General features: G+C 35.4%; 1 long non-coding RNA gene across 1 annotated transcript; it reads left to right on the forward strand.

The window, feature by feature from the left end:
* The first annotated feature begins 30,202 nt into the window (after window positions 1-30,202).
* LOC137849760 (uncharacterized) lies at window positions 30,203-45,010 on the forward strand. The gene is made up of 3 exons (XR_011092068.1): window positions 30,203-30,236; window positions 42,669-42,815; window positions 44,341-45,010. It is a non-coding gene; the product is annotated as an uncharacterized lncRNA (long non-coding RNA).
* The last annotated feature ends 27,079 nt before the right edge of the window (window positions 45,011-72,089 follow it).

Here is a 72,089-nt window from a genome sequence, read left to right on the forward strand (position 1 = left end):
AAGAATTTGAGAATTTTTATTAACAGACTTTAGATTCCTAAAGGTTTAGATTGCCAATTCATTATATTGAGACAGTGAAAAAACAGAATGGTTCCTGGCTTCAGATTAATGTTTTGGGGATTCAGATCAGAGAAATGGGCAAGGCTGAGGAGCTATTATTTGATTTGTTATATGGTATATTTGCTAATGGCAGAAGTAATGCAGGAAACTTTCCCCACAATTCTGTGCAAAAGTAAAAAGTTATACAACTCTCTACGTAGACTCATTTCAGCCTTTAAATTCTGACAAAGTTCATTTTGTTAGCTTTGAATACAGTCTCTTAGGACAGTTTGGTTTTGACTAGCAACAATATATGATCTCTCTTGCCAGAGCATTCAATTTGCCCTCAAATTAATTTAAATCTTCCCTTGTAATTTACAATTTTTATTTGTCCTTGTCAATGTAACATCAATTATTTCTGGCTCTGCCCTCAATTTGGCTGCAAGAATCATTCTCTTGGTACTGTTTAAAATCTTGTTAGGAATTTTAGGAAGGGAGACTGAAGCAATCTAATGATAATTATTTTTGTCATTGTCAGCTTGAGTAATCATGTAGCATTTTTATTGAAGTCTGATAATAGCGCTTTTTTCTAGAGGAATATGGGTTGTATAAACTAAAAACATAAAATGTGAATTGGTTACAAGTCTCTAAATAAATACGGGACATGAATTAACATATGTGGAAGTTCTACTTTGCAGGCAGGAGACTTAATTTTCATATCTTTGTTTTGTATCTCCTGAATATCAGAATATCAGAACCTCATCTTCTAATTTATCTTTTTTTTTTTTTTTTTTTTTTTTTTCCCCACGGATTGAATTTTCTTAATCATTTTCTTTCTTTCTCAGAATTTTTAATGCCATTGTAGTACATCATATTTTCATAACTATTTAGCAAGTGTTCTGATAACTCCAGTACTCACTCTTGTCCACCCTTCAAACTCCATAACGTTGATGACCATATTCACTGCAGATTTACTACTCCCTTTGTCAGTTACTTTTCTTGAATATGGTTATGAGCACGACCATATATGCTAACTTAATAAATTATGGGCAGTATTATTATATGATTGCAGAATAAAATTTACGCTTAAATAATCTCAGACATATAACCAAACACAAGCTATGTACTAACTTGTACTAACACTCACTTGTACTAACAACCATACTAAAGAAAAGGTAAATGATTTCATTCTTTTCCATATGGAATAAATAAATAAATAAATAAATAAATAAATAAATAAATAAATAAATAAAAAGTTAACATTGATGTATTCCTTGCTCAATGGGGACCAAAGTCTGTCAGCAAGTGCAGTCCTCCTGTAAACCCCACAAGTTTCCAATATTGCAAGATAAGGTCCCTGTGGTAAACAAGTTTACTGGTTGTTAGTAAGCAGATTTTCAATGCTGAAAAACTAATGAGTTTACTCATTAACAATTAATAATACCTTTCCATTAAAGATAGATAGATAGATAGATAGATAGATAGATAGATAGATAGATAGATAGATAGATAGGAAGAAGAAGATAATAAAACAGTAACTTGTTCTGTATCATCAGGCCCATCTGTTTTTAAAACTGTTCAAATAGTCTCAAAAGGATTTCAGTCTAACTAATGGAATCGTCAAAGAGGCTCGCCCTAAGAACTCAAGATCTTTCCAAACCGAGGACTTGAAGGTCATGCTCTTGTGGCATTGCTACATGAGAAGAAAGAGATTCTTTCTTAGTCCTTCTTTGGTGACAGGACTAAGTTTAAATTGCATCTCTTTTCTCAGTTCTCGCACAGATTTCTTCCAGTAAGCTTAAATAAGATAATCACACAAGGATTTAATGTTATTTTCCCACTTTTTCCATCAGTCTCCTAATTTGGCAGAGGAATTTTCTTCTCTGTGAAGGTTAGTAATTGATGTATAACAAATTCAGAGCAGAGAAGAGAAACTTCCTAACAAGCATGAGTGATGAGATGGACAGATACTCATAATCTCTAGGTCTGGCCACTTTGCTCTAGTTTGGCACAAATCCTGTGTGATTTAAATTCTTGGCACATATATTCCCTTTACGTGGAAGTGCTGCTAACTCAGCAGTGTGCTTCTCTCCAATCAGTATTGAGCTGAGTGTGATTGTGGTTTAGGCATTCTGATAATTGTCTGGCTGGAGAGAAACTAAAACAGGTACTGCAATTTTCATTTAAATACATAAATGCTGGAGGACAATCAGAGGTCCTTTGCCAAGACTCCCTCTTTCAGAACTTTAAAGTAGATTTTTCTCTGTGATAGACTGCAGAAAATGGACTTTTTAAAAAGCCTTCTGGAAAAATGAAACCATTTAGATAAAAGTTAATTCTTCACGAGGTCATTCATGCGCTTCAGACAGTGTGAGAAGGAAAAAAGAGACTATTAGTGTTCAGAAAACAAACACTGTGAGGTAGGCTTTTGTGTAAGGTACAAGAGACTGTGGCATTAAAGGGGACTTACCAGAGTCCAGTGTTTGCCTGTTTCAGAGCTTTGCCAAGGACTTCACTGAGAGTTTCACAGCTGTCAGTTGTCAGTTTCACAGATATAACAGATTTGGAATTGCCATTGATAAACTTACTGCAATACCACTAATATATACTAACAGTGCTAACAAAATGCTATCCTGGATATTCCTCGCCAAAGGGTGAAGGTACAGATCTTACCAAGAAGGCATCCCTGTCTTGGTGAAGAAGAAAAGGAACAGCCTCTTCTAGGTTTCTAGGTTTCCAGTTTCTTCTACCCCCTTGCCCCCAGCTCTTATTTTTCCCTCATTCTAACTTCATTTTTTTTTTTCCCTTTCTTCTTCTGCTATACATTTAAACTAGCTCCTAACACTCTATATCCTAACCTTATCTATTCCCTCCATGGGGTGATGTTTAGCATGATTTGGAGGAATAATTGAGTACTATAGTCCTATATATTTACAAAGTAAGCTCATTATCATATTCAAGGATGTGAACTTTGATAGGAACTTTAATATTCATTTTACACATAACGAAGCAAAAGGTTTCACTCGGGCACCGCAGTCCTCAAGATTCTGTTCTGCTGTCAAAACAGGGCTGTCCCATCAATATAAGGCTTCTTCCTCTCATCCTCCTCTCGTACCAACCTTATGGACCTTCATCCACAGATTTTGTATAATTTTTGATAAATGAAAACAACCTGCTCAGTTCTCCTTTGCCCAAGGCTCATGCTTCTCAGAACAAATCTGACTGTTCTCCACAGAGACAAAGACAGAAATAATTTGATGGGCATGCCAAGGGTAAGGAAGTCTGTAATATCATATCAAAATATTTTTCCGAGAACAAATATTGGTAGGTAAAAATGTAGCCCTGCTACATGATGACTACGCTCTCATCACTTGTATCAGGCCACAGAACCAGGAATAAGGCTTGCCATGTGTTTTCTGCAGATGCATTGGCTTACCAGGAGTTTTGTTTTAACTTCTTCAGGTATAACAGATATTTTCTAATGGGCGGGTTGCTGTTGGCTGATTAGTTTTAATTTTCCTTATATTAGTACAATTTTGCAATACTATTTGATGTATTTTTATAGTGTCTGTTCTGTGTAGAATGAAATATTATGCATAGAATGAAACATTTGTGACTCTAGAACAATGATTTAGTGTAGAAGACTACAGGCATGGTATGATAGTGGGGGTGCAAGACATAGTGTTGGGGAGTAAAATGATAAGAGACATACAGATGACACTGGAGACCCTAGTGATATAAAAAACACACCTACAATCAGTTGAAGAAATAGAGATCTGGGAACAGCATAAGGCATTTTAGGGGTAACAAACAGAACAAAGAACAAATATCCAACATTCTTAAGACAGGCCATATTTAGTAAATTTAGATGTAACATGGAGGTGTGGGCCAATGAAGAAAGAGAATCATTAAATATGGAAGAAAAATTATTTTAAAAGCTCCATTTCTTTTTTATTCCTTCTCCCCCCTCTCCCCCCAAAAAAGAAACCAACAAACAAACAAAAAAAAAATGTCATGCTCCTCCTGTCAAGGAGCTTGAGAAACTTATAGGTCACCCTTCCCCTCATGCCTGAAACCGCAACCTTCGGATATACTCAGAAGCGTCAGAAGTGTGAACATAACAGAGAGAAAGGAGTAGGTACTGTAGGTACTAGGAAAAGTGAGTGTAACAATTGTAAATGCATTATTCATGAGACTTTCCACAATACTCTTCTTTCCTTCATCTTCTTTTTCTTTAATAATAAAATCTGTAGTAATAATACTTTGACTAGACCATTAGATCAAGATTTCACTAACACTAACAATGTATCTTGGCTTTACATATAAGATGTGTTTCATTTTGGCTCGAGATGATGGTTTGAATGTAACCTCAGTAAACAGTCTGAGTCAATGTTAGCACCTGGGATGAAATCTTTAACAGTAAAAATGATAGGTTAAAATACTTCAGTCAGTAGGATCTCTGATTCTTGAAAGGTGCTAGTATAAATAGTTATGAGTAAGAGATCATTTTTAGAGTATTACAGGGTGTGTTATATATCAGCATATGCCATGTTTATCAAGGGGAACTCCAAGGCACCTGCAAGACATCACATTATTCTGTTTTCAGAAGAGCTGTACAACATACTGTTTCAACAAGACTGAACATTTAATTACTCTGTTTTGAGCAATATGTATAGTAGTAAGTGGTAGCTCATTATCCTAATGCAAGCCCTAGCTCTGTGTCACTTCTTCCTTTTCTCTCACAGACAAATAATAAAACAGGTAAGTTAATGCAATATAATGAGCAAAATATTCATTACTGACAAAAATGTTTGAACATTCAAACAGGATATGAGGAACAGAGCTAAGAAACAAGAGAAACATTGCAGAAATATAAACATAGTTGCAAGAAAGCAAACTTCTAGCAGGCCACAAATGTAAAACATTTTTATTTTACAGCCCAACATGAGATAATAGCTCTTGGATTTTTCTGAAAGAAGAAAGGGAAATAGAACAGTGCTTAGAGAGAGCACTGCTCTCTTAGAGAGCTTATTCTGTGACTGTGCCTGAAATGTTCTACACTGTTGTTTGTTTAGTCCTAGAAGGAGAATATGTCACTTCCTATTTCTCTGTTGTTCTTTTTTGTAGGATGACATATTTCAGAAGAAGAATATTCCTGAGACCTGCAGGGTTCAATTATGTTCAGCATTAGCTAGGCTAGAAATAATGCTGCTGCCCAACACAAAAATTTTATGAGAGAGTTATATTGTTAACTGTCAAAACAATCTGCTGAAGTAAATGGAGATATACCATCAACCTCTTTAGAAACCCTGAACAATGTGATTTACAATGCTGTCTACTGAAAAGCATTCCATTATGTTAATCTTTATTATTAATATTTTATTTTTTGTCTTGAATAGTATTTTCCCATGTTCAGATTTCTTGCTGTTATCTCCTTATCACAGTTTCCTACCATGGGGAACAAATGCAATTTGACATAATGTGAAGCATTTAGAACATGGTTGGTGAAAACACCAAACTACTCGGAGCTGGTTTTTTTAGTTAAGCCATCTTTTGCTGAGTGGTTAATGTTTATTTCTTGGTTTTATGTTTTGTTTCTAATGATCTTGTTTATTTAATTACTCTGTTTACAATATTGTTGTTTAGTCTATGCTTGAGGCATTCATAACTAAAACTAAGATTCCTTCATAATCATTTCAATCACCATATACATCCTCGTCATAACACAGGTCTATAGGATCACAAATGAGTTAACTGACTTAGATAACCTACTGGTAGTTTTTCTGCCAACCACAATAAGGTGTACTAACTCCTCAGCCCTCAAGGTAGGAAAGAAGTGAAGAATGCTGTGACTAATGGAATTTAATAGATTTATATCTAACCCCAGTCTTCGGCTTCTCTGTCATCTTGTCTTCTCCCAAGCCCTCATGTCAGAGATGCTGCTTCTCGTTACATCTGTCACACTGGGCTCCTTGGCCTCTTCATAGAAAGGCTGTCACTGAAAGGACACACTATCAAACATGTTGAGAAAGGTTTTATTTCTGTTTCACAGCTCAGTGATTTAGCAGTTTTGGCAATGTGACATGGCTGAATCAGCTCTGCCACTGGTGTTAGGAGTATCTGACTATTTGACAATTGGTTGAAAAGGTTATGCTACATCAAAAGGAAATTCACGTAGTTAAGTAGCACCCCTCACAGTGAAGTGGTGTGAAAACACCAAACAATGTTAGTGCAATTCAATAGACATTTTTATCAAGCTGCATACAGTAACCCTTCCAGGGAAGCTTCCTTTTCAAATACTAATTGACCTCCTCAACAGGGCAGGGCAGGGGGAAATAAGATGATAAAGCTCCTGAGTCAAGATAAAGATAGGGCCATCACTTACTAATTACTGTAACAGACAAGACAGACTTGATATAGTAAGAATTAATTTAAGTTACTTCAAATTAAAATAGAGTTGTATGGTGAGCAACAAAGACACAAAATAATTCCCCTCCCAACTCCCATTTTTTCCCAGACTCAACCTCACTCCTTGATTCCCAGTTCCTCTATTTTTCCATTGCTCCCCTATCCAGCAGATCAGGGGGATGAGGAATAAGAGTTGTGGTCAGTCTATAACAACTCATCTCTGCCATTCCTTCTTCCTCACACTTTTCCCCTGCTCCAGCATTGGAGGACAGTCTAAAGTCCTTAAGAAAAAGAAAAAAAAATGAAAAAAAAGCTCTAGTGTGGGCTGAGCTACATGGGCTGCAGTTCCTTCAGGGCATGCTCATCTGCTCCAGTGCTCTCCAAAAGATGCAAGGGAGTCTCTTCTCCAGTGCCTGGAGCACTTCCTCCCTATTGTTCTCTGACCTTGGTGCTCACAGGGCTGTTTCTAACTTTTTTTTTTATTATTATTATTATTTTACTTTTTTTTTTTTTTTTTCCTCATTTCTCACTGCCTCTGTAGTGTTTTGCACTTTCCTAAATACATTTTCTGCAAGGTGACACCAGTTTGTCTACGTAGCTCAGCTGTGGTAGGGCTGTTGGAGCTGACTGGAACTGGTTGTGTTTGGCCTGGGGGCCTTCCCACAGAGGCATGCCCCCCATTGCCAAGAGCTGGACATGGACATGCAGTACAGTAATGCACCATAAGGTAACATACTCACTAGTATGTTTCTGGTATACTGCAATATTATACTTTGAAAAATATGTTTGTACTCACATGAGATCTATATAATCATCACAAAACGGCTACCTGAGGCCAGGAACTCCAAAATCAGGAGTGATTCCTACAATAATCATACTTTTCTCAAGTGAGCTTCTATATTTAATGGTTGAATCATTGTGCAGACTGTGTTACTTAGAAGAAAAGGTGGTTCAAACTTTGCTGGAAAGGTAATAAAATATTAGAAAGTGCATTATCTGCAACCAGAATATCTTCGATTTTCACTCGTGTTGGTCTCTGGAGATGCATAAGATCACCAGCAAACTGAAAGTTGAAGGGTTTTTTAATTGCTTGTTGTCAGTTCATAGAGGTAGTATTCCAAACCAGGAATTTTAAGTTGTCCATCTTTCCTTTGTTTCCTAAATTATATGCATATACATGAGAAGGGAACAGAGTCAAACTGAGTTTAGAATCATGATAAAATCTACCTCAATTTATATACCATAAATTTATTTTTTTATTATTATTATTATGTTGTTTGTTTGTTTGTTTTCAGTTTTTCAACACTTGGCAGAGAATACTGCCTGTTATGTTACAGTTTCAGCCCAGTTCTCTCTTGGTGTGCTAATGGTGAACTAATATATCTTTTCTTTCTCTAGTCGTAATGAATCTTTTTGATGTACTGTAACACAGTTGAAAGCAAGTTCTAGCTCCCAGCTAGTGTTTTCTGGCATAAGTGAATTTAGTCAGCATAAACAGGTCTTAAAATAAACTTTTGACCTAAAAAGGGGGAAATTTCTGGTGGGTGCATTGTTTGTTTGTTTTTTCAGGGGTGGGAGTGGTACTAAAACAAAAGTTGCTTACTGTATTTCAGTCATCAAAAAAAAAAAAAAAAAAAAAAAAAAAAAACAGCTGAGAGACAAATGAAAGCAATAACTAATAACTAAAACATGAATTTTCAGAGATAGATCAAATTCCCCAGATCTCTGGAAACAAGTACTATTCTCTCTGCTGCACTTATCTCTCCTGCGGTTCAAAGCTCAGAGCTATTGAATCCCCATGGAAACATGTTGGTCTTACTGTTCAATCAGGCTTCCTAACTTCTGAGAAAAAGAAAAAAAAAATAGGAGAAGTTGAAATAGTGTCCCAACTAATATCAGAACTCTGAAATCCATATTTTGGAAACAGCATTTCAAACACAGAATCCAGAGTTTTGTATGCTAGTACATAGCTGTTTGAGTAACACTGAAGTGAACCCTCTGGAGACATCAAAAGGATAAAGGTTCCTAAGGCGAATCATTTATATATAATTTAAAATGAAACTGACATGTTAATTAAATAATTTCTAAATATTTTTGTTTCTTTTAGTCCGTTCTTAAACAACTTCATAAATAATGGGAGACTTAAATTAGGTGCAAGAATAAGAATCAAATTTATCTGTTTATTTCTTGGAGGGTTTTGGTCAAATTCTTATAATAGTACATTCCCAGTACATGCTAGTTCAGGAAACTTACAAACAATAGGCAGCAAATCATAAAAAGTAACTTAGAGAAAGAGAGGCTCATATTTTAGTACATTTTCCAAAATTGAATGCCAAGTGCTGTTTGCTTTTTAAGAGCTGTTTGAGTAATACAAAAAAAAAAAAGTAACCCAATAAATAGTTTGATAAATATTGTGTTGACAGGTTCAGTATTAATGTACATATGCTTTATCAAAAACAGCAAGTATCTAGGGCATAAAGGAAAAAAAAAATAAAGCTCAACAGGATCATAGCCTAAAATTCTGTGAAAGCCCAAGTGAAGATTTGATTATTCATAAACAATTCATAAACAATTTAATTTCAGCAAAAGCTGGTGTTTCACTTGCAATGCATATTCTGCTAGACCAAGTCAAAGCTGTAAACAATAGCCTTTCAATATTTCAACATGCAGAACTCCCAAAGATAAACACATTAGTGCTAAATACAAACCTCTCATTGGCAAGGTCATTTGCAGTCTCTTTTCTATTGCAAGCACAGTGCTAAGAATAATGAAAATACTGTCTTCCAAAATCAGTTTTTGGAAATTTGACATTTCACTGAAGATAGTATTGGAATAATCTAAGTTGTTGTCATTAAAATTCAGCATATTTCTTTAGATCAAAAAATAATTTTTGCAAAGGAATCTTTTAGGATATGTTGATTGTTTCATAGAATTTTGTCAAATCTGCAGTTTCATGGGGGTGATTTCCCAAAAACTGGTATGACAGTCTTGCATAATTAATCACACCTAGTTTCACGTAGTAAATATTTTTGTTTGTTTGTTTTGGTATTCCACCAATTTGAATGCTTTCTGTCTCATTCTTGGAGGAAAATAAGCAAGATCCCTTGGATCTGTTTATTGCACATGTAAATACCGGTGCATTTATGTTTATAATGCCCTGACTAGAATAGCCTGTATTTTTCTTTATGTGTAAGAAATGACAGAGAATTTATAGACATATGTTCCAGATTGCACAAACATAATTGCTAGAATGTACAACTGTAAGTAACATCAGTCATCGAAGAAACTGCTTGAATGTAAATGAATTTTTTTTTTTAAAAAGGAAGAAAGTACATATTATTTGTGAATGGTTTTATGCTCCACTAGATGATTAGATAAGTTCCCCTTGAAACCAGTCTTCTAGTCAGGATATTACTTGCTAATACATGTTTTAAAAACTGGTATTAAAGTTAAGTGCTGTCCTTTCAGTAATTTTGACAATAAAAGAGAAAAAGACAGCATCCGTAAAATGTTCATATGTTTTGTTGTGCACTCAAGAATATCTGTTACACAAGAAAAATAACCATTTGATTTTCATTATGGTGAAAGCAGAATGTGTACTATTACTACATTCAGTAGTACCTGAGAAATCCAGGTACTTGTAAATCCATTATAAATCCAAACTATAGATTATAAATCCAAAACAGAGATCCAAATTAAAGATCCAGCTTTTCAAGTTCTATTTTTTACTTATCTGAAATATCATGAAAGTTTACTTAACTTTCTTATTTTAAGTCTATTGGTCTCTAATGGGTGGAGGATAAGCAAAGAGAAATTATTTAGTGAGATACATTTGATAAGCAATGTTTTATGTACTTGCAAAATGTTTCTTTTGGCAGTATTCAGTGAAACTTTCAGTGGATGTAAACAAAAAATCATGCAAGATGAAGAGTAGGGCATCCTCTTTTGCAATAAATACTGTTTATTCCTTGTGGAATATGTTTCGTTGCCTATATATAAGTGGGTCATCATGCCAGAATGTTGCATTTCTCAAAAAATATAGCTTAAAGGCAAGCCATCAAGCTATTTGATTTGTTGCTTGCCTAGCCATTGAGTTAGAATCTACATTACTTCACATACAAACTTAATATTCATATTCACCTTTTTGATAACTTCTTGAGTTTTACCTAAAAAGCCTACCTAACAAGTGTAATTTTCCACCTAAATTTTCTGCTGACTAGAAATAATGACGCAATTTCATGTAATTTCACTAAGTGAGCTACTATACACACTTTTTTATTTTATTCTCTACTGGAAACCCTATTTTACTGATACCTCCTGAGAGTTTTCTGTAAGAAAAATGATTACCCTGTTCCTACAAAAGTAAGAAAATTTCATAATTACATGTACATTCACAGCTGTCATTATAGAACTACAGTTAAGTTCTGTTGTTAATGTTTATTGTTTTTTATCGACATTATTTTTTTTTCTGTGACTACATTGAAAATTTACCTTACATAACCATTTTGTCATGGTACTTCTCTTTCAGTTTAGCAATATGTACATAAGTGTATATATACATATATATATAGTTTGCTTCCAGTGTATATTTTTCTCTTGACAAAATACAGTGTAAATAATTTATAGCCACAATTTATTTCAAGATAGAAATATGCTGATAAAAAGTACTGAGATTGCCTTCTATCCAGGGAAAAGGAATATAGTTCCCAGTGTTGTAATAAACTGTATATTTTGTTAGGATAGATATTTTATTGATTTATTTTTCACTTGTGCATTGTAAGTTTTCTATAATTCAAATCCTGATAATTATTTTTGATATAATAGCTTAAGTTACCAGAGGAGGAAATTAATTTTTCTTACTCTTATCTTTGCTGTGAGCTGTCCTTAAATGTGAGTAAAAAGTCTGTACTAACTGTGTAACAATCCTCCATTCATGCTGAGTTAGTGAAGAGAAACAGGGTATCTGTTCAGACATCAGCCTGCCTGATGCCCTTCTCAAAAGGAAATATGTACATAAATATACATATTTTATGTGTATGTAATATCCAAACTCATATATAATAAACATATATATAATGTTTGTGTGTGTATGTGTGTATATATACATATTTATATATATATATTTATAGATATATATATAGATATATATATAGACACAGAAAATCAGCTGCTTGATATTGACCTCCACATGCTAAATCCCTCTGCAGGCAGACCTTAAGAGCCATTTATCTCTGACAAGCCCCTGGTGACAACTTTCCTGGAGGGGAGAAAGAAACATTTAGCAATATGGGATGTTGCTTCCTCAGTAATTAGCAATCCCCTAGGCAGACTGGTTCAGCTTTCTCCCTCAGAGATTCCTGGGCATGGTGACCTGCCTTCCAAGCCCCAGCAATTGCTAGCCCTGGAGGTATCCAAGCCAATGGCTGCCTTCCAGGCAAACATGACCAGATACATACCTGTCTGAGAATTATTCCCTTGTGGGTGATTTGTCTACAATGCTGTTCTTAACAGTTACACACCTAGAATTCCTTGAAAGACATTCCCTTCCTATTTTGTTTAATAAATTGTGCTATTAACAGTTATGATTGAATAATCACAATTGAATAAAGCACGGGTAAGAAATATATGTGCAATCTTAAACTTCAAATATTCTGAGAATACAAAAATACTAAAACTGCATTTAAAAATATCAAACCTGTATACTTACTGCCCTACATAGGATTTACACTTGTATAGAAACAATTAATTTTAGTGAAAAATGATGATTTCCTATAGATTTAAAGAGTATCAGAGACACCATCTCAACTATATTTTACTAACTTGAATTATCACTCAGAAATGAAGTCAAAGTAATAATGGAATAATATGTTTTCCAGTGGTTAGCTGAAAAGAAGTAAAGCTTATATGCAATGGAAATCATATTTTTTCAGCATGCATAAAAATATAATATATAAAGAAATATCTTTGAAAAATAAAGTTGTACATATTTAATTGCTGATCAGAGACGTTTGGGTCAAAGATACATTACAAAAGAAGAGAGGTAGTACTAGAGAGAAGAGAATCGTATTCTAGCTGGTCTCATATTCTGCCTTGCAAAAGAATGTGCTGTAAAGGTAAAGCACCATTTATGCCCTTTAGTCTCAATAAGAAAAAAATAAAATAATAATATAATTGTATATTTGGATTCAATTATGAATCACAGAATCACAGAATTTCTAGGTTGGAAGAGACCTCAAGATCATCAAGTCCAACCTCTGACCTAACACTAACAGTCCCCACTAAACCATATCCCTAAGCTCTACATCTAAACGTCTTTTAAAGACCTCCAGGGATGGTGACTCCACCACCTCCCTGGGCAGCCTGTTCCAATGGAAGCGTCATAACATCCTATGGTGTGTTGTGTTGTTGTTTTTAGCTGACTGCCCTAATGCCTCAAAAAAAAAAAAAAAAAAAAAAAAAAAGAAGTCTACTTGGACTAGAACTCTCATGGTTGTCTCATTTTAAAAATCATTTAAAAAATATACTTGATATTCATAGGAACAGAGATTTCAGATGCTGCAGTTATATGTCCAAAGTATAAGGACATAGTATTAAGTAGTCATTCATGAATGATGTCCATCTCTTTCTCACTCTTGATTTTCAAAATAGGCATTGGTTTCATTACCATCAAGGTAATGGCTGAAAATCTTCTGCAAGTGCCTGTCTTTGGAGGGAAAGTATGTAAGTTCAACTCATTCCCTTCTATTAATCCCTGTCTTGGCACTGCACCTTGTCTCTTCAGAAGTGCTTCCTACAAACGTCAAGAGGAACAGAATATGGGGCCTTCAAGAGAGTTACCCTTTTAGACTCCCAAGAAAGGTGTTTTTATCTGGATTATGAATTCCAGTAATGAAAGTATTAAATGGTTAGGTATTGCTGTACTTAACACTGGATCAGCTATGCATACTAGAAGTTTTACTGCTGAACAAGCAATCTACATAATCATACAATATTCTATAGAAGTATTGACTTTCATTTAGTTTGTACAGCACTTCACTCATTAAGAGTGCATGTTTTTTAAGGTTCATTCTTTTAACCACAAACATCTACATCTTTCTAAAATGTGAACTCTACACCGTGTTACAGATCTGCTCTGTATGTTTCTTCTTCTGTTAATTTAAAACTTACTCTGAAGTAGAATCCTTCAGAGTCTGGAACTCTTCCAGGTTTCTCAAGTTTATGAACTATTAATGAGCATATAAGCAATTGGAAATGTATATATTTTCAGGGGATGAGTTTCCAGGCCTATTATATCTTCTCTTCTATCTGCAGTCTTGTGTCTAATTCTGAGTCTTTGAACAGATATTGCCATGCTAGGCAGATAGTCAAAATAGAACATTAGAAGTGCTTATAGGAAAATTAGAAGTTCAGGAGTAACTTTGTTTCACACCATTCCACCTTTGCAGAAGCTCTGGAGTATGCATTTTAAGTGCTAGACAGCTGTACAACTGTATATCAGCCAGCTGCAAACACCATTTATATATAAAAATATGAAGGATAAAATTTAATTAAAAGTACAATATAAGTCAGAAAAATACCAATTGCCTAAATTAAAATTGTTTGTACCAGCTTAATTTGGCTGCTGTGTGCAAATGCATTATGATACAGACCTAAATTGCAGAATGGCAAACTAATTTTCACAGAACTCCCCCTACATTCACTGCTCTGAATATCTGCTCTGTTAATGAGCAAATAGTCAATATTTTGTTTTCTCCTTTTTGTTTACTTAGAGGATTCATTGCCCATTTATTGCTCACTGTCCAAACACTGCTTACTGTAGAATTTCTGATTCAGAAAAAGACTCTTCCTAGTTTCTTTGCAGACACTTCTTTCATAAACACAATTGTATCTCTGTAACATTCTCATAGAAAAGAAGGGACAGGATATAGAAAGTTTGGTGTAGCTGACATTTGACAGACCTTGAAACCTTTCTTTCAATTTCTACTGTCCTGTGAAATGTTACACACTTCCTAGCCTCCAACAACAAAAGTTGTAGGGATTCTACAGTAAAGAACCTTTACAGTAGTAAAGGCTTTACCAATGCAAAGTCAACCCTGCCACGGGTTCTGTTACATTTATGGAACAAATGGTTCAGGGATGTTACAAAACAGTGACCAGAACAGTGTAACAGTTATACAAACTACTGATATCACAACATATACTGGAACAAGACATGAATCACAGAATCACAGAACTGCAGGGGTTGGAAGGGACCTCGAAAGATCATCAGGTCCAACCCCCTTGCCAAAGCAGGTTCTTCAGAGCAGGCTGCCCAGGTAGGTGTCATTGTGTGGTGAAATCTTACTTGAGCATTATCCAACTTTTAAGGACATCTTTGCTATATAAAGAATGTATACTAATGCTGAATATATGTATACATACACTTTTCTACTATGTGAAATAACAAACCAAGGAAAAAGTGAACAGAATCACAATACATCATCATTTTAATTTTGTCCACACCAATACTGAGAACTTCTACTCTTAGGCTTCAGCTACTTGAGCTAAGTGACATAACTCAATGACAATTGTAGGTTATCAGTGTTAAACTGGGACATTGCAGAATGAAACAGGAATGTTTTCCCATTTGCTGACAGCTGAAGAGTAATGTTACATGGATATTTGGGGCTCTGGAAGGAAAATTACTTCAGCAGATCTCCTGTTCACCTGGACTTCCTGAGTTAGTGTATTTGCAAACAGTTCCAGTCTTGAGTATACTGCATCATTATCCAAATTATGCTGCAACATACAACTCCATGTATCAGCTTTTGTTAAGCCTGTTTCATTCAATTCCAGCTACCATTCCTCACCACCATGTTCTTTACTCTGACATTATAGAAATAGAGCAATAGAAAAAGAAATGCAAAATCACTTATTTTGATAAGTGATCACTTATTTCATCATCTCCCGAGAAAAATTAACTCCTGATGTTAAAACCTGAAACATTTTAGTTTTAGCAAAACTGTTCTATTCTGTTTACTTATTTAAACCCCCAGACATATACAGGAAGTATATACAGCTGCAAGACTACAAGCTTGTTATATTATGTGTAAGCACATACAGCCTTGGAGGTTACAAGTAAGAGGTATGTATTGAAGGTGGAATCTTCATTCAAAGTTTGGGTAAAACCCAGTTTATGACAGCTACTCATTACAATACTTACCTAGGTTATAGGAAGTACTAATCTAAATGCAGATGTGCACCAAAGTAGGTAGGTGTATATTTTTTGTTTGTTTGTTTGTTTTTTATTTATTTATTTCTACTTTAAAAACAAAGAAGCAAACAAAAATATCTGGCTTGTATTTCATTCAGCCTCACCTCTGTCATCTTTCTACTTCTTCCTTGCATACATATAGCTTCCTCCTTCTACCTCTGAGCTAACAACTCCCTGCCTGTTTAAGCATCAAGAATGTCTATGCACTCCTGTTCTTTCAAGTATCATTTCTTCTGTGAAGACTACAAGAAGAATAAGTTCAGATAGCCATAGTAAAAGGAGAAGGTGGGAACACCTTCTTACCTTCTGTAAGGAGGTAAGAATGATCACTGCACAGCACTAAATAAGAAAGAGCATTGACTAATGCTGCCTTTTGTGAACACAAGGAGGCTCACAGGAATGTCATCTAGAACACTTTCATCTTCTGACAGTGATGTATCACTAATGAAAGAGTCCCTGTTGTGAGAGAACTTCCTCTGAGGATGCTGTCAAAGGTCATTCCCCTTCAGCAAATGTGCCTGTGGATCTGCATCCATCACTGGAGTCCTTAAGTTTCAAATCCACAGAGGGAACTTCGTCTGTTTTAAACTGGTATCTCAGTTTCATCATTAAAGAAACTTGTTTCTCATTCCCTGCCAGCTGCTGCCATCATTTGGCTAGACCTTTGCCCGTGAGAATCTGTAGGGAAGGGAGCATGATCAGACATAGACCTGATTGATTTTAAATTGCACATACTGTTATCTAGTAACTAAGTGGTCTGTTAAGGGTGATGTTGTTCTCTGTGGGACAGAGAACTATGATGAGAAAGGCAAAGTAGCAGCAAGAAAATAAATAGGGTATTTCTCTCAAGATTATTTATTTTATTTATTATCCCTCAAGATACCAGCTTTCACTTGCTTAACATCTTCCTTTGGGTGTCACAGCAGTACATGTACACATGAATCCTATTTCTTCTGCTTTTGAGGATACAGTGCAGTTCAAAGTTACTGAATTGCATAAATTAATCTTTTCCTCTGTCTGCATACCTGAGCTTCAAAAAGAGAATTGAGTATTATATAATGTTAAATGCTTACTCTCTTTGTATTCCTTAACCTGTGATTGTATTTCATTGTTGTATAAATATGCCTGAAATAAGGAAAAAAAAGAAAGAAAGAAAGAAAGAAAGAAAGAAAGAAAGAAAGAAAGAAAGAAAGAAAGAAAGAAAGAAAGAAAGAAAGAAAGAGAAAGAAAGAAAGAAAGAAAGAAAGAAAGAAAGAAAGAAAGAAAGAAAGAAAGAAAGAAAGAAAGAAAGAAAGAAAGAAAGAAAGAAAGGAAGGAAGGAAGGAAGGAAGGAAGGAAGGAAGAAAGAAGGAAAGAAAAGAAAGAAAGGAAGGAAGAAAGAAATGAGAGGAAAAAAAAAAAAAAAAGACATAGCATGAAGGTTAACCCAGTTGATTTAACTTGTGAAAACTGTTTGGGTAAGGAGGACTGACCAAGGAAAAAGGACAAGTAAGGCAAAACCAAGCAAATACGTTTAATTTGATTTACAGGTACTAAAATATTCTTTGCTGTAAAGTAATAGTGTTGTAAGTAAACACCATTTGTTTATTTGGCATTTGGATATACAAAAGACGTGACGATACTATGCCATTTTACTCCTAAGTATCAGACTCAGCATTCAGGTTTCGTAAAACATATCTTCCCTAAACTTTCCCCACTCACACTTTGATGACAGAACAAACCTGTTAAAATTTTGCAAATAAATTCAGCAATTAGCTGTCAAATTAGAACTAATTTAAAACTTTAAGTATCAAAATTTCTGTATTGTCAGCCCACTGTCTTTCCCAAGTAGTATTAACTATCAGTTAAAATCATCTGTTGATTTTTCCAAGGAGATCAAATTATTGTCATTATTTACATTAACAATATTCCAAGAAAGTGGACTATAATAAAGCTAGCTATTGGTATTCATTATATTTAATGTCTGTAGGGATAGAAACTACATTTGAAACAAGACCTTGGCTAATTCTGAAGTGGTTACCTTTACAGAAAATTCATGCAATCAACTGACCTTGAGGATTACCTTGGATGTAGAGTACCCTTCTTGCAGTTTGCATATAAAAACATTCTGTTGCTTTTGATGATTCAAAGGAAATTGGTCCCATATGTTGGAAAGTTTTATTAGTGAGCAACTAACAGAATAGTAGCTGCATTTTAAAGTGCTTTTGTCTACACATTATTTTGGGAAGTATCCCCCTGGTACTGCATTTTTAAACAAAAACAGTGCTGGGAAAATAAAGCAGTAGATGAGACAGCCTGTATTGTTCCATAAGGGAATAATACATGTCTTTAGATATCAAATAAGAGTACAAGAGAAAATTCCATAATGCCTCTGATGTTGTTATTCTGTGACAACATGACTAAGCAGAGCTAAGGTCAAACCGATGGCTTAATTATACGTCTTTCTTAAGATATTGGAGCTCTCCTTACATTTCAGATCATGAATTTAGGTTTAGCTATTCCTTTTATTGTTACTGCAATTTATATGGAAATGTTTCAAAATTAAGATACTAACTCCTTTTCTGATCCTTGACTTTTGAAACCACATTGCTTTGCACTGTTCTTGTTTGTAGTATTAAGTTCTGAAACTCAACTACAACAATCAATACTTTAATAACTCCAGTAATGTCTGTCTGAGGTGTTCCTCTGGACTCTACGTACTGTGAGTAGTTGAGCTGGGCACATAAACCATTGTGGAGATTTTTCATTAGATTACTTGATAACAGTCCAATCTGGTACAAGGATCTCAGAAGTTTAGCAGTATTATTTGCATAAAAGCTTGAAAGGTCCAAGACACACAGCACTTCTGTGATCCCAGTGTTTTAGGATAGCAATGTGTTAGTATTTTCAGACTATATGAGTACAAATTTGTCTTAGCTGGAAGACTGAACAATATATGGATGCTTTGTACATATGACACTGACCTCCGTTGGATGGAAGAATACCTTAGCTCTGCATTGAATAAGCTGAAAATTGTACCTTTATATCTGTAAATTGTACCAAACAACACCTAAACTCAATTTTTATCTAAAACTGTAGAAGCATTCAAGGAAGAAATTTATGATTTTAATCTCTGCTGTTACTCTGAAAAGACGAACATATTTTTCATATTGGATATTAGGAAAAATTTCTTTGTTGAAAAGCTTGTGAAGTATTGCAACAGGCTGCCCAGTTGAGTCACCGTCAATGGAGGTTTTCAAAGATGTGTAGATGTGGTGCTTAGTGACATGATTTAATGGTGAATTTGTCAGTGCTAGGTTAAAGGTTGGACTAGATGATCTTGGGAGTCTTTTCCAACCTAAAAGATTCTGTGATTCCATGATTCTATACAGATACAGCTACTACTGAGTATCATTACAATTTTACTTTATGCTTCATATATGACATTATGCTTCATCATTAGCAATTCAGAAGAACAGTGAGAAATAAAAAGCAAAGCTGAGTTTCAAGATAGCAATTTTTGATTCTGAGAGCTTAGTTTAGAAAATGATATAGCACATTGTTCAAGTCCAATGTCGATAAACTTTTTAGAGTTTTTACTATGTGAAAATTGCAAGAAGAAATAGTTAACAGGACCAGCATCACTTGAAAATTATAAAAGAATGCTGAAAATGTTTTCACTTAAATTAATTATGTAACACAAAGTATAGAAATTCAGTCGGAAATTAGACACAAACAAATCATAGAATCATAGAAACACAAGGTTGGAAAGGACCTACAAGATCATCTAGTCCAACCACTCTCCTATAACCAATACTACCCACAAATCATAACTCAAAAGAAGCAAGCAATTAACTGTTCAAAGTTAGTGTGATTTTTGTAATAGAAAACAATATTTTTTTTCTGTATATATTTTCTTTAAAAGGCCAAAAATTTTTAGTAATTATCTAAGCAAGCATGATTAGATAAACCCTGTAGATTAGATAAGCCCCTGTAGAGGATACAAATACATGGAAATCATTGCAAATATGAAAAATGATTGTGTCCATTATTCAAAGTACAGGTGTATGCAGTGTTGTACTTCATCTTCAAAATATTTTTAAAATAAATCCTTTATTCACAGATGAATATAATAATAGTAATAACTTGTTAAATAAATAAATAAATAAATAAATAAAGTGAACATTTTTCACTTCTTAAAATGTGATGAATTTTTATACTTCCAGAAACTTAACCTATATATTTACAGGAACTACTTTCAGTCCTTGTAAGCTTGTAATTAGACCAAGCAGCTTTGTTTGGCTAGTGCCTTTATGTAAGTCATACTCTCCTTTTGCTCAACCTGCTGCTCTGCTGTTGTAAGCCAGCAGGGCATTCAAACATGTGAACTATGCACACAGAAGACATCAATAGCAAGCACTGGACAGCAGCTATTTTGAAGGAGAAAAGACTGGCTTCTAAAAGTTTCTGTGACCTATTAATGTTTTATTTAGTTTTTATTTCTTGGCAATTGTTTCCAGGTGAAGAAATAAAAATATTCTGAAAAATAAACAAGGAGCCATTGCAGGTGCTGTGGTGGAAAACAAAGCTCTATGTTCTGACTTTTTGTTTTGTTTTATTTTGTACTTATGGTGTATCTTTATTAGAATAAAAGGAACATAGAGGGCAGTAGCTTTTGAGGAAGTGTAGACATTACCTGTTTTTTTTTCAGAGCTTGTTTAAAGGGCATAGCCAGAGGTTTCAAAGAAATCAGTCAGCTGAGAAAGGGCATGGGGTGAATATTATAGGTCTCTGCCATTATTTCTGTTTATCCTGATTTTACTTACATGGAAATGAGAAAAAAAGAGAAGTTTGAGTGATCCCAAACAATTTCAGGCATGAGAAGGAGCAATTCAACCATACAGAGATTTTGATTAATTTAACCACCTCGATGTGAAGAACATGTTATAAAAACATAGACTTGTATTTCTCATCTTCTGCAATGTTAGGGCATATACTAATACTATTTTGATTTATGAAAAATCTCGTTCATTTTCCTATGTGTTATCATTAATTTTAAGACTTAGAATTTTACAGTCCAAAAATATTTCCATCCAGACATAACATTACAATGTATTACACTGTCTGGTGAATCAGGCCAAACTTTATGAAAGTAACAAATCTCAAGGATCCCACTTCTGCAGCTGTTTTATAGCTCAGATGGATTCTTTTTTATTATTGTGTACCTGTAAAATAACATGTTGTATATCTAGGGATGTTAACACTCTTCAAACTTGTCCTCAGAGCACCATGAGATATTGCCTCACCTTTCCCCCCTCACCTACACTAGGGGTTCTTAAAAGCAACCTTAGTTAAGTGCTGAACCCAGACTGGAAGGCATAGCTGACAATTTTTTCCCAAAGGGCAATATGTGTCTTTGACAAAGCAATCAGTAAACCTGGGGCATTGTTGGCATTGTTCTTCTATTTTTTCAAACATCTGTGGACTCCTTTCGCTTACAATTTCATGTAATTTAAATTTTTATATATTTTATAAAACACCTAGGGCCCAATACCATTCCTTTAAAAACACCTCAGTGATTTATTTAGGAGGTAGATCCCTTCCTTGATAGTGTAAAGAATCATAAATATAATTTTGATCTGAAGAAATATCCACTTTGTCATCTCATATAAGCCAAAGGTAGAATTCATAAGAAATATATGTAGATAAATGAATTATAATTCGGTGCAAAACATATTTCTCAATACTACTTTCCTCAAATTTGTCTCTGAGCATGTCTGTATTATACTGAGTTATACCAATCTAATAAAAATATTTTGGAACGGCTCTTGTGCTAGTGAACCAGGAGCAGCGTGTTTGTATTAGGTTCATTTGCTAAATGTAAAATCTATCTAGAAAAGTTTAGAAATTCTTTGGATAATAATTGAGCTAGGGTTTGTGTTAACCTTATCTTTTAACATGGGGGAGATATAAAACTGGTCCCAAATTTAGTTTCATATTTTCAATAAAGCTCAAACTTTGTTACTGACTTTACATTACTCTTTGTAAGGTAATTCACACCTGTGTGAAGTGATTGTCACCACTCCTTTTAATCCCACTTTGGACAAGTGCATAATAGATTAAGGCACTACAGGAATTGGTTGATGATATTCTGGAATCCTGAAGATAAAAAAGAAAGGTGTGACCTTTTTCTCTTTATCACAGTAACAGGTATGTTTGACCATGTTTTTTTTTGTTTTTCATGAAAGAAAAAAGTTTTGGGTGCCTTCAGTTTACAGTGAACTAACTTGAAATGATGGAAAAATAATACAGACCTTGCACTGTCCGAGGAATTAGGGGAAAAATATGAAATTATGTTATGTCTTCAATGTGTAAAGTACAAGTCCTTGGCCTAAAACCTAAAATAAATCACAAATTATATTCTATTGAAAACTACAAGTGAATCTTCTGCTTCAAGCACAAATGAAATTCTTTCTTTTTTTCAAAATAAATTCTTGTGCTGGTCCATATGAATTAACACCACATTGCCCAGAAGAAAATTTTACCCCTCAAGCAACTGAGGAGCAGGAAAAGAATAACCACTGCAAATCACCTTAAGGCCTAAGATCACATAAAAGAATAATAGCACTTGACTTTGTGTTTTCTATTGAGGAAAGACAATAATTTTGAAAAACACCCAGGCTCTACTGAGAAGTGTTACCAAATCACTGTAACATGTTTTCCAGTCCTGGATGTACCAAACACACCAAAAATCCTTACACAAGTAAAGCAGCTCCTCTTCCCCAGTTTAGTGGACAAGTTAACAACAGGAAATCTTCAGACTCATATTCCCTGCAAAATGGTTTCCTTCATTGCTCCACTAGGTATGCCATCTCCCAGAGATTTGTTTCGTTTTTCATGAAAAGTAAAATCCACTCTCTGGTAGTCTGCTAAACATTCATCAGTGTACCATACATGAAGTAATGAAACAATTCTCTGAAGGAGTATTTCTCTCAACAGGAGTAAACGGCATGACAATGAAACCGAAAGCAAACATATTTATACTATAACCTTGTCAGATTTCAGACCATATTAATAGAAGTGACACTGTTCTGAGAGTTACAGGTCACATTTCATATTAGGAATGTCTTTTATTTATTTATTTATTTATTTATTTATTTATTTTTTCCCCATGATATGAAGATATTTTTTCCATGATATATTTTTTATGATATGAAGTATCATACTCTGCTCCTGGTAACCACCTTATCTCTTAGTATGCATCAGAAGATGAATACAACAAAATTGAGGATATTTGGCAAACAGAAAGGTTTCTCCCAACTTAAGAGTAACAACCTGTGAGCGTGATTCATACTTCCTGAAAGTATGCTGTCAAATTGTGAGAGACCTTTTCATTTCACAACTGATTATGCAGGTGGAGGAGTGCTCGCAAATTCTCCTTAAGAATCCAGCCACAGCTTTTACAAGAGTCTGGTCACCAAAATGCTTCACAACTGAGGAAAAATCAGTCTTCAGAATAATTCCACTTAGTATCAAGGACTCAAGGCATAGGGATTGAAAGACATGGCCTCAAGTTACACCAGGGGAGTTTCAGGTTGGAAACTAGGATACATTTCTTCTCAGAAGGAGCAGTCAGGCATTGAAACAGGTTGCCCAGGGAGGTGGTGGAGTCACCGTCCTGGGGGTGTTCAAAGAAAGTTTGGACATGGTGCTTAGGGACACGGTTTAGTGGGTGACATTGTCAGTAGGGTTGGACCAGATGACCTTAAGGGTCTTTTCCAACCTTGATGATTCTATGATTCTATATACCACTGGGAGAGTAAGGCAGGTGCTCTTCAGTGGGCTGGTCAGAGAAGAGACATAATATGAGTCCTCTGTTTTAGGGTCCTCTGCTTTGGGGTTTCTGTTGACTACAGAATCAGGTCTACGCTATTATCTTCCTCTTTTGGTAGGTCCAGGTAGTTCAGTGTTAATGAATGCTTCTGTGTCATTGGATGTCTGTGTCCAGTGTTGCAGGGTGTTTTGTGTGAGAAGAGGCCAGGGCCTGTCTTGTGCTTGACACAGACAGTTCCAGCCAGCTGCAAGGCCCCACCACAGCAAACAGCTGAGCTTATCAGTCAAGCTGGATGGTCCTCTGTTAATAAGTAGTTAAGAAAGGACAAAAATGTTGGAGACAAAAAAAAAAAAAAAAGGTAGGAGACACAACCTTATGGACACCAAGGTCAGAAAAGAAAAGGAGAGGGGAGGTGTTCCAGGCATCAAAGCATAGATTTCCCTACAGCCCAGTGGAAAGAATCACACTGAAGCACATATCCACACTGCAGCCCATGAAGGACCCCATGCCAGAGGAGGTGGACATTTCCTGAGGGAACTGAAGACCACAGAGCCCATAGTGGAGCAGGTTTATTCTGAAGGACTGCATCCCATGAGAAGGACTTATACAGTGGGGGGATACTGTGAGGAAAAAGGAACAGCAGAGCAGAGTTCTTACAGACTGATAACCACCATTTCCCTATTTCCCTGCACCCTTTCCCCATTCTCCTGAGCCACTTGGACTGTGGGAGGTAAAGAATTTGAGAATAGAGTGTAACTTAGCCTGGGAAAAAGCCTGGGAAGGCGTTTTAGTTTTTGTATTTATTTCTTGTCAAAATCCATTCTAATTAGCTTTTCCATCTTTTTTTTCTCCCCCTGTACTGTTGAGAAGAGGGAGTAGGAGAGAAGCTGGGTGGGCAGCTGGCAGCTGTCCAAGGTCAACCCATAGCTAAGAACTGCAGCTTCTGCAAATTTTAGTATTATTTTTCTTGTTTCAGCATAATGGTATTTAAAAGCCTGGACTAATCCCAGTTAAAAAGACTATAATAACAAAATTCTTAATAAAAATATAAGTAAAGAGAGGAATTCATCAGACCTTGCCATTCCTCTAGCTCAGACCAACCCCTTCAACCAAATTTCTGGGAAGTGAAAATCTATTTTTAAAAAGAGATATAGTATGTATGAGTATGTAGGATTCATGAGTATGAGGATTCACTTAACAATTTTAGGTCTTTTTTTCTTTTTTTTTAATTTCAATAACTTGCATCAAAAGATATTGTTGTCTGTCCTGTCCAGAGGCTATACTTTTTTTTTTTTTTTTTTGGTAATTATTTAATATGTTTAATCTAAATTGGGATTAATATTATGCATCCATAATTCTCAAGGTCTTTCATTAACTTTCTTCTTGACAAATTTTTTAAGCTAGATTACTTTCTCTCGAAAACAGAGGTTGGACTCGATGATCTTGAGGTCTCTTCCAACCTAGAAATTCTGTGTGATTCTGTGAACTTTGATTTTTGATACTGCTGAAACCTGTCACAGCAGCTTATTGCTGTATTACTTATACACAGTGAACTCCATGGTCTAGACTCCTGTTTAAGACACAAATTGGAAGCAGGAAGAAACAATTTGTCAAAGCTGTATGCTAAACTATTGATTGCTGAATCTGTACTGTATAGTGATTTTACTATTGCACTGAAATGTATAACGGAACTTAAATACTATTCAGGTCTTACATGAAGATATATTTCAATCATAAGAAGAGGACAATTTCTTAACTCTTTTATAGACTTTTTTTTTTTAATAGTCTCTCATTCACTTTTGCTGTTTTTGACAATTGCATCTATAACACAAAGAAAAAGCAGAAAAGGCTTTGCAAGAGTATGACTGAAGAAAAGTGACTAAAACTTTACCAAGAGAAGTTGTTGAAGATGCTGAACATTAATCTGTAGAATACTAAAGGAAGGCTTTGATACAGTGAGGAATAACCTGCCATGTTGATTTTGCCACACAGTTGTGCTGAGAACTAAGTAGAGAAATACTGAAGATTGTACAAAGTTGAGTCCCATGGTTTCCTGTGCCAAAAGAAAAACAAACAAACAAACAAACAAAAAACTCCCCTGTGGTGTAGCCTCTGTGGAGAATGCTGCGTGGAGTTATAATTCAGTGGAGTTATAATGCAGTGGAATTATAATGGTTTTGTTTAAACAGTGTGATGATGTCTGAACACTTTCCTGATGATGATGCCTAAACACTTTCCTGATTCTTTTGTGGTATGACATGGCTAGAAAGGAGGAAATTACATTAATGATAAGAAGGAAGATGTTAAAACATCTTTTTGGTACTGTTTCAAGTTGATACATACATTCCAACGTATAAATAAAAATACAGTTTAATAATTGTATTTTTTATTATTATAATGCAATCAGCAGTGACTTTTAACATATCTTGTACATGAACTGAACTGAACTGACTGTAGATCAAGAGAACGTCCAGATCAGGAGCTAGGTCTTAGATGCCTTAGTGACTTAGATGTTTTACTGCTTAGTTTCACGTGTTTTAGTTGTTTTAGAAAACCATGAGTTTTAACTAAAACTAACTAAAGCTTTACTTACAGAAATTTTAATTAAATTTGTAAAAATGTAGCACTCTATGCTACAATGTGGCCTTGGCTAGGCTGTTAATGATGCAGAAAAAGAAACCTCAGCCAGATTGAAATATACAGTCTAGGACCTTTTCAGTAGTTCAACTCTTTGCTTATACAAACTATAACAAATCTGTTCCTTCCACAAATATTCAGATTTCTGTGTCAAACTTTCACAATTTTTGAAAAAAAAAAAAAAAAGAAAAAAAGAAAAAAAAGAAAAAGAAAAAAGGATGGCCACTCTATTTTGTACAGAATTCCCTTTTTTGCTTTATCCTTATGCAATGAACACTAGATTAGATGTCTCAATAGATTTTTTGGATTACTTTCCAAGAACTGTTTTGATGATGTTACATGATGGCATGTTTAAAGTCTTCCCTATGAGTTTCATAAAATTCCCATGAAATTCTGAGTGTCCCTGAGTTACTTTACAACAAAAATGAGAGAAAATAGTACCAAAAATCTGTTTACTTGGGTGAGGTAAATCAGTACATTCAGTGAAACAGTGAGAAAAAATCTCTATAGATATACAGCATCTAAAGACATTTGAATCCATATTTTTACCTCTGCTTACAAGCATTACAGATCTTTTAGTAGTAATGAAGACCTATAGGGGAAATGTTTTTTTCAAGGACATATGCTAAACATACATCATTTCAAATGATCTTCCAAACAATTTACCAACCAAGAATTATTCAAATAAATTATCTGAATAATAATTTCAAACACTGAATAAATTAGAAAAAAATCATAGTCACTTCATAGAAAAATCATGCATGGAAGAGAATAAAATTTGCCAGATAAATAGCTAACTGTGAATTAATTGTTCAGCTCAAGGCCTAAGTAATATTTAAGCCCTGTAACCAGACTCCTGAACAACGCAGTTAAAAACAGCAACATTTGCATCAAATGCAACTCAACATCTTTCTCTCTTGAAGCTAGAAATAAGTTCTATTTCTTGAGTGCTTACAAAAAACACATTTTGGGAAACCTATAGGTTATTGAGCTCATCCAAACTCTATTCTATTGCCGTGTTCTTTTTGCCTCAAGACACTATTTAATTAATCTTGAATTATCTTATTTGGGATATGGCAGTCATTTCCTCCAGGTTCATTTTCCCTAATTTTATTTCTGTCCCCTTATCCTGAACCACAGGTAGTGAGTGGAAAATAGCACCTTGAGTTAAAATCATTGTTAGTGTTAAAGATTTTACATGCAATTAAATCTTTTCTTAATATCTCATTCGACATTCAGTATTGTTCTAATTTGCTAATTTGATCTTTTACCTTCTTTTTCTTATTTAAACTTATTCTTTTTTTTTTCCTTTTTTTTTTTTTTTCTTCTCATTTTTCATATATTTATTTTCTCTCTGAGCCAGGTTTCATGCAGTTTTCCAAAGAAATATAATTTAGAGGTAGGAAGATATAAGAGTTAGGAGGCAAAAGACCAGACTCCTCTGTAACATTAAATGGCTGGAAGTGTATGTGCTCATAATAATCCAACCCCCAAAATGAACAACTAATAAAGTGTTTAGTTAGGTCATATACAAAACTTTTCTCATTTATGGTAAGGTCTAAAATGTTTTGGTATGTGCCTTCACGCTTTTTCCCCAACTATATAAACTAGGAATTAATTCCTAGCTCGTGAAGTTCAAACACAAGCCCAGTTGCCAAACTTGTGTTATCTCTGTGCTGGACCACCTCAGGTTCATCTGCCTCATCTTCCTGCTACACGAAGAGATGGGTGGAGACTGTAATAATGTAAGTTACTCTAAACTCTATCAAGCTATCAGTCAGATACAGTTGGATTTATGAGCTTGGTTTCAGTGACTGAATTGACATTAGATTAAAGAGAAACTAATGGCAGTTCAGCAGTTCAGAGTGAAAAACACCAGAAATCTAGGAACACCCATAGGTCTGAAGGGAAAAGGAAGAGAGAAGGAGGTGACATGGATTCTGATGCACAAAGATGGAACAAGGAACTGAAGCTGGGGAGGGACAAAATACTGACAGATATCAGAACTGACAGACTCAGCAGGTGTGAGCTGGAAGTCAAAAATACCATCAAGGAAGATCCGAAAAATTTAGATTTATTCTGGTTGTGTTTGCAACTTAGAAAAACTTGCTAAGTGAACCATGCATGTTCATATAGTTTTGGTCAACCCCATCCCTTGATAAAGAATTTCATCTCTTCCTTTTACTCAGACAATTTGAAACTCATTTCATAGTGTAGTTAAACGTATTTTTAACATATATTAAAATCCTATGTGCTTCTTTCTTGCCAGAGAACAACACACCAACTCAATGTGAGCTATTAAGCTAAAGCAAAAGTTATCTTTCAATAATATAGCATGAAAGAAGCAGAAGCATAGACTTGTTCATGTTGAAAGGGACCTTAGGATATCTCTTGTACAACTGCCTGCTTTAAGCTCTGAGGTCAGACCAGGCAGTTCAGGGTTGTATCTGACTGGGTCTAGAAAACCTCCAGGGATACAGAGAGATTAGACAACCTCCCTGGGCTGCCTGCTTGTCTTCAGAATTTTTGGCAGAGCCAAGATACGTCTCTTCTCCAGGCTAAACAAGCCCAGCTCCCTATTCCTCTCTTCAAAAGGAAGAAGAACTCCTGACCATCATGGAGGTCATCTGCTGAACTTGTTCTAGTTTCTCAACATCTGTCTTGTATTGGGAACCCCCAGACAGGACACAGTAATTCAGATGTAGTCTGCAAAATGCTGAATAATAATAAGAGCTGTCTAATCACTTCCTTTGACATTTTGGTTATGCTTTCATTACCATGTTACTGAAAGAAAAAAAAATAATAATACAGGTATTGAGAGGCTTTGATGATGCAAGACACACATACTTCACATGCTGCTTTCCCAAGTGTTTTTAATAAAACAGAGATACATTTGTGATGTAAGTGCAAAGTTCTTTACTGTCGTATGTTGTAATGGAGAAAATGATTGTATGGTACACTGGCATTGCAGTGTGAGAAATTCAGTACTAAACCTTTTCCCAACATCAGTTGACAAGTATTTTTTCCAAAAGTCTGAAATAGCAAGATGTATTCCTTATAATGGTTTATATACATATAAAAAATGTTAATTTACCTTTCACAGTTACACAATTAAATGCTTTTTTTTTTTTTTTTTTTTTTTTTTTCTATACAAGCATTTACAGATAATGTTGCCATGGCATTCTCTATTTTTAGAACTGGGAATATTATATACAACCACTTCTTCATTGTTTTACAGACAGTAGTCTCAAAATTCATCTGCTCTTTAATACTTTCTTTAATAAACTGGTTTTGGGGGAGGCTTTTCAAACACCTTCCAAAATCTGTTGAACAAAGTTGTAACATAAAGCCAATCATATTTCTGTTAAGTTTAGCATACATACCCTAGGGAAAATTCTCAAATATTAAATAAAGGGATATTAATCCATTTCATTGTATGCAATATGTTTCCACATCTGCAGCTTGAAGGAAGTAACAGACCTTATTTTTTCAATCTCACATAAGATATTTATAAAACTCAGTGAGGAAATATTACTTACACATTACATTACACTACATTAGTTTCTAAAAGTAGATTACTAAAAAATGTAGTCTGAAATTTTGGAATAAAAAATACAAAGTTAATTATTTTTATTTAAGTTTATTTAATATTATTCAAATATTAAAATGCTTTTGAAGAGTTATGGATTTTTTAATTCTTTGAATCTTCTAATAAGAGTAAACAGAATTCTAGAAGATGAGCTGTCCTGGTTTCAGTTAGAACAGAATTTTCTTCCTAGTAGCTGGTGGAATGCTGTGTTTTGGCTTGGGATGAGAAGAGTGCTGATAACACCCCGATGTTTTAATTGTTGCAGAGCAGTGCTTATACCAAGCCAAGGACATCTCAGCCTTTTGCTTTGTCCTGCCAACAGGCAGGCTGGGGGTGCAGTAAGAGCTGGGAGGGGACAGACCCAGGACAGGTGACCCAAACTAGCCAAAGGGGTATTCCATACCATCTGACGTCATGCTAAACAATATATAGGGGTGGCTAGCCGGGGGGAGGGGGCTGGACTGCTCGGGGTTAGGCTGGGCATCGGTCAGCGAGTGGTGAGCAATTGCATTGTGCATCACTTTTTTGTACATATTAGTAGTAGTAGTACTACTATTATTATTATTATTATTATTATTGTTATTGTTATTATTATTTTCCTGTCTTATTAAACTGTCTTTATCTCAACTCACGGGCTTCACTTTCCATTTCTCTCCCCCGTCCCAGAGAGGGAGGGGGAGAGGGAGTGAACGTCTGTGTGGTGTTTAGCTGCTGGCCGGGTTAAACCACATCATGAGCGCTGCACAGAGTTTGAAAAAAGGAGTTGCTTTTAGGTAAAAACTAAACCATTTCCAGTGTGCAGTCATCGGTGAACGCTTGAACTTTCTAAAATCACACTAGTTCCATAACAGCTGAATAATAAACAACAAATATAAGACTGGAAGAAATGAGGAATATTTTACTAAAGAACGCTGCATGTAGTGCTTTTTGAGTCAAAAAAGTTTTGAGAAAATGGTTTAATACAACAGTGGCAGTGTAATGAAGAGAGGCTATGGAAAACTGTCATTGAACTTTTATATCAATGCCTTGTGTATGAAGAAGAGACATAATCTGACAAAATTGAATGTCAAAAGATACTAGATTTTAAATTACTGGAATTTATGGTCTTTCTTCAAATAATACTTTTTGTTGTTTTTAAAAATAATTATATATATTTTCCAGATTCAGTTAAAGAACTGAAATCAAAAGCAAAAATGGGATAAGTCAGTTTTTGCTTTATTTTCATGTCATAGGATTTTTTTCTTGTTAAGACATGAATTATTTAAACAATGCACAGAGCACCTTTAAATTCTTTTAAAGCAAAAAAGTTCTCCCCATTGCTCATGGAGGAGGGGGAGTGAGAGAATGGTTGTGGTGGAGATCGGCCGCCCACCTGAGTAAAACTACCACAACTTCAATAAAAGAGACTTGGAGCTTGATTTTCCATCTTTTTAGTAAACCTTGGAAATGAGTTTAAAGCATGAAAGGCATATTTCTAGGTTGCTATTAATTAATTAATTAATTAATTAATTAAAAGATAATTGTTATAAAAATCAGTGACTCACTAGTGTTGGGAAATTGTGAGTATTAACAGCAAAATTTAAAGTGTTCTCTGTTATTTCTCTACATTCCAGTAAAAAGTTAGACTTTTAATAAAAAAAAAAAAAAATAAAATATTTTGAATAGGAGAAAAGATTTATAGCAAAGGAAGAGAAGTAAAATATATACTTTGCAGTGTACCTGGGGTACATTTACATCAGTCAATGATTCAGATTGCTTTTGTTTGTAGGTTTTGTTTTTAATCTGCTTGCTTATTAATCTGACAAAAGTTTAGTGTTGACATACTCTTAGAAGTCCATGACAAATCAACTCAACAGCTTTCTGGAGAAAAACTCTTTTCTGTTGCTGTGTTGTCTTTCAGATTGCTCAGATCCTTACAAGTTTGACTCAAAATCTAACTCAAAATCTAACTATCCCTTGCCAGATTTTCAGTAAGATATTTTCACTCTACCAATCAAAGCAGTAGTGTTTTGTAACTACTGCACACATGTGAGGAACAAATGGGACAATAAATTAGGTTACCTGTTGCATAGGTAAAATAACTATTAATGCATAAAAGTGATATTCTTTCTATACTATTTGCATGAACATTTTTACTTACAAGTAAAATAAATGTTACAAGAGTAAAGTACTGCATTGACTGTCATGCCCGACCCTCTTGTGGATCAGGGGCTTACACATCTTTTAGGCAATTAGAGCTGAGTTACAACATGCAAGCATATCCAAGAATCTGACCCAACAGATTTTCTAATTTCTGTTAGAAAGTTTTATTTCTAACAGCTAAAGCAATAACTTAAAGTTTCTGTCTCCAGATTAGTCTATATACCATTATTATTTTATATATATGTTTACCTCTTTACCAGTCCAGTGGCCTTGGATCAAACATTATTTCTTTTCTTTTAAATGGTAAATTGTTTTCTCGTATCATTGGAAAATAAGATGCTAAGGTAGCTTAAACAGAATTTAGGTAGTTTTCACCCTTCTTATGCTAGCTCATTGAACCTTCAGACACGGGTAACTAGATGAATGATGGAGGAATAGTATGATTTTCCAAAGCATTCCACATGGGCCTAATTTGTTGCTGTGAGAATTCTGGAGTTGGTAGACTAAGGAAACATCTGTTATCTGACAAATAAAATGTCATGATATATTAAAAAAAAAAAAAAAAGTAGCATAAACCATAGCATAAACCACAAGAAATATAAAGAGGAGGGGAGGGGGCTATTTTTGTTGTTGTTGTTGTTAGGAAATTATGGACCGTGTAAGGTTACTGAAGAAAGAATTTGAGAGAAGGCAGTGAGATTTTTCTTATTCTCCACTATGAATAAATCACCATACTCCAAAATCAAACATTTATTCTGTGATTGGCACTGCACTTCCATTGCCTATGTATCATTACTATTGTTCATTCACACATTTTTTTAATATATTTTTTTTCTTAATTTAAGGCTGAACTGCAGGTTTGGTGAAGAATTTCTCAATGAGACATAGCATTTGATAGAACTGTTTACTACAGTGATGAAGCAGTGGGCTGACATTGCACAGTGGGCTGATAGGAGGCTCCAATTAATCCATGCCCCAATTGCTTGAAAGCCAAAAGTCATTAAAAATGCTAAATTTGTACAAACAAACCAATTATTGAAAGCAGTTAAATACTGACTTTGCTTCTACTCTGTGCTTATAAGGGTTGCTAAATTGAAACAGACATATGGTTTTCTGTGTCTGATCACAAAAGTCTTACATTTTCTGCACATACTTTATTTATTTTGTTTCTGTAATAAAGAACATTTTGGAGAATTCTGGTTTCACTATCTCTTTCCACCAAGGGAAACCTTTCTCCCAGCAGAAAGGCAGTAAATATGTATGTATGTATCTATCTATCTATCTAAAGAAACCAGTTATAGTTCCTGTACGAGTTACTGTTTGTTGTTGTTGTTGTTGTTTTTTAACTTCCATTTTAATGCTTATCTTCTCTATCTAGATGATTTTTCTTATCTCTAGCTGCCTGTTCAGCAGCTGTTGGTATACTGTCACTTTCTGTTCACTTTTTGATGAGACGCTTAATTCTGAATATTCACGAGTTCCATCTAAATGTTTACATAATATTTTGCTACTAATTAAACTTCCCCCTCTTGGACTCTGCACTCTGACAGTGTCTCTTTATTTTCACATCCCTCTTGGTTCTCTCTTCTGCCATTCTTTGTCTTGGCTATATGCCTGGAATATATTTTCTGCTCAGATAGAAGCTATCTCCAAACTCAACAAAACACTGTGGTGCAGTATTTGAGTCCTCCGTTTTTTCACCAAAGTCATCAATGTAGCACATGCTCACACATACCCATAGCTTCACAGCCCACCCATTAACTTTGCAGCTTTGTCCTCTTCTGATTATCAATATCTCTATAAAAGCCTCTTCAGCAGTGGTCTTGGGTTTATGAATAAACATGCTGAAGGATGTGGAAACTGCTTTTAATCCCATATAGTGTTTATGTAAATTGAAAGCTCTTAGTGGTGAGAAATAAAATTTTGGATTTTCTTTTTCTTTGAAAGAAAATCCAGAATCATCTTAAGCAGTTGGTAAGATACTGCTTAAGGATCTTATATAATATAGTTTTAAAATAAGAACTAACAAATTTGTTTATGATGTTTGTGAGGATGGAGAAGAACTGTTTTCTGTTCCATTCTTACAGGAGCTTCAAAAATATATCTTCTATGAACTGTAACTTTTAGTACGGCTCAGAAATGATTCAGTATTTCCCATTAGTCAAATTAAAAGACCATTCAGCTAATTCTTCAGTGCACTTGCTGTATTTCTCATTTGGATGTCAGGGGAATAACTGGATTTGCCACCCCAAGAAGGAAAAGTCCAGTTTCTTCAAGTCTGTGGGAAAGCATCACAACAGTGTTTCAGTGTTACTATGACGCTACTCAGTTCTTCCTGGTACAGTTCCCTGGGTTTTTCCCTTCAGAAGCCATGTTTTGCAGTTGACTTTTAGTGAAAATTGTCTCCTATGACAGCAGATCAAGCCTAAATCTCTTCTAGGGCTGAAAAGTACAGTACCCATTACAATTAGAGTGCCATAGCACACAATTTCCTCGTTAACTTTGGATGATAAAATTATTTTTACACGTACCATACACTTCTGAATACATTTTCAGGATTTTAATATTTAAAGAGCACTTTCACTATGACACATTAATATACTCTGAATTAGAAACTCATACAAGTTTCATTAACTCTTCTCTTGTCAAAATTTTATCAACAGTTATCTATTCTTTGGTGTATGAGAAAGAGAAAACTTGTATATAAACTTTTTTTCTCTAATGTTGTACTTTTACACAAGCATATGAATTGCCCCTTCAATGTCCATTTACAGTAAAGACAAGAGAAAATTAATGTAATCATCATATAATTAATCTTGAGACAGCAACGTAAGTACTGAAACTGCTATTAGTGAACTGCAATGAAATATTACAGCCTTAATTCCTCTTCCCCTCCTTCTCCTCCTCCCCCCCCCAGTGCCAGAGTGTACTTAACATTTGTCTTACGCAAGCATTTCTAAATTCTGTGCTGTAGCTTTGCTCTTACTCAAATTACGCTGAAACTAAACGTAGTACAGCAAATCTGTGCTTTACATACAAATAATTCTGAAAAAAAAGAAAAAGGAAAACTTCAATTTGTACTGTAAGGATACTTCTGCTAGTTTTGTAATAAGCATTAAGAGCAATTGTTACTCTCTCTACTTTTGTGGAAAGAGAAGATAATATTCCAGGTAACAATTAACAGTAGGTCTATTTGAATAAAAAACATTTTGTCTTACTCTAAAACCATAGCTGGCAGGGAAAACAAGTGAGAGATACTGGCTTAAGGAGGTATTGTCTCCTCTGAACTTAAAACCTCTAAGTCTCTGGATCTGTCCTTCCTTGTTTTTACTGTGTGTAAAAATGCTGTACATTTAATTTTTTTTTTTTTTGCTGTATCAGTTGCTGATACAGCAGAAAAAAAGTGAGCCATAATTTTTCTAAAAGGACTGTGTGTTCTGTGGAGAGTCAAGGGAGGAGAATATATGTGCCTAATGTGTATTTTAAATAGAGACATATTCTTCTTTAGCATGGCTACCTAATATATGGTATCATATTGCATGTCTTCCAAAAAAGCAGGCAAACTGAAATGGCAAATTTTCTGATTCTTTCTTACTGAGGATATTAAGGAAAACAGCAGAGCTGACAGCAAGGACCAATGCCTCCAAGACAGGAGTTTAAGAACCTGAGAGAACTGAGCAAAATGAATAATAGAATCACAGATGTGGACTCCAGGAGTGCAGATTTCAGCTTACGCAGGGATACATTTGGCAGTACCTTACTGGGAATTCCTCTGAAGGGAAAAGAAGTTTGGGAGAGATGAATGATAAAAAAAAAAAAAAAAAAAAAAAAAAAAAAAGAAGACTCCTCAAAGCATAAGAATCATCAGTTTTGATATCCAGTAAGTAAATCAGCGATACCAAACAGCCATTACCAATTTACTGATGAACAAGGAAATCATGATTAAGCTAAAGTTCAAAAAGAAAGTATGCAGAAGAAGGAAGCAAGGACATGCTTCCTAGGACATCCCCCTGCAGGGAAGAGGTTAGGAAAGGCAAAGTTCAGTTGAAGTTCAAACTAGGAAGAGATGGGAAAGACATAAAAGGGCTTCTAAAAGTACCTTATCAGCAAAAGACAGGCTAGGGAAAATGACAGTGTGAAGGATGTATCACCCACAGGAGTGATAAAAGAGTTAGGAGCACTTAGCGAAACTGGACATATTACATGGCCATGGGATCAGAAATGTTGCATCTGAGTGTACCGAGGAAAGTGACTGATAATACAGGGCTGTGCTTTGTCATTGTTAAAAAATTGAGACAATCAGGAGAGGTTCTTGATGTCTGTTAAAATGCAAATATCATATTCATCTTTCAGAAGAAGATCTAGGAAACTATAGACTTCATTCTGTAGGAAGATTGGTGTAAATGTTATTTACAGAATTAAGTCTGTGAATGACATCAGCCTAAGGAGGTGGGAAAGGGGATCAGTAGCCTGGGAGGGAGGAGTACTATTCAAAGGGATCTTGACAGGTGGAGAAATGAGTGGACAGAATTCTCATGAAGTTCAACAAGGCAAATGTAAAATCTTGCATCTAGGGTAGAATAACGTCGTGACAGTATTGATTAGGGACTGACTGGCTAGGTCAGAGCTCTTCAGAGAAGTATTTGGACTAATCACTTAGGGGGTTGTATTAAGATGAATGTGACCAACAGGCTGAAGGATGTAATTATCTGCCACTCTTGAACACTCATGAGATGACATCTAGAGTACTGTATCTAGCTTTGCATTTCTCAATAAAAGAAAGATATTCATATACTGGTGTGAGTTCAACAGAGGGCTACCAAGTGGAAGATCACCTCCCTTGACCTGCTGGCAACACTATTCCAAATGCACCCCAGGCTACTGTTGGCCTTCTTGGCCACAAGGGCACATTGCTGACTTGTGGTCAGCCTGCTGTCCTCCAGGACTCCCATGTCTCTTTCTGCAGAGCTGCTCTTCAGCAGGTCAGCCCCCAGCCTGTACTTCTGTTTCGGGTTATTCCTTCCCAGGTGCAGGACCCCACACTTGTCTTTGTTGAACTTCATGAGGTTCCTCTTGGCCCATCCCTTCAGCCTGTCAAGGTCCTTCTGAATAGCAGCACAGCCTTCTTGGGTATCAGCCACTCTAAGCTTTGTGTCATCAGCCAACTTGCTGAGTGTGCACTCTGTTCCATCATCAAGATTATTGATGAATAAGTTGAACAACACTGGACCCAGCACTGACCCCTGGGGGACACCGTTAGCTACAGGCCTCCAACTAGACTGCATCACTCAGCACAACCCCCTGAGCTCTGCCATCCTCACTCATCAATCCACCCACTCATTCATCTAGCCCACACTCTTATGGTTTGGGGATTTGGTTGATGAGAAGGTCAACATGAGCTGGCAATGTATACTTGCAGCCCAGAACGCCAACTATATCTTGGGCTGCATTAAAAGGAGAATGGCGAGCAGGTTGAGGGAAGTGATTGTCCCGCTCTAGTCTACTCTCATGAGACTACACCTGGAGTACTGCATTCAGCTCTGGGTCTCCCAGCACAGGAAGAACATGGGCATATTAGAATGAGTTCAGAGGAGGTCCATGAAGATGATCAAAATGCTGGAACACATCTCTTATGAAGAGAGGCTGAGGGAGTTGAGGTTGTTCAGCCTGGAGAAGAGAAGGCTCTGGAGAGATCTCATTGTGCCCTTCAAATACCTAAAGCAGGGTCTACAAGAAAGCAGGAGAGGGCCTCTGTAAGGGAGTGTAGTGATAGAACATCGAGTAATGTTTTTAAACTAAAAAAGAGTAGGGTTAGATTAGATATTAGGAAAAAAAATCTTTACTCAGACGGTGGTGAGGCACTGGATCAGGTTGCCTAAAGAAGTTGTGGATACCCCCTCCCTGGAAATCTCCATGGCCATGCTGCATGGAGCTTTTAGCAACCTGGTCTAGTGGAGGTGTCCCTGCTCATGGCAGGGGGTTGGAATTAGATTATCTTTAAGGTTCCTTCCAACCCAAAGTATTCTATGATTTTATGATTCTATGTATTTCTCAGAAAAATCTGACTTGCTCAACAGGAATCAGTATCTAGATAGTGCAGGGATGTCTTAAGTCTAGTAAAGTTACTATCTGTATTTCCAACTGCAGTACTACCCTGGGCTAATTTTGGAGTGTGTTTTTTTGTTCCGTTTTGTTTTTGTTTGTTTGTGTGTTGTTGTTGTTGTTTGTTTCTGTTGTTGTGTGTGTGTTTTATGTTGTTGTTGTTGTTTGGTTGGTTGGTTGGTTTGTTTTGTGTATGATGCTTTTAGAGGGAAAGTTAGATGCACCCAATATTTAATGATTTCATTTATTTTCCAACATGTGCTTTCCACTATCATATCTACGTTAACTAGGTTGATACTGGTTAGGAAAGGAAAGTGAGGCCCTTCTTTGCAAAACCCATGGTATTTTTTGCTCTAAGATATTTTGTCACCATAGCAGAATGTTTATGCAGGCTGCTGATGTGATAGGGATCCCAGAGATACCAACAGCATTCAGAATGCTTTTAGGACCTCTGTAATATGTCCTCTCATTTGAGGAGTCAGAAATAGAACTGATGGCACACTGCACATTCAGAGTCCACCTTACAGTACATTAATTTCCTTGTGCAAATGAGCCTTTAATTTCTCCTTAATTTTCAACCCCTTGTAGCCTGCAGATGAATGACACCACCAACTAACAAAACATTCTAAATTAAGAAACATAGCTGCCTTTGCATCGTCACTAAGAAAAAATATCACCCTTATTTTCAGACAAGATGGAATAGCAGATAATGTTGCTCAAATGGGACTATGGCACTTGTCTTGTATTTAGGAGTTTAAGTCATTAAATTATGCCATGTCAAGTAGCATAAATATGACAACCATGCTAATTAATAACTTCATTTTCTTTTTCCCTTAAGGAAACACAAAACCTTTAATAAAGCAAAATAAGTATGTGTTCCTCAAATGATATAAATGTGCATATTACTATAAGGGTAGTGGGTTAAGGTAAGTAGAGTTGGGTTTCTTGACATCTTTTGCTATAAGATCCTACATTCAACTTTGCAACACTTTAACCATTTGGTTACATTTTTGCATCTGCTGATATATAACTCCTATATAACAGAACACTTCAGAACATTTTATCTGGCATGGTCCAACAGGATCAAAGAAGAGATAGTATGTTACTCTATCCTCTTATAAATATATTATTATTGTTATTGTTATTGTTATTGTTTGTTATTATTTACTATTAGGTGATAAATGTGAAGAACAGTTATTCTGTCTGAATATACATTCATGGAAATAGATCAGGCAGCCCACCTGAGTTTCTACAAGTGGTTTTCTGTCATTGTGAAAACAAAAAGAGGAATAAAAATAAAGAAAGCAAATCTGAGGAATGTGGACAGGCAGTTAAAATTCAGAGAATAAGGATGTGTCCTAACAGGCAGTTTTTGTGCTAACAGGCAGAAACGACATGGGCAACGGGATAAACCAAGAAGCCCCTTCCTAGAAGACAGACTATGACATTGTCCTCAGTGGACAATTAAGAATGGATATAGTATCAATTCTGAGTTTTGAAAAGACAATATTCTAGGGAAGTTTATTGGCTTTTCAAGTGAGAAGTGTAATGATAATGTACTAACAGGTTGCCTGTGGTACAATTTTTTCATATGATATGTACACTGAAAATGGTGCTTAACACATCAGGAACTATCAGACTGCAATGCCTGTACTGGTCCCTGATAATCAGGGTAGAATTTGAAAAAGTAATTTAGAAATGAATAGCTTTGTAACTCATTAGCATATATTTTCAACCTATGCTTATTTTTAAGATTTGTGGACTAACCTGGTACTTCTAAAGCAACCTGCATAATTGACAAACCTCTATCAATCAAGAGGCTATGCCTTGATTTCATTACAGCTTCTAACAGGAACTTGAAAAAGACCTGAACATGAAGTGCTCATATGTCATCAGCCAAGTATACAATACCAGTCTAATATTCAATGAAATAAAACAAATATATAATCAATCAAGCAAAAAATGTTACTCAAAGATTTAGGCAGAGGACACTGGAAATGACTTTGTGAGGAAATGAACTATGATTTTGCAGAAGTAATACATGGAAAAAGAAAAGCCTTGTTCTTCAGAAAGCACACACAAACTTTCCCAGTGCCAGCTAGCCATGTATAGAAGCAAAATAAGCTCCTTGCAAGAACACCACACTTTATCTACACTTTATCAACACTTTATCTACAGGTAGAGGTCTACTGAGGGAACCCCTACCAAAGTTTTCAAACTTTTTTATACTGACTTTAAGTACCTAATCTCTTTGCCTTATGTGAAGCATCTTTTATTGAATTGTAATTCATTTGCTCGGAATTGTAATTCATTTGCTTGGAAATAAAGGTTTACCTTTTAGGTATTTCTTCTCTGTACTTTTATATATTTCAAAGAACCTCAAAATAGTCATAGAATCATAGAATATCCCAAGTTGGAAGCGACCCAGAAGAATCATCAAGTCCAGCTCCTAGCTCCACACAGGACCACACAAAAATCATACCATGAGAGCATTGTCCATGTGCTTCTTGAAAGCTTGGCCACATTTCTTGGAACCTGCTCCAGTTACTAACCACCTTCTCAGTGAAGAACCTTTTCCTAGTATCCAGTTCAAGCTTCCCCTAATGAAGCTTCATGTTATTTCCTTGGGTTCTATTGCTGATCACCGGAGAGAAGAGAACAGCACCTCCTTCTCCATCACCCATCATGAAGAAGCTGTAGTTCACAATAAGGTCACCTCTTCATCTCTTTTTCTCTAGTAGAACTCTTCAGATTTTATTTCACTGTGGTTATTTTACAGGTTCAGAAAAAAAGGCACACATTCTGGAAATAGGCAAAGATTCTGATTGAAGATAAATGATTTAGAGTCCTGAGACATGAGAATATTATTAATCCAAAACTAGCAAGTTGATCTGTGTTATCATCTGTTTTGGACCTTTAACAGGATGCATTATGTCAAATTATGTCAAACACTGAAATGGAAAAATGGTTTTGTCTGTCAAATGCACCTTAAGTGCCATTATTTTTACTTACTTTCAAATCAGTAAGAAACTGGACATATCTCCTGGAGTATTATCGGGGTAGTATAATGGTGCTAAACTCCTGTGTTATTCCTGAAGTATCAGTTGACTGAGAGTAACATCCCAAAGAATTATGCTTGGTCAACAACCTAAGTGTTAACTTTTTTGAAAATATTGTGTGAGGCCACCTTGTCCTTTACTAGCCAACGCGATACTTCCATGATCAATATCTGTTAACACTGAGCTTCTGGTTTCCTAAGCAACAGTAACCAGGTGAAAGCTTTCAAAACCTTCTTCCTACTTGCTTGATGTTTTCATGTAAATTACATATATTTATATATTTATTGTAAAGAACAGAAGTCGGGATGTTGCTGTTTGACTGCACTCATTTTGTAGTTGCAAAAGAGTTGGAGGTTTCAGGATAGAGATACTGAAAATGTTTTCAGTTTTGGTCAATATTAGTGCTTGTTGACCACTCTGATAAAAATAAATACCCTGACACAAGTCTGAGTGCAAAAACACTGAATTTGGTGTGTTTTTGTTTTTGTTTTTGTTTTTGTTTTTGTTTTTGTTTTTGTTTTGTTTTTGTTTTTGTTTTTGTTTTTGTTTTCGTTTTTGTTTTCATTTTTGTTTTTGTTTTGTTTGTTTGTTTGTTTTTGTTGTTTTTTTTTTTTTTTTCAGTTCAATGAAAAATCAAAAGGTACTTTGCAGAAATTGAATACTCCATATGGTTGAATTACCATTACTAAAAAAAGATCTGAGTTAGGTTCCGATCAGTACTGAAAGGATAATCAGGTTTGTATCCTTGCTTTACCTCCCTCAGACAAAGCAGTAAGCTGAAAATAGATCTACTACTACCAAAACTGCCACTCTGTTCTCTAGCCTATAAAAGGAGACACACATTATAATTTGTTCCCATAGTTTGATTTTTATTTTTTCATATTACAGTTAAGACGAAGTGGATTATTATTTAGTAAGTAAAAAGTAGAGTTTTGCCTTAGTCATAACAAATAGAGAAAATCAATTTTTGGATCAGAGGAAAACATAAACTTCAACTGTAAATATTTGTCTATGTTGCCTAATGCTTTTCCATATTTTTAAATGTTATTTTTATTTCTTATATTTAATTTATAGCAATTTCAATACAAACAAACAAAACAAACAAAACAAACAAAAAAAGATTGCTCAGAATTGAATGCAAATAATTTCTTTAAACTTTTTAAGACAAAAATATTGACACAAGTGTTTTCAATTTTATAGTGTCACACAAAATATCATGAAGACTGGCTGAGTTTTTTCATTTTATTTGAAAGATTTGGTCTTTGGTCAAGTTTATCAAGTACATCTTTATCAAGTTTATCTTTAAGTATATTTTTATCAAGTTTAACAAGTTTATCTTGTTAACACTGTAAAATTATCAATGAAGAAAAGAACAACTATAAAAGGTTTGAAAGGCTAGAAAATAGAAACAAACATTAAAACTATAAACCAACTCATAATTTTTGATCAGTATATAAGAGATCAGTATGGGTATATATATATATTATCTACAGTGTCAAATGCTTAGGAACTAAAATATGGAGTAATTTTATGTCTGGCTGATCTATTTGTGGTAGATTAAAATCTCAACATGAGCTGGCAATGTGCGCTTGCAGCCCGAAAAGCCTACCATATCCTTGTCTGCAGGACCAGCAGGCCGAAGGAAATGATTATCCCCCTCTACACTTCTCTTAAGAGGCTCCACCTGGAGTACTGCCTTCAGCTCTGTGGCCCACAAGACCTGGTCGACTGGGTCCAGACAGCCACAAGTTGACTGAGTCCAGACGGCCACAGGTTGGTTGGAGTTTTAAGCAACTTGGTCTAGTGGAAGGCGTTACTGCCTATGGGAACAGGGTTGGAACTGGGTTATCTTTAAGGTTGCTTCCAATCCACACCATCCTATGATTTAGGACAGTGGTAGAGATAAACAGAGACATCATTTCTTCTCATTTTGCTCCAAACAAAATTATAAAGAAAACCTCTATTTGTAATCTTTTTGGACAATTTGTCCAAAACGATGAAAATAGTTGTTATTTTTGTGGAAGTAAAGAAAAAGGAGATGTGATGAAAGAGTCGAGCACGGTGATTTTGAGTCTGACTTGACCCATCTGAAAATGTAAGAAGGCAAGCATATCCAAAACCCAGACTGTATGTTTGTATCCAAAACCCAGTGTGTTTGGAATGGAGTTTTGTTGTTGTTGTTGTTTTGTTTTTTTATATAGAAACCCATATGGTGTTGTACTTTTCATTTGTGGCTAAAACAGTGTTGATAGTACACCAACATTTTGGCTGTTGCTGAGCAGTAATTGCACAGCATCAGGGTTTTCTCTTTCTCCCACTCTGCTCTGCCTTCCTGACTCCCAGAGAGTAGCCTGGGGAGGATACAACAAGAGGTTGGAAGGATACACAGTCAGGGCAGTTTACCGAAACTGACCAAAAGGATATCCCGTACCGTAAGATGTTGTGCGCAGAAGTAAAAATTCAGTGAAAGGAGGAGGAAGGGGAGATGTTCACGATGATAGTGTTTGTCTTCCAAAGAAACTGTTATACATTCTGAGGCACAACTTTCTGCAAAGTGGCTAAGCATCTGTTTGCTAATGCAAAATGGTCAATGAACTCCTCTTTTTTTTTTTTTGTTTGTTTGTTTTTTTGTTTGTTTGTTTTTGTTTTGTTCACATAGCTCTTGCTTTTCCTTTAAAACTATCATTATCGTAATCTGTGAGTCTTTGCACCTTGCTTCAATTTTCTCCTGCAGGATAGGGGAGTGAGTGAGCAGCTGAGTCCCTGTTTGACTGTCTTCTGCGGTTAATCCACCACACAGGCAAAACATGTCATTAAAAAGTATTTCTCATATATACTTGCTTCTTACAGAGAGATTGACAGTCTCTGACAAATTGACTACAGAGACTTGACAAAGTTTCATAAGGAATTAACTATTTAAAGTGGGGAGATATGTTACCTGATTTCTGGCCATAAATCACAGCAATGCTGACATATTTAGAGACAGATTTAATGGGGAATGCTATGCAAATGCTTATTTTACAACTCATTATGGGCCTTGGACACCTAGATCTGAATAGCACATTATGTGCCTCCATGAAATTGGAATCCAGAGCCTGAGTGTCTGAAAGACAGAGCCACTCTAGACAGAGCATGCAACATTTCATATCCAATCATTCTGAAAAATAAGATAATGAATTTTGTCAGTGTGGAGTTCTTTGTTGCAAATGTAAATATTATATGATCTTGGAGGAGTATATTTCACAGTATTGCAATGATGTTACTAATGGAAATTCCACAATGCTTTTGCTTTTTTTAGAAGACGGAACCAAAGGACATAAACGTGTGCATGCTAGGAGCTGAACTGCAGACTTAAAACAAGAAGATAACACTGAAGGCTGTGACTTACATTACTGGATTGATGGGAAAGTATATGACTATATAGGAGACTGTATTATCTTCAGAACTTTTCACAAGTAGAAGCAAAATGCAAAGAACTGTAGAAAATGTGAGCTCAAGAAACTAATTATGAGATTTAAAACTATAACATCCATGTATTAGGCTGAGGTGGACAGGTCACTTAAGTAGGAGTTTAAGAAGTATACTTTTCTCTCCCCATTAAGATACTTTATAGCATTTATCACATAATCAAAATAAGAATATATTTTGCAAAAGGTGCATGTCCAACACAACTGGTTGACAATGCTATCATATTCATGATTTCCCTTTAGCTTTTAATCAATTATCATATTCATATTTTTAAATGTATGTAGTTTTAAGTTTATGTAGACAATTGATTTCATCTACTTCTGCAGTGTGTTTTTTGATCAAAAGTGAATGCATTTTTTAAGTAATCAGAAGATAATTATCAAAATTAGAATGTATGAAGTCTTTGCTATAGAATGTCTGAAAAAAAAAAAAAAATTCTTTCTGTGTCCCAGATACTCCTACAATCAATAATTTTAGAAAAAAATAAAAATGAAACATAAGCATTTCTCTCTCTCTCTCTCTTTTTTTTTTTTTTTTTCCATTTTTGATGTCATTCATGCACTCAATATTTCTCATTATTTATATAAAATAAAAACTCCTGGAGATGAGAAAATAGTCTGTAGATTAAAACTCACAGTTCTGTCACTAGAATCAAATACATTTGACAGGAATTTTGGCAAGATTTTGAAGCTGATAAAAGAGTACGTTTTACATTCTTTTGTGAAAAGTCATGAGGATAAAAAAAATAAAAAGAAGGAAAGGAAAGGAAAGGAAAGGAAAGGAAAGGAAAGGAAAGGAAAGGAAAGGAAAGGAAAGGAAAGGAAAGGAAAGGAAAGGAAAGGAAAGGAAAGGAAAGGAAAGGAAAGGAAAGGAAAGGAAAGGAAAGGAAAGGAAAGGAAAGGAAAGGAAAGGAAAGGAAAGGAAAGGAAAGGAAAGGAAAGGAAAGGAAAGGAAAGGAAAGGAAAGGAAAGGAAAGGAAAGGAAAGGAAAGGAAAGGAAAGGAAAGGAAAGGAAAGGAAAGGAAAGGAAAGGAAAGGAAAGGAAAGGAAAGGAAAGGAAAGGAAAGGAAAGGAAAGGAAAGAAGAAATGCAGAATACTGAAATTTACCTTAAATTGATATTGTCATTAATGGTCTTCACCACCAAGAAAACTTGTATTACAATCATGCTTCCAAGTACTTAATAAGTCTTACTGAAAAAGTTTAATGTGAGTGCCTTTTCGGCTGGGCTAGCAGTCCTTAAATGATTGAATGAAGATTTAATTATAAATAGTCTCCTCGTACTGCCTGCACAGGTGACACAACAAGAATTAAAGGTTGCCATGTAAAGCTGTTCCCCACAGATGTGTCTTCCCAGAGTCAAAATGTGATCAGAAGAGAAAGATCTGTTTTAATTTCCAGAAATAAATTCATTTAATTATGTCCTTGTAAATAATAATAATAATAGTAATAATAATAATAAACAGTAGTAGTAGTAGTAGTTATAAACCATTGTTTATGTACTATTCAGAATTTCTGGTTGATTGGAGCAACACTGTGGACTTCTACCTTAGGGAATTGGCCTTTACAGAGTAAATTTATTTATTTATTTATCATTTTTGAAAAGGAAGAAAACTTCACAAATTATAGAAGAGATACACTTGTTTTTTAAGATACGGGTCAACATCAACAAGAAAATTTACTTGTTGTTCCCAGTCACAGAGGAAAGATTCTTATGCACATTCTACATATCTGGTAGCAGGGCAGTGTGGTTTGCATCTAAATGTATGAAATTCTGTTTCATGTTTTGCAATTATTGGTCACGCAGGAGAATCTCTTCAGAATTGCACACTGGGGTTTGGTTGAACATTGGGCCCTTTGAGATGTTACCAAAGTGATAGGGGAAGTTATTAAGGGCTTCATACATTGTCAGACAGTACTTTACTCATAAAAGAAAGACCGTTAAAGTTAGAATGTAATTAAATTTAATTTTTTTATGAAATGACAACAAAAACTCAATTCCACAGAGTAAAGAGCTGCACATTATTTGTATATATATACAAATACTGCAACTGCCAAAAGTGTTAAAAAGAAAATCTTAGAAGGATTCTACAACTGAAATTGTTAAGGACATGGTTTAAACCAAAGGTACTTTTTTAAAAAATATCTAAATTAAGTTCTAGTTAATTAATGGATATTAATAAGAAAGTGTTGTTGTTGTTGTTTTCTTGTTTGTTTATTTATTTGTTCCCCTTAAAGGCAGAGAATGTAGAGTTGGAAACTGTAATTTTTTCTGTGTAAGAACTCAGCCTGATATTTTTATTAGGCCTGAAAAGCTGATATTGGCTGTAGTGTATCTTCAAGAGGACAACGTAGTAAATCTTTAGTTGAAGTAAACTTTTAGTGAAATTTGTTGTGAGTCAGCACTTTTCTGATAGACATCTCTGTTGCTTTGTCATCTGTTCAAAGTCTAATAGAAATATTTTCATCTCATTTCGTGAACCCAAGGGCAAGCTAGGGAAGAGTGCTATAGAAGCTGGGATTTCTGTGTAGTCTTATTATACAAGTTTTGACAACAGTTGGCGTAATCATGTCTTCTGTACTCTCCATGATTTTTACCTTTTATGCCACTGGGATTATAGCCCTCCATGGAGGGTATGACACCTGACACAAAGGAATCATGACATAAGGCAAGGCTGAATATCAAGACACCAATAGTGTCTGCCAACCTCTAAGTGGTTATATATCTCCAAGAACATCAGGAAGGATTTGGGATAAATGCAAAGAAAGAAGTCATGACAGTGCTGTGGGAGCAGTATGCTTGGCTTTTTGAAAATATACCCCAAAATGTGTGCGTTTTTGATATTTAATGAGTATACAGAACTGTGTTGTATAAATTAGGAATGATAAAGAAATGGCTAGTAATGGTGTAAGTGCTCAATGAGAGATCTAGACATGAATATGAAAATACTACTGTTGAAATTCCAACCAGCCAATTGGAAAATGGATTTTGAAAAACAGCATTCTGTCTGTGATAATTGCAGTTTAAATCCTTAATGCTCCAGGAAAATTCATACTTCATTAAATTAAGTGCTGTATAGAAGCAGACTTCAGAAGCCCAAGCTGTATGAAAAATAAGCAAAGTGGAGACTGGACATAAATATGGGAGTTTCCAAATGCTGTCACAATGGGGAAATGAAAAACAAGTGCAATTGTCAAACTCTCTACCAACCCAATTCTGGCTGCATGAATTACCTGAACATTCAAGGACAGCACACAAACTTTCTGAAAAGTCTATCTCCTGTGTAATATCTGTTTGCACACAACCGCTGATTGTGATGGCTGTTTTTTTTTTTTTTCACATTTTCTCAACATCAAATCCTTTCTAATACTGATACTCAAATGAAAATAATTCAGTTTTAATAAGTATAATGAACATATATGAATGAACTGAACAGTTTTCGGTTTGAGGATTATAGTTTCAGGCTCTACAGACTCACATAGTGAAAAAAAAAATGGTTTGCCTATTTGCCTTTGTAGAAATAAAAATGAGAAAGTGCATGTTTATTTTCTGGTTTCTTCTTTTTGGATGTTGTTATTCCAAATATTGTCTTAGGCTGAAGAGTACAAGATGTCAGGTTCAGAAAATTAGCTGCTTTTTGCACAGGTGGTAGTCTCCCCAATATCACGTCAAATCCTCAGCTTCTGTTATCTGCTTCTGCCCAGACTTTATATTTTTATTTTAAATTCTACTTATTCTTTATTATATATTTATTTATTTATTTATTTTAAGCAGATATGCCATGATGGGGTCTATTTACAAACTGTAACTCAGAGCTTTTTTAGTTTGAAAACTCTACCCGCTATTTAATTCCTTCTCCTTTAAACCACATCAAACCTATTAGTCTAAAAAAGCACTAATTAAAATTCCTTGTGTCTTCAATCAGGCTAGGATATTTTGAATAAAGTTTTTCTATGGATTGCTTATAAATTAGTTTATTTCCTGTCAAAACTTTGACTCTTTTTTTATGTCTTCAGGCATAGTCCATACAGGCAAGACCATATCTTACTAAGACTGCATTAATCTTTTAAACATATATGGTTTGAGTTATTAAAGAAATATGTATGTGCTACATGTGTGGGGAAAAAAAAAAAAGTGTTTGAGAAACACTTGGGAGAAGTATAATTTATCTTTTTATTATATGTCTACAAGTTAGATATCCACATCTGAGCTACTTCTCTGAAGTCGTCTCTTTATAGTCAACACACACACACACAAAGGTACTTTTGAGATGTTACTCCTCTTATCATGATGAAGACATTTAAACTGGGTCAGATTAATTACACCTTAAAAGTTCCTGTTTCTCAATATGGATAATAAAAGGAGTCTAGACTGCTGGCTCAGAGTTAAATGTCAACAAATGTCTAAATTTAGGCACCAGTGTGACATATACACAAAAAGGAAGACTAAGGAGAATCACCATCCTTTACTGGATGTGGGGGGAAACTTAGTGACAAGAGATGAGGAAAAGGATGAGGTGCTTAATGCCTTCTTTGCCTCAGTCTTTAATGGCAAGACCAGTTGTTCTCTAGATACCCAGTACCATGCACTGTTGAAAGGGGATGGGAAGCAGGATGTGGCACTCACAATCCACGAGGAAATGTTTGGCAACATCCTACAGCACTTAGACGTACACAAGTTGATGGGGCCGGATGGGACCCACCCGAGGGTACTGCGAGAACTGGCGGAAGAACTGGCCAAATCGCTTTCCATCATTTATCAGCAAGCCTGGCTATTGGGGGAGGTCCCAGTCAACTGGTGACTAACAAATGTGACACCCATCTACACGAAGGGCCAGGAGGCAGACCTGGGCAACTTTAGGCCTGTTAGTTTGACATCAGTGCCAGGGAAGTTCACAGAGCAGATTATCTTGAGCATCATCATGCAGGGCAAGCAGGCGATCAGGCCCAGTCAGTGTGGGTTTATGAAAGGCAGGTCCTACTTGACAAACCTGATCTCCTTCTATGAAAAAGTGATGCGCTTGGTGGACGAGGGAAAAGCTGTGGATGTGGTCTACCTTGACTTCAGCAAGGCTTTTGACACCATTTCCCACAGCATTCTCCTCAAGAAACTGGCTGCTCTTTGCTTGGACCGGCGTATGTTTCATTGGGTTAGAAACTGGCTGGGTAGCCAGGCCCAAAGAGTTGTGGTAAATGGAGTTAAATCCAGTTGGAAGCTGGTCACTAGTGGAGTCCCCCAGGGCTCAGTACGAGGGTAAGTTCTCTTTAATATATTTATCGATATAAATGTATATTTCTAATAACTGAAAATGTTTACTAATGACCAAAATGTACAAACAACCTTGAGAATTTTTTTTTTATTTATTTATTTTTATTATGAAATGTCTGTAGCATATGAAAAGTCCTGAATGAAAACACAATGCTGTCAACCTTGGGTGAAAAGAAACAATCACAGTTATACAAGTATTCAAAATATGCTTTCTGCAAAATATGATTTCTGAAGATGACAATGTTGCTGAGCAAAAGGTTTACATATTGATGAAACCAAAGTAAGCAGAAAAAAACTGTCATATAAAGGACAATAGTTTAAGAAGACCAGAGACATGCAGTTTATGTGATTATAATACATAATCCAGATAACAAAATAAAATGTTTGATTAAATGATAAGAAACTCATCTGCACATACATAGAAGACACAGAGAAACAATGGCAGAAAGAGTAAGGCTACTTGCTGTTTAGGAGTGTGGGACACATTATAAAAGGAAAAGGAAAAACATCTTGGAATTGAAAAGAAATTATTAGGATGTTTATGGGAGGAACCAAAGTTGGGGAAAGGGAGTAGTTTAGGTGATTTGGAGCGGGAAAAGTGTGGGACACAGCAGGATAAAGGATTATGAGGGTGCATTTACATGTAAACAGGGATGTGCTTGTCAGGCCATGCCTTGCACCTGGTCACTGCAGTGTGCTTTCTAAACTCCATCTTCAAATATTTTGCAGTAAGCAGCTCTTCACTGGGATGTGCTTGGGATCTGTAGTGCCAGTGACTGGAGCAAATGTGGGTGTGCAAGTGAGTGTGTGATCACTAGTGAAGGTTAAGCTGGACAAGCTAACAGGAAGGTGCTAGCTAGTACTAGCACAAGTGCTAGTAACTGGGGTTACTGGAATCTCGGGACAGCTACTGGGTAGACTATATGTGCCCACTACTTTACTGCGGATTATGTGCAAATGTATATAAATGTTTCCAGTAACAGACTTCAAGCTCAGCCTGAAAGGGGAGCAGGGTAAGGCCATTGATGCTGCTTTTGTTTATGTGAGGACTCTTCTCCTATCCATCCACTCTGTTTTATTTGAGTGGATGGATAGGAGAAGAAGGGCAAAATCTCACTTGATATTGATTGTATTGATACGAGTATGAATATAGACTGTGAAAATGGAGCCTCATGATCATTCTGACTTTTGGAGTTCTGCATATATACATATGTATATATCCTATATAGTGTAAATTACCGTTCTGGAATATGTGCTCAGCAACACTACTGGAGAGAGCGGGATGGAGACAGACTAGGAGGAACCTCTGCCCCAGAGAAGGCTGCGGAAGACCTGAGCAGCACGAGGTAGGTTCCCAACCCCATCCAAATGAGTAATCCAAACAGTAAGAATTATCTGAAACTAGAAACATTTTCAGTGTGAATAGCTGTCACTGAAAAGTCATTGTTGAACAGTCAATAGAATTTATGTTTGGTGAGTAAGTGTAACCACTTAGTTACGCAAGGAGACTGTTAGTCAAAAGTCCCATTTTCGTTCACTCAATGACCCTAGGGGGTGTTTTTGAAACTGTGATTTAAGTTTAGCCATTTATTAGGTAGCTACTGACCTATCTTGTGATAGGTCTGAGCTGAACTGATCTTGATAAAGAAGTTGGTAATCCTTATAGGAAGGTGACATCTCTATATTGGATTAGAACAAAAGACAACGAGATTAGGTCTAATACTTTCAATAGAGGTTAACCACAAAACGCCCTCAGAATTTAAATAGGCTTTGGCTGGATAGCAGCATTAAAGTTATTTGAAAATATTTTTGAGTGGTGCAGGATAACATAAGAGAATTTGAGAAATTTCACTGACTTTGGTACTGAAAGCTTATAAAAATGTTATGTTGATTCTAATAGTTGTCTCATTGTAACAGAATCATTTTAAACTAAAAACATTGAAAACTGCAGCATGCAAAAAAGCATGTAGTCTGTGCTTTACAATGTCTGAATAAACAAACAAAAAGGAGATACCACAGTGACGTGTCTGAGCCAGTACATTATGGATTGCATATTGGCATGGAAACTTTTCTGGATGGCCTTTTCTCTCTCTTCATTCACTTATTTATTTATTTTTCCTGCTGTGATACAGCTTTCAATGAGTTTGAGATACATTTCAAAGAGGAAAAAGAGGTCCCAGATGGGGAATTTGAAGTATCTATTCCCATGCTTAGCACAGATTTTCAGAGTAACTTTGCATTAGTTATTTGTTATAGAAATGCCTCTGTTTCCTCAGACCTAATTAAGTCTTTATTTATGCAACTATTATTTATGTAAGCACTACTAGCATAAAAGTAATATTGCATTGTTGCATAAACTTGTGTGAAAAATCTCAATTTTTATTTATTTATTTTTCAGATGGAATCTTCTGTGAAGCTATTTTATTCATCATTGCAATGATGGGCGTCCTGCAAGCAGGAGCACACAGTAAAAGTATATCATAACATTATACTCCCTATTACCCAACATCTGATTTCTCCCCTGTTTCCTCATTGGCTGAGTACTACAAGTTCACAACCTACTCAACGCACTTCTATATCATATATGTACAATTTTATTTGACCAACCATTAATTTCTCCTTTTCCTTTTTTTATCCTTCTCTTGTGACTAGAGGGCCCATGATTTTTGTTTTTACTGGTTTCGTACTGCTCATCCTGTTTTTGTTAGCTATCCTCCTTTTTTGGGGACAGTGGGATCTTCCCCTTATCTGCTTAACATACTCCGCACTGCTATGCAGCAAAATTGCTTTTGAATACGCAAGGTTAGTGGAATTTTCCACTGCAAAAACTCCTTGTATTGCAAAAACACAACTTTGTTTCTCACAGGCTTATATTTTCTTTAACGCATTTTTGAAATTGTATATATTTTATATTTTAGAATATATTTTAGAACCCTACTGTCCAGTATTCTAATATGAAATCATTTTAAATTGATATGATACGTATACAATTTATTATTTAAAAAAAATAAAAAAAAAAAAAAAATGAACTTTTCTGTTTCCTTCTGTGACAGATTGTGAGTATCTTTGTATCATAAAAGGGACTGCCAGAAAGCAGATGGATTAAAATCCAAAACTGAAAGTTGCTTACACAATATAAAGGAAAGGGTTGGCAGGTCCTCAAGACTGATTACATAAAATCTATTTTCCAGAGGATCTGATAAACTGAATTTCCACAACCTGAAATGGACTGTAACATAGATATATCCCCAGACATTGTTCATAGTGAAAAAATCAAGCAGCAATTTTTTCAAATTTGATCAAAAAGCTGTAATCACTTTAATTTTTTTTTCCAAATATGTTTAAGCATTTTTGCAAGCCTTGTGTAGTCTTACAGAACATGACCTTCTCTTTCTCTCTTTTTTCTTTGTAGTTCACAATTACATCCCAAATTGGGAGGTTTAGGGGACTCTAGTATCTGGAATCACTAGCTGCAAGAGACAGTCAAATGATGAATGTCATACAGAAAAGAAATTGCCAACTGTCAAATTACCTTCTAGCTCTCTTTTGTACTCAGTTGTACAGTATTTTTGCCCACCTGTCGCATGATCACATTGACCATCTGTCAGTCTAACTTGTGGTAATTTCCAATTAAATTTTAAACAGAAGTAAATGCATACTCTAAGTGCTTGAGAGAGTCTCAGCTTAAGGAGAAGGCAAGGAAAACTTGGACATTTTCAGTCCTCACTGGAAACATCACTAAGCAAGTGGAAATTGCTATTGGCTGATCAACCAGCACATCTAGGTCAGACCTAGACATGCTGTGCTCTGCCTCTTTCCCAGGTGACAGACCAAAACACTATGAAGGATGACTTGGGAAGAAGAGTGAACATGGAGAGTAAATGCACTAGGGGCACAGGGGACTAAAAGTACTGCTTAGAATCAGTGGTTTGGGGCATTATGAGAATCTTTGTCTGGGTAAAAAAAAAATATTACTAATAATCAGTTATGCCAAAGAAAAGATTGGCTTAATGTGAGTGTATCAGGCAGCATACTGAAGAGACCCTGAAGCTGATACAACTGCATGTAACAGCACAATGCAGAAACAATACCTTATGTTTCAAAAGCTGCTACTTTGGAGGCTCCTGAACCATACCATATAATGAGGCATAAACAAGTAGCATATTTTTAATCACATTTCTTCAGCTTCTGGTGCTCTGGCTCAAATTTTCATCAAAATCATGCCACTGAAGACAATATTGAGGGCAATTTTCCACTGTGATGAACAATACTCAACTAAAAGTTCTGGAAATAGAATTAGAACTTACTTCTGGTGTATTATACAATAAACACTTTTTATATAAACCCTTCAGGTGGACAGCTCCTTCTTTATAATCTTACTTTTCAGCAGATGCTATACTCCCTTCCTTCTGCAATTTTAGGATTGCTATTCAATGAACTCATAAAATGCAGTTTTACAGTCTATTATAGTGTACAATACAAATATTAGCAGAATCACAAAGAATCACAGATTCATCTGGGCTGGAAGAGACCTCAAGATCACCTAGTCCAGCCTCTGACCTAACACTAATAAGTCCTCCACTAAACCATATCACTAAGTTCAACATCTAAACATCTTTTAAAGACCTCCAGGGGTGGTGACTCCACCACTTCCCTGGGCAGCCCATTCCAATGCCTAACAACCCTCTCAGTAAAGAGGTTCTTCCTAATATCCAACCTACACCTCCCCGGGTGCAACTTTAGCCCATCCCCTTCATCCTGTCACCAGATACGTGGGAGAACAGACCAACCCCTACCTCGCTACAGCCTCCTTTAAGGTACCTGTTGGTCGCCCCATTGCCTCCTCTTCTCCAGGCTGAACAAACCCAGCTCCCTCAGCCACTCCTCATAAGACTTGTTCTCCAGAGCCGTCACCAGCTTCGTTGCCCTTCTCTGGACTCGCTCGAGCACCTCGATGTCCTTCTTGTAGTGAGGGGCCCAAAACTAAACGCAGTACTTGAGGTGCGACCTCAACAGAGCTGAGTACAGGGGGTCAATCACTTCCCTAGCCCTGCTGGCCACACTGCTTCTTATGCAAGCCAGGATGCTGTTGGCCTTCTTGGCCACCTGAGCACACTGCTGGCTTTTAAGTCGGCTTTCAGCCGACTATCAACCACCACTCCCAGGTCCTTCTCTGCCAGGCAGCTTTCCAACCACTCATCTCCCATCCTGTATCTCTGCTTGGGGTTGTTGCGCCCCAGGTGCAGGACCTGTCACTTGGTCTAGTTGAACCTCATACAGTTGACTTCAGCCCATCAGTCCAGCCTATCCAGATCCTCCTGCAGAGCCTTCCTACCCTCGAGCAAATCAACACATGCACCTAACTTGGTGTTGTCTGCAAACTTACTGAGGGTGCACTCAGTCCCCTCATCCAGATCATCGATAAAGACATTAAAGCATCTCATAATTAATATATGGTTTAGGAACCAGAGCTCTGCTTCAATATGAACATATCATCTGGTCTGTATCCACTAATTAAGCATTTCAGCTGGACAAAGTTGTCTACCACCAAAGAAATTCCTTCGCAGCAGTAGAAATGCTGATTATTCCTGCCAAAACTGATGGTGAGGTCTACTGTTTTGGTCACTGTACTGCTACTGCCAAGGCTACAAAATATTTCAAATTCGTTATGCATAGCCTTACATCTTGATTAGGTTTGTATGAAATGCATTTGGACATTTTTGGTCAGCCCAGCATTTACTATTCATTATCAAGAAAAATGTTGCATCCTTTCAGGCAGTCTAGAAGTATTATAAACGTGTTTTGACATTACAAATCAACATATTCTTCCCAGGAAAATTATTCCACGAACACAAACAAGTGTTCAACAGAATAGATGCTGTATTTTTTATACCCTAGATTTACCTACCTTCTCAGTCTCATGATGATAAGGACCTTAATGGTAGCTCATCTTTGCAGCGGACCAACCATTTGCTATAGCTGTTGGTGTGTTGGCTGTTATTTCAGTTTGACTGCTCTGCTTTTGTGCTCCACAGACATCTAGCTGAGAAAAGTGAAAATACAACAACTCTTCCTTTTTAGGTTTTGATACTAAGAAATAATTTAATTAAAATATTGTAAAGGATGAGACTATTACTGTCCTAGTCTTTGGCTATAACTCTGTTTCAGCAGTGCAAATCTAATAATATCCTTTTACAATATGAAGTTTTGAAAAGTTTTGTGCGATTTGTGTTCTGGCAATAGATTTTAAGCCTTATAGATTATCTACTCTGTCTCTTTCTTTAACTTTTCATGATAAATATTTTTATCAATGCAGGCAAACTTCAGTTCTAAGCAGTTCACCTAGATAAGGGCTAGAGAGGAAATATTTGAAATATCATTGTATTACAATCTAGCCAGCACACTGAAAGCTAGACAAATCTCTGACTGAGTCATACACATTTCATGGAGATTTTCACTCTATGCCTCCCTCAGACACAAACTTATGGGCCACGGTTTTTTTAGATTTGAGAATTAGTCTGCCATTGAAATAACTACTAGTGACATTTGCTAGCTTGCTTTGCCTTACTGAAAATACAGGAAAATCATTCCTTATTGGAGCAGAACCAGTGGCAGGAAAGATCATTAACTATCAGTGATTGCATTCCTTTTTCCTTTTTACATATTGTTTTCTTAAAGGCAGATGAATCTGCCTTGTTTCATATTGTTACAGTGTAAGCAAACTGCTAAAACATAACACAAAAAAAAAAAAAAAAAAAATTGACAGATTCAAAGGCCATGATAGAAAGATCAAGCAATTTGATTGACATTTGTTGCATAATCCTATCACTGGTATTAAAATTCGTCATGAATAGCTTTTCACTTTAAACTTATGATGCTGAGAAACCAAGGACTTACTGAAGAACTTTAGGCATTATTATATCTAATAACAGAATAGAGAAGTGATCTCATGGCCCATTTTAGGCAGCTCTGGAAAAGCTGGTTTCTCTCTATTAACTATAGAGGGAACCTTCAGGAATTATACAGGTAATTTGCAGTTCTCTCCCAAACTGTAGAAGTAGCAGCCACCCTAGATCCCATGAAGAAAATGCTAAGCTTTTTCTTACTTCATTGGGCAGCATAGTGGATCTGTAATTCATGAAATATTAAGATCTTAGGAAAAGTTCATGAATGTTAATCCATACATAAGGAAAACTGAAGAAGAGAAAGGTAATTGAGAAATAAGAAATTTAGGCTTGACATAAGGAGGGGGTTCTTCACAGAGAGGGTGGTTGCACACTGGAACAGGCTCCCCAGGGAAGTGGTCACTGCACCGAGCCTGACTGAATTTAAGAAGAGATTGGACTGTGCACTTAGTCACATGGTCTGAACTTTTGGGTCGACCTGTGTGGTGTCAAGAGTTGGACTTGATGATCCTTAAGGGTCCCTTCCAACTCAGGATATTCTATGATTCTATGAAGTGAGTATAAAGAACTGTCTTGTTTAGCAGATAGACGAAGACTGTAGTAATGTACAGAATAAATCTCTAGTGGGTAAGAAAGTCAAAGGTCTTTCAACACACAAGGAAATACTTAATTTTCAATGAGTTTTTGCATTTGCAGATGACTGTGCAAGTATCTGAAATATCTGGTATATTATGAAGTTATATTTATCAGGTCCATAAACTGTTCAAACAAATGTTTACAAGTTATTTTCATATACTAATAATGTGTCCACATGCACATCAAAATGCATAAAAATCATTTTAATAGCTCATTAATTTGATGAAAAAAAATATTTTAAAGCTAATCAGCGTGAGGGGGAAGAAAAGTAAAGAAAGTTAAAAACAAACAAACAAACAAACAATGCAAACAAACAGTTTTTAATGAAGTCAGAGATTCTCAATCTAAGGTTAGAAACTCATTGTATGGATCTTCTAGGCAAAGGTTTTTCCGTCTGCTGTTCCATATCTCCCATCCAGCCATGTGAGAGACTACAGATAGATGTCTAGCACAGAATTAATTAGATCCTAGCACAGACTGATTCCCAGAATATATGAATATATGAATAAGTCCACTGCTGTGACATTTAGAAAAGCTGAAAGACCACTGCAAAGTCTGTCCCCATGAATTATACAGGGAATATCAAGTTCTTTTTAACTTGAAATTGAGAAGCATCTTACCTAAGCTTTTATTGGATATCATGCAGTTGTGGAAATCTGATCATTTTACTGGGTAAAAAATAAATAAATAATAATAATAATAATAATAGTAATAATAATAATAGTAATAAAGTAATAAAAAAAGTTTAAATAAATTACACATAGTTTATGTATAATGAAGTATTACTACAAGAATTACTTAAGTTTATACTTAAGTTTACAGATTCAATAGAAAGCATTTTCACACTTTAGTCATCATTGCAGTACAAATTGGAGGTAAATACTGTGTTTTAAAATTATTGGCCATCAGGACAAGATGCGGAATAATTACGTATTTTGATTTTTCATAATCCACAACTAATCTTTGGTGTCTATGATATGGTCTCTAATAATCTATGACTATGATTATTATTATTATTGTAAATCAGCTATCCTACACTTTAAAACACATAGGAGAGATGATATATCTCTGTCAAACTAAATCTCTTGAAGTACAGTAGGAAATAATGCATTTGCAAAATAAATTAACACGAGGAACTCCATAAAGATGTGCTCTTCTGCTATGTACAGATGGTCAGATGCAATTTATTTTGAAATCCATCATGTATGAGCTGGTATGATTCAGCTTGTCAAATTACATTCTTGACAGGCTTAGTCTTTAAAGAAGTGTTAAAGCTTATATAACAACAATAATTGGTCAGCACAGGTCTATTTTCAGAAACATCTGATGCTAACAAACTTTGAATAAGGGAGCATTTTGGCAGAATATGATTGATCTCAGAAACCAGACTTAAAGACATATGTCTCTCCGAATTTAACTTTATGGGAAGAAGGGAAGGGAAGGGAAGGGAAGGGAAGGGAAGGGAAGGGAAGGGAAGGGAAGGGAAGGGAAGGGAAGGGAAGGGAAGGGAAGGGAAGGGAAGGGAAGGGAAGGGAAGGGAAGGGAAGGGAAGGGAAGGGAAGGGAAGGGAAGGGAAGGGAAGGGAAGGGAAGGGAAGGGAAGGGAAGGGAAGGGAAGGGAAGGGAAGGGAAGGGAAGGGAAGGGAAGGGAAGGGAAGGGAAGGGAAGGGAAGGGAAGGGAAGGGAAGGGAAGGGAAGGGAAGGGAAGGGAAGGGAAGGGAAGGGAGTATTAATATTTATTTATAAAGGTATACATATGCATTTTGTGAAAAAAATATTCAATCCTAACAATCCACAATCCTAACTACTTGTAAGGTGAATACAAAAAATTGATAAAACTACTCTGCTTCCACCATAAATAAACAATTCAAGGAAACCTTAAAAAAATAAATAATAAGTGGTTAAATATATTACTACTTCCTACCATAGATTTTAAAACCTCATAAATATACTTGGATACATTATTCAAGTTATTAGAAGTTTCTTGGAAGTTTCTACACATGGACGGGAGATAATACATTTAGTAACACATACTTTCTAATATTGGTGTAATACTTTTCCTTTGTACTTGTAAATTAAGTACAATATTCAACACTGCATTGTGGAAAAACAGATGGTGGTCCCCGTAAAACATACAGCACAGACAGACAATAAAATTCAAAACCAAGACATTCTGGGAAATTTGCATATCATTTTTTGTTCTCTACATTCTTTCTCTGCATGAGCACAGCACCCACTAGGATACCAGCACTACAGAATGTCTGTTATAACAATAAAATGTGGAGTCCTTAATAGGATGACATAAGAAAGAGGTCAGACTCATAAATTAGCTTTCTTCTTTGGTTGCTGGTGAAGATGATAAATATCCCATGCTGATGTTTTTTCCATTCCACCTATTAGTGCTTTCTCACAGGCTACATGGTTGACAGTTAACTATCTCTTTAATAACAAAAATGTGCTAGGTACATTGTTTTTCATTATGTACTGACACTCTAATAGCACCATTGAGGTGCATTTTAATGTTTGCTACAAAATAAGTACAAATATTGTTTATTTAGTCCTAACTGGGCAAGCTGTTTAATTACAGCTTAAAAATGAAGCTTATAGGCAAGTATATCACTTAATTGGGTTTTCAGAGTTTTTGTTGTTGTTTTTGTTGTTCTTGTTCTGTTGTTTTCTGTCACAGTATAAATAGGGTTTCAGAGTCAATGTTTGCCAGATGTTTCTTCTATAGGAAGAGAATATTTCTCTCCCATTGCTCACATACCACAATTTATAAGAATAAGTAGATTTGCTAATATTAATAAAAGCAGAAATTTATATATATATATATATAATGAAAGTATATATATATATACTTTCATGCATAACCTAATCCCTAGGTTTCTTTTTGATTAAAATATCAAAAAGCAAAGACAAAGGCAAACTAATGACTTGAGATAAATAGCCACCTACCACAATTTTAGGACTATTGAAAAGCTATTTATTTATATGTTCTGTCTCTGATCCTCTGCTGAATTCACTGGACTATCTTATTAGAGTAAATCCTACAGCTAGGTTTTACCAACTGTAGTAATTTACACAATCATTTAAGCATGGAACCAACTGTAGTAATTTACACAATCATTTAAGCATGGAACCAGACTGACTCCAAGACTCCAGAACCCAAGAGTTACTGAAGCTGGAAGGGGTGTTTAGGTCTCTAAATACAACTAAGAATATTGTAGGTAATATTGACATGTGTGTAGGCCTTTCTTTGTTCATAAATTTTTGTACTTGTACGTTGTTTTCACTTAAGAAGCTGTCCAGCTATTCTGTTCCTCCTGTATATAAAGTCTTACAGGAAAGACCACAGTTAGTGAAGTACAGAGGATCATCTGGAGAAAAAGCTGATCAATCGACAGTTTATCCTAGCCCAACAAAGTCATAAGAGTTTGAACTTTATATAAGCCCTCATGCGTAATGGAGTACACTCAGACAAATGAGGAAGAGTATAGATGTATTAGGTCTATAAATGTGGCATATTTGACCTTGACTATAACTTTATCCATACTTAACAAAGAGAAAAGTGAAATGAAATGAATTATCCAAATGCCAGTTCAATACCAGAGCTGACAAGATAACCCAGAAATCCCATGTTCTTTGAGATATAATCTTTCCTATAGGTTTTACTGCTTATCTTTTTGATAGATTCTGCTCTGACTGACTAAAATGTATTACCATTACATGGAAAAAGGATAAGTATTAAGTGCAGTTGCAGTAGAGAAAGTAGGAACTCAAGTAATGTATTGCTGTCAAAATGGATGCTGCAGATTTCAAGAAAAAAAAATCGTTTTTAAGAATAAAAGCATTTGCTGAGTAAACAGCAACGAAGAATAGAGAGGAGAGGAGAGGAGAGGAGAGGAGAGGAGAGGAGAGGAGAGGAGAGGAGAGGAGAGGAGAGGAGAGGAGAGGAGAGGAGAGGAGAGGAGAGGAGAGGAGAGGAGAGGAGAGGAGAGGAGAGGAGAGGAGAGGAGAGGAGAGGAGAGGAGAGGAGAGGAGAGGAGAGGAGAGGAGAGGAGAGGAGAGGAGAGGAGAGGAGAGGAGAGGAGAGGAGAGGAGAGGAGAGGAGAGGAGAGGAGAGGAGAGGAGAGGAGAGGAGAGGAGAGGAGAGGAGAGGAGAGGAGAGGAGAGGAGAGGAGAGGAGAGGAGAGGGGAATTCATCATGGAAGTCAAAAAAAATTCCAATTAAAGGGTGCCTTTCATGTTTTGGAGTCAATCCATCAAGGGCTTGACAGGCTTAAAAAATATGACATCTTTAAATTTTAAGACCACTGAAATCATAGTTATAATATTTATGGGAAAGTCAATTAAAACACAGTTCCTACATTAAATTAAATATCATACTTAGAGTACAGAGCCAAAACAGAGTAAAATTAGTATATTTCTTAAGCTAGTGGATTTTGAGGTGTCACTTCATCAGAAACTAATTTAAAGTATAAAAAGTTCCAGATTAACAATATCATAATCAACTAAACTACTAGGTTACACTTGGAATTAGTGTAAAATTTACTATTCTATAAAAGAGAATAGTAGAAAGGAAAAAAAAATACTAATGCTCTTTTGAGTAGTAGCTTTTGTATTTTTTACCTGTTGCGTTCATGATTGTCACTAGTCAATAATTTTCACTATGAAGCTTGAATTTTGCAGTTGTACGTTTTACATGATAAACATTCATATAAATAAGTTTGTGGTTGAAGTACTTCCTTTCAAGTGATATTTCAGAACATAGCTAACCCTTCATTTCTACCTGCTCCTTCTATGTTGGCAGACAGAATGGGACATGAAAGCACAAAAAGTTGTACAACATTGGCAGTGTGTGATTGATGAGTTCTCTCATTTCATCCTCTAAGACTGCTTTGGTCCAGACACATGGTCCATGCCTGCATGTTTTTGTTCTGAGAATTATATTTTTACAAAATCTAGAAGATGAATGTATTTATCCCATTTTCTCTTTACTTCTTCACAAATAGCTATGGAGATAATGATAACAACAATAGAACAATTTACATTTATATAGAAACTTCTATCACAAAACACCTTACAAAATATACACACAAATTAGCCCACCAAATGTGACCTTCACCCATGGAAAGAAATATAATAGGTCTTTTAAGAGCACACACTCAGCATTGCTATCTTGAACATAAGCATATGAATTGTAGGAGAGTGCTTGTAAAATTTCATCCAATTTACAAACTAAGCACAACATTTCAAAACTGCTGTGCAAATAAATAAATAAATAAATAAATAAATAAATAAATAGAAATCTCTCAATCAATCAATACAATGTTGTTTGGCAGACAGTTTCTTAGAAAGATAGAAAGATAAAGCTTTCAGACCTCAAAATGATGTCAGTTCTGGTACTCAAATAATTCAGAAATGTACTGTGTCTAATTTAGTACACAACGTTATCTTACAGCCTTGATAATGAAAAATCTCCATGACTTCTTCAAGACATTGAAACATGGAACTGGGAGTAGAAATCAGGCAAATTTATATTCTCAGTTCTAATTCCTAAATCATAACATTTTGTGTCATTGTGCTGGACTGCTTGTTCTGGATGATGTGCATTGTGTCTGATCTCTGATACCACTTCTTTACAGATTGTTTGAAGAAGACTTATGTGTCTGCCTCATCTGCATCTCAGTGTATGGATAAATTACCATAAATAATCACCATTACCTTAAATAATATATCTCTATCCATCAAGCTACAAACATAAATAACATGATTGCATAGAAGGTGTCTTTATCAGTAGTAAAGCCAGTGCAACGTGGGAAGGATACCCTTTGGAACTAATTAAACAATTTGTTTTAAAACACTTCAGAACTCTTTACTGCTTTATAAACTATTCTTTCTACCCTAAGGCATAAAAAGAAATGTCTTGTGGCATGGCATGATGACATATTGTGGAGGTAGCAGGGGTGAGCTTTGTTTATCAAGAAAAAAAAAAAAAAAAAAGTAGTAAGTCTAGCCCCATTTATTGCCATGGGAATTTTATAGGTGCCTGTTTCAGAAAGTTTCTTGAGCAGCTCTGTTTTCAGTAGCAAATCAGTTTTCTTATTGTCCTTGAATCTCAAAGCACCACGAAGGATGGAAAATGAAGCAGTTTTAAATGAAGTGAATATCACTTAGCATTGTCATAAAATAACTGGATATTTCCTGTACTGATATAGAAGAAAAAGATTTAGCTCCCTGAAATTTCCTGAAGGTGATGGAGCTACAACAAAGTTCTTAGCAGAGTTCATTCCAATCATACTTACAAGGCTAACTGTGTGTGATGCATCTTTGTCAACTTCTCCGGTAACACTTACTGCATCTAAAAGCTCATGGAGAAAATATGGAAACCCTGTGTTGTCAAAGGGTTTGCACAGCTTCAAGGGTTTTGATTTATTATAAGAATTTTGTAAGCAGTCCCTTCATCTGCTAGACCTGATTTTTTCCCTCTAAAAGCACTTCTGAATAAAAATGGAAGTTTTCTCTAAAATGCCCCAGCACATTTTCTAAGATAACTATACTGTTTGTTTGTTTGTTTGTTTTCTTTTAATCCTTTACTATTGCTACGTAAAAGGGTACTATGGAAGGATTCTATGGAAAATGATAAAGATTAATATTCACTATCAACTAATCCTGAAGTTCAAGCCAAAAATTCCACAGAAAAAACATTATTTATAATATTGGAAGAAATGTCTTACAGCTATAGGAAATGTTTTCTGTTATTCAGGAGTTTAATGTTAATGGTCTAAAACATGGCTTTCAAACATTTTAGTAAACTAGTAAAGACAGGAAATAATCTTGAATCTTTCTTGTCAACAAAGGACTCAAAGTTCTTGCTATTCTTTTTTTCCCCCTTGTTTGTTGTCATTCCATTACATTTTATAGCTAACTGAATGAGTGATAACATTTTCCACTTGATATGTCCACTGATAGTGTATGAGTCATTCACCGTGCCTCCATTAGGTGACAACATAGCTATTGTGGGTTGTATTCCATCCTGTGAGAAAACCTCCATCACTAATTTGACATTTCCTGTGTCCGAATGTGAATAATAATAACTCAGTTCTCTCTAGATGTTTTCCTGCATTTCATATTAGACTTCTGTTGGCTACTTCTTTATTTTAACGAATTTGTGCTCAATCACACTTGACTCATGAGAACTGGAAAAAAAAAAAAAAAAGTAGCTAATGAAGTTTAATTAAAAGTAAGTTAGAATACAAAACATTCATTTTGGAAATTAATTTCCAACACCAAACCATTTCTGATCAGTATCTGAATCACTTAATGACTGATCTTAATAAATAAGATCATTTAATAATCAAGACGATCTGGATTTAGAAAAGACTAATTGTTACCTTCAAGATCTTCACAAAATATGAAGATTACTACATTATGGATTACTACATTATGGAAAAAGTGATATTTCTGCTACTATTTTAAAATTTGTTCCACTTATTTTTTGTGTTTGCTCCCAAAGCACTGAAGGTTAGTCATAATCTGTACCATGCCAGCAAAAACTTAGAGGAAAGTGATTAGTCCCCTCTATTTAGCACTTGTGAGAGCCCTTCAAGACTGTTGTATCCAGTATAGAGTTCCTCAGTACAAAGGAAATACAGACATCCCGGAGCAAGGCCAGTCAAGAAACTCCAAAGACAGGCTCTGAACTGTGTCTTTTCATCCTGCAGGAAAACTCTTATTATTGACTTCAACCACCCAATGAGTAGTTATAGAGAAAAATCCAAACTCTTGAAGACGAACAGCAAAAAAAAAAGAGAAAAGAAAACATCAGAAAGATGCAGCAAGGGAAATTCCGGATAGATACTGGGGGAAAAAAAAAAAAAAAAAGTTTATCAAACACTGGAAGAAACTGTGGAATCTTCATCTCTGAAGAAACCAAACAATAACTAAGCAACGTTCTAAGTAACTTAATATGATTTTGAAGCTGGCCTTCCTCTGAGCAAGGAGTTGGACCAGATAATCACCAGACGTCCCTTCAGAATTACTCTGTAGTTCTACATGTATTTGCCATATTAGATCCAATTCCTAACCTCTCCTATCCATTTCCAAAGTTATATAATACATAAAAAACCTTAAGATTCATTTCCTACTCCTAGATTTTCATATTTTCTAGTCCTAGAAAAATCCCAATTTATGCAAATCTATCTGAACAAGAATTCAGTGGAAAGTCTGGAAATCAGAATTTATAACTCTGGGAATTTGTTAAGGAATTGCCTTTCATTCTTATGTCACACATGCCATAATACCTGTGCTATACAGAGCACTGGACAAACCTTAAGGGGGAAGCCAAACTGATGTTCATTTAATGTCCTTCATAGACCAATACTGGGAACCAGTTCTGAAATGATAAGTATAAAGATTATCTGTTTGAGAGAATCTCAAGAAACTTATCTCTTCCTAGCACCTACTGGAATCAGAAAACACTTTCACTGAATTATTAAGCCCATTTGCATCTGAAATTTGTGCCTTAGTCAAGTTTTGAATAAAGTATGTATATTTCTTCTCTATTTGCATATGCTTTGAAATAGAATTTTTAGATGCCCACAGGTGATTGTCTCAGGGTGGAGACAATGCACTGTCTGAAGCTTCCAATCTCTTTTGTTCTACTCTGACTTTTGGAGTAGTCTGGCTATGTGTATTCTCACACAATATTTACTACTACTGAATCTGTAGCTACATGTCTTCATAAAAATGATTGTAAGCAATCTTAGGTACTGAGAGAGATTAGGTACTGAAAGAGGAAGCCTATTCAAAAGAAAAATCAATTGCTTTGTTATTTATCAAACAAAGGACAAGGTTCTCTGTTTTCCCTGGGAAGTTATACCTTGATGTTTTATAACTGTGGAGAAGCTACTGGAAAGAGGCATTGAAAGACAGAATCCTCAGCTGGGCATCACAGAAGTAAAAACTTTCTTGGGAATATCTAAATTTTTATGAATACATCACTGTATTCATAAACACTGACATTATGTTTAGTTTCAGTTTCATACAATTAAGAAAACGAAGAAGAGTATGCAAAAAAAAAAAAAGAAAATGAAATATGGATGAAAGTAAATGTTGAGGAGAGTCAATGTTAAATTCTAAATGATCTCTACTGGTATGAAAAACTGTTTATAAAGTAAAACAAAATCATTCCAAGGAAAACAGAGACAACCCAGCTTGAAATTCTATTGTTAAAACAAATCTCAATCAATCAAATGATTAATTCTACCTTCGCAACTTGTCAGTTACAAATGGCAACAACCAGAATCAATGGTATATAATTTATCATCTCTTTGAAGGCTCAAAGATTGTTGATAGGCAAAGTACCAATGAAGCTAACAATTGTTGAGTAAAACATGATTAATATTCTGCTCCATGATAATTTTCTTTCTTTAAAGAAAAAGACAGTGTTTCAATCAAATTACAGTTTTGTCCTTCCAAGGGCACAATAAATCACTAATACGTTCAGATGTTCACAGAAATCTTTGAGCAAATTTATTCACTTATAAACATCTGAAACCTCACATGCTGTGCTTTAGGAACTATAATAGATATTCGTGCCTGAGTACTTTGTATCATAAATTTTATATAATATTATGTAGTTGTAGGAAACTTTGCAAATTAGTATAACTGCATTTGGATCAATGGAGGATAGATTGTGATAAAATAGGAAGATTCCCTTAACTTTTCTATAATATTAGGAACTGAAAATCTTAACTATTTATTGAAATCTTATCCAAACATACATGTATGTAATAAGTTAGTGGGTCAAGTCTTTGTTGGCATACATGAGCTGAACAGTACTTGAAACTCTGAAACATAAAACATATTGAATTTTCATTAACCATTGATGTTGCTTGTTAATGCTGCATTGAATCTGGAATGACTGTACAACATGAATAGGAGGACTAGGTCTTTTAGACTAGAATATCTAAGTATCGTGGAACTACTTTCTTTGATAGTTTGATATAGGATATTATAAGGTATTTTATTCAAAACTTAGCACAAGTTCAGTATATCTTATCTACTTATGGTAGCAGTAAATTCTAGGATTTTTCTCTGCAATGGGCTTTATTGTCTTAAAAGTACACTTAGGAATTAAATTTTTTTATTATCATAGATTCATAGAATCAGAGAGTCATAGAACCATAGAATCATAGAATGGTATAGGTTGGAAAGAATATTAAAGATCATCTCGTTCCAATCCCCCTGCCATGGGTATGGATACCTTCCACTAGATCAGGGGTTGACTTGTCCAACCTTGAGCAATTTCAGGAATTGGACATCCACAACTTCTCTGGGCAACCTGGTCCAGTGCCTCACCACCAGTGAAAAATTTCCTCCTATATCTTTAGTTTAAAAGTGTTACACACTCCCTGATAAAAAGTCTCTCACCATCTTTCTTGTAGGTCCCTTTTAAATATTGGAAGGCCACTTCTCTTTGTCTCCCTGGAGCTTTTTCTTCTCTAGGTTAAATAACTCCAGATTTCTCAGCTTTTCTTGGTAAGAGAGGTGCTTCAGCCTTCTGATCATCCTTATGGCCTTCGTCTGGACTCACTCGATCAGGTCTTATGCTGAGGGTCCCAGAACTAAAAGTAGTACTCTAAATGGGGTCTCATGAGAGCAGACTAGATGGGAAAAATCAACTCCTTCAAACTGCTAGCTACACTTTTCTCTGAAGCCCATAAATCCAACTGGATCCTGGGCTGCAAGTGCACATTGCCATCTCATGTTGAGTTTTTCATCCAACAATAACCCCAAGTACATTTCCACAGGAGTACTGTTTCCACTCATCACTTAGATTGCATTCATGTTTGGGATTGTCCTCACTCAGATGCAGGATCTGGCACTTGATCTTGGTGAACTACATGTTATTTGCACAGGCCCATCTCTTGAGCCTGTCAGGATCCCTCTGGATGTCATTCCTCCTCTCCAGCATGTCAACTGCACCACTCATATTAGTGTCATCTGCAAACTTGCCAAAACTTCACACTGTCCATGTCACCAGCAAAGATGTTAAATAGTGCCAGTCCCAATACCAACCCCTAAGGAACACCACTCATGACTGGTCTCTACCTGGAAGTCAAGCTGTTGACTGCAACTCTGAGTGCAACCATCCAGCCAATTCCTCAGCTACCAAGTGGTCTATCCATCAAAGCCATGTGTCTCCAATTTGGAAACAAGGATGTAAGGATATCATGTGGGACAGTATCAAATGCTTTACACAATAATTTATTTAGGATTCATGTCAATAGGTCTGATATCTGCAATACAAAACATGGAGTAGATATCAGGAAAAAGCAAAGAAAGAGATTAAACAAATTAAGAAAAGGCAGTCTTATTTATGTTTTAATTGGAGGTTATCATTTTCAGTGTCTCTAGAAAACTATTGAGACTTCTATAGTCACTCTTCTAGAATCCTTCAAATGTGCCATTTGCTCATAAAAATTAAGAGGTTAACTACTGTGTAACAGTCTTAAACTGTCTTTAAATTCCAGTTTTTAAAAATTCTTACTCCAGGCATACTCCTTTTATAACTCTATCAGAGCATAAATGGGGGAGCATTGGGAACCTTGCAAAAAGTAGTCTTGCAAAGCCTACAACCCTGATATAACCATGGCAGTAATAACATATAACACCCAGAGAACCATAACAGAAGTACCAGAACAACAATTAGAAAGTCAGAATATCAGAAACACATGAATAAGAACTATCAGAATATCAGAAATAGCAGAACAGATATGAATATAGAAAACTGGGACTGAGGAGTAAAATGAACAGGTTGTTTATGTAGATAACAGGAGAAATAAGAGCTGGAGAAATTGTAAAGGGGATAGTAAGAAAAGCAACCTGTTGTAACCAGTGAGGCAGCTCTGAACTTCATTACCACAGTCTAATCAACACAGTAGTAAAAACATTCAGTTACTTACTCTGCTAGTAAATATTTTATATTCAGAGTATGCTTGAATTATTTCCATATTTGTTTTGATGATTTGTTTCTCCAATATGCTTTGAACAAGCAGAAATTAGTGTAAAGACAGAAGAGAAGACCTGTGACCATGGCTGGCATTACAGACTTTTACAAATGTCATGTGCACAGTTTCTGCTGAGAAGTTTCTTTATTGTTTCTGTTTCTTTTCTTAAGCATTTTCTATGGCAATAAATGTATCCTTACAGAAAGTGCTCAACTCTGCTCATACACCTTTAGTTTGAGGTCTGAATTCTGAAAAATTGCTTTTTTTTTTTTTTTTTAATCTAACAACACAGGTGTCTTCAGGTGTCTTATCAAGACCACTGCATTTTCTTTTATTGACCTGGCAACCTGGTTTGAATTACTGGTGTGATACTTTAGGAACAAAAGCAATAATTGTTGAGGAAAAAATTCTTAAAGGATGATACAACTTGTTGAATGAATAATATCCTTGATCTGTAACACTAAGGCTCTGCTTGCTAGCTGTGACAGGAAAAGAAAGAAGGACTATTGGTTTCAGTTTCCCAAAATAAATAGTGCTTTTTTATAGTTGCTGCAAGAAAAGAACAAAGAAACTAAAGATCATAAGACAGGTCACAGCATACTCTGGGAGAAAAGCTATTAAAAACAATTCTGTCTTTCTGCAGTTTTTCGAGGTCATTTTCACTTCACTCATTATAAGTAGCAACATTTACATGAAAATAGGATCTTGGTTTCTCATGAGTTTATCTGCTCTTGGTAATTATCCTCTTGAAGTCATAATCCTGGTTTCTGTGGTAATTAGGTTTTCCGTAAGTTTTCAATGGTTCTTCAAGGTGAGTACAGGCTAGGCTGTAATCCAATACAGCCTAGCATCCCAAAACCATCAAGACTAAACTTCAATATAGAAGCTTAAAATCATATCTAAGGATATATGAGTCTATTATTATGTCCATATGTAGACAGCAGAAATATGATATTTTTTAATTGCTGATGTTGAAAACTCATCTGTGTCAGGCTTAGTATTCTTGAAAATCCTGTTATTCCGTTACTTACTAACATTTCTAAATCTAGACTTACTTTTTTTCTTCTTCTTCTTCTTCTTTTTTAGATTGTGGTGACCTACTTTAAATAAGAGCTGTAGTGTAGCAAGGTGACTCAACTGTGAATGAGTGTCAGAATATAATTGTAGAAATTAATCAATTTAATCAAGAAATATAAATGTAATTCCAAACTTGTTTTGAAAATACAGATATTTTATCTATCATGAAATATATATATGTACTTATATATATATATTTTAAAACTGAACACAGAATGTCAACTAATGGAGGCATAATCTTACTGTGTTTTGGTGGTACCTTGTCTTTGCATTTATTCCCGAACAGATGGACTCTATGACTCTACTACCCAACATGAAGTTCATGGGCAACAAAGATATGGCAGAATATCTGCTCAAAAATGGATTTAGAGTTGTTAAATCATATACATATATTTGAATTTTCTATATTTCTAAATGGAAGCAAACTTTTAATTGGCATAACTAGTAGGAAAAATAGTTCACTATGTTGTTTGTGTCATTTCAAATTCTTGCCTCTGTTACAAACAGTATGAAGTCATTGCAAATGTAAACATCTCTTTTATCAAGTACTATCACTTTCTATTCCAAATTCAGAGTTTCCAGTAATTATTACAGGACATTTTGCTGCAGATATAGACAGTTATGGAAGAAGGGTACTATGCCTTTCCTAGTATACACTTGGTATTCAATAGAGTAGAACACAGCAAAACAAAGAAAAACAAAACAAAACAAACAAACAAACAAAAAACACAAACAAACAAAAAACAGAAACTGTAAAGGTAACAATACTGTCAGATACATTGTTGACTACTTTTGTACTTTTGCTAGTTTGACTCTACTGCTTGGCATTATCTAGGCTACTCTAAGTCCAAAATGTTGCATTAAAATATTGTTCCAGGACCACAATTCTTCTGAGTTGAGCTGTGTCCATTAGCAATGACTTGGCACCAAAATCCATTATATGACAGACCTGGCCAAAATTCGTCGGATGTACAGGAGCTGAATCTGACCTGTAGATTATCTTGGAAAATAATATAATTCTGAGATTTCACCTGTATCTCTACCATGTCATGAGATGTATATAGACACATGACATAAAGAATGTTTTAATGATATTTAAAAATTCTAAAGCCATTGAATCTGATACCAGTTCCATGGACAATATATATTTATTTATATATATGTTCTAAAAAACACTAGCACCACTCCTGTAAAGGAAAAAGAAGAGAGAAGCAAATAAGTCTCAGACAAGTCCCCAGTAGATAACCATTATTTAGCATGCTAAATATAAGTTAAAATAAAATGAATTTTAAATAGAACAAATAGTGCAAAAATATTTTAAATAGTTCATTAAAACTATTCAGAAATATAGTTAATTATGTAACACATTTCTTTTTTTCTAGAATGCATTTGTTGGCTACTTGTTCTTTCCTTAAATACTTGTACGTCTCCTGATCTGTTCTGAAAGTTTACTACATATCTCAGTATATTAACTTTTCAGATTCCTTGAGAATTCTGGTCCACAGTAAAATTGTATTTGATAGGACTTACTTTTCAGTGAAAATTGTAACAGTGCTTAAAATGCATGTGCAAGTGTAATTACATTTTTTTTTTTACTGTATACTTTTTTATATCTTATTAGGAAATCCAAAGACTAAAAATGAACCAAAGAAAGCAATGTTTTTAGCACTAACTTTGAAGT

The sequence above is a fragment of the Anas acuta genome, chromosome 1, assembly GCF_963932015.1.
Source record: "Anas acuta chromosome 1, bAnaAcu1.1, whole genome shotgun sequence".
Lineage (NCBI taxonomy): Eukaryota > Metazoa > Chordata > Aves > Anseriformes > Anatidae > Anas > Anas acuta.